Here is a 69,145-nt window from a genome sequence, read left to right on the forward strand (position 1 = left end):
GGGCAAAGAGGGTTGGAAAAGTGCGGAGAACACGGGACAAGTGCAAAGAGGGTCAGAGAAGTGCGGAGAACACGGGACAAGGGCAAAGAGGGGCGGACAAGGGCAAAGACTAGTGGACAAGGGCAAAGATGGGCGGACAAGGGCAAAGAGAGGCGGACAAGGGCAAAGAGTGGCGGACAAGTGCAAAGGGGGTCGGACAAGGGCAAAGAGAGGCGGACAAGGGCAAAGAGGGGTGGACAGGGGCAAAGAGGGGCAGAGAAGTGCGGAGAATACGGGACAAGGGCAAAGAGTGGCGGACAAGGGCATAAAGGGGAGGACAATTGCGGAGAATACCCGAGAAAGGCAAAGAGGGGCGGACAAGGGCAAAGAGGGGCGGACAAGGGCAAAGAGGGGCGGAGAAGTGCGGAGAATACGGGACAAGGGCAAAGAGGGGTGGACAAGGGCAAAGAGGGGCGGATAAGAGCGGAGAATACGGGACAAGGGCAAAGAGGGGCGGACAATGGCAAAGAGGGGCGGACAAGGGCAAAGAGGGGCGGACAAGTGCGGAGAATAAGGGACAAGAGTAAAGAGGGGCGGACAAGGGCAAAGAGGGTCAGACAAGGGCAAAGAGAGGCGGACAAGTGCAAAGACGGTTGCACAAGGGCTAAAGGGGCGGACAAGGGCAAGGAGGGGCGGAAAAGTGCAAAGATGGGCAGACAAGGGCAAAGAGTGGCGGACAAGTGCGGAGAATACGGGACAAGGACAAAGAGGGGCGGACAAGTGCAATGAGGGTTGGAAAAGTGCAAAGAGGGTCAGACAAGGGCAAAGAGGTGCGGACAAGGGCAAAGAGGGGCGGACCAGGGCAAAGAGGGGCGGACAAGAGCAAAGAGGGTAGGAGAAGTGCCGAAAATACAGGAGATGGTCAAAGAGAGTCGGACAAGGGCAAGGAGGGGCGGAAAAGGGCAAAGAGGGGCGGAAAAGGGCAAAGAGGGGCGGAAAAGGGCAAAGAGGGGCGGACAAGGGCAAAGACGGGCGGACAAGGGCAAAGACGGGCGGACAAGGGCAAAGGGGGTCGGACAAGGGCAAAGAGAGGCGGACAAGGGCAAAGAGGGGTGGACAGGGGCAAAGAGGGGCAGAGAAGTGCGGAGAATACGGGACAAGGGCAAAGAGTGGCGGACAAGGGCATAAAGGGGAGGACAATTGCGGAGAATACCCGAGAAAGACAAAGAGGGGCGGACAAGGGCAAAGAGGGGCGGACAAGGGCAAAGAGGGGCGGAGAAGTGCGGAGAATACGGGACAAGGGCAAAGAGTGGCGGACAAGCGCGGAGAATACGGGACAAGGGCAAAGAGGGGTGGACAAGGGCAAAGAGGGGCGGATAAGAGCGGAGAATACGGGACAAGGGCAAAGAGGGGCGGACAATGGCAAAGAGGGGCGGACAAGGGCAAAGAGGGGCGGACAAGGGCAAAGAGGGGCGGACAAGTGCGGAGAATAAGGGACAAGAGTAAAGAGGGGCGGACAACGGCAAAGAGGGTCAGACAAGGGCAAAGAGAGTCGGACAAGGGCAAAGAGAGGCGGACAAGGGCAAAGAGTGGCGGACAAGTGCGGAGAATACGGGACAAGGACAAAGAGGGGCGGACAAGTGCAATGAGGGGTGGAAAAGTGCAAAGAGGGTCAGACAAGGGCAAAGTGGTGCGGACAAGGGCAAAGAGGGGCGGACCAGGGCAAAGAGGGGCGGACAAGAGCAAAGAGGGTAGGAGAAGTGCCGAAAATACAGGAGATGGTCAAAGAGAGTCGGACAAGGGCAAGGAGGGGCGGAAAAGGGCAAGGAGGGGCGGAAAAGGGCAAGGAGGGGCGGAAAAGTGCAAAGAGGGGCGGACAAGGGCAAAGAGGGGCGGACAAGGGCAAAGAGGGGCGGACAAGGGCAAAGAGGGGCGGACAAGGGCAAAGAGGGGCGGATAAATTCAAAGAGGGGCGGACAAGTGCAAAGTGGGGCGGACAAGGGCAAAGTGGGGCGGACAAGGGCAAAGTGGGGCGGACAAGGGCAAAGAGGGGCGGACAAGGGCAAAGAGGGGCGGACAAGGGCAAAGAGGGGCGGACAAGTGCTGAGAATACGGGAGAAGGGTAAAGAGGGGCGGAGAAGTGTGGAGAATACGGGACAAGTGCAAAGAGGGGCAGACAAGGGCAAAGAGGGCCGGACAAGATCAAAGGAGTGTGGAGAAGGGCAAAGAGGTGCGGACAAGGGCAAAGAGGGAAGGACAAGGGCAAAGAGGGGCGGAGAATTGCTGAGAATACGGGACAAGGGTAAAGAGGGCAGACAAGGGCAAATAGGGGCGGACAAGGCAAAGAGGGGCGGACAAGATCAAAGGAGTGTTGAGAAGGGCAAAGAGGTGCGGACAAGGGCAAAGAGGGAAGGACAAGGGCAAAGAGGGGCGGAGAATTGCTGAGAATACGGGACAAGGGTAAAGAGGGCAGACAAGGGCAAATAGGGGCGGACAAGGCAAAGAGGTGCGGACAAGGGCAAAGAGGGAAGGACAAGGGCAAAGAGGGGCGGAGAATTGCTGAGAATACGGGACAAGGGTAAAGAGGGCAGACAAGGGCAAATAGGGGCGGACAAGGCAAAGAGGGGCGGACAAGGGCAAAGAGGGGTGGACAAGGGCAAAGAGGGGTGGACAAGGGCAAAGAGGGGTGGACAAGGGCAAAGAGGGGCGGACAAGTGTGGAGACTACGGGACAACGGCAAAGAGAGGCGGACAAGGGCAAAGGGGGCGGACAAGTGCAGAGAATACGGGACATGTGCAAGTAGGTACGGACAAGTGCGGAGAATACTGGACAAGAGTAAAGTTGGGCGGACAACGGCAAAGCGGGGCGGACAAGGGCAAAGAGGGGCGGACAAAGGCAAAGAGGGGCAGACAAGGTCAAAGACGGACGGAGAAAGGCAAAGATGGGCGGACAAGGGCAAAGAGGGCCAGACAAGGGCAAAGAGGATGGAGATATCCGGAGAATACGGGACAATAGCAAAGAGGGGCGGACAAGGGCAAATATGGGCGGAAAAGTGCAAAGAGTGGCGGACAGGTGAAAAGAGGGGCGGACAAGGGCAAATAGGGGCGGAAAAGGAAAAGATGGGGGGACAAGGGCAAAGAGGTCCGGACAAGAGAAAAGAAGGGGCGGAGAAGTGCAGAGAATACGGGACAAGGGAAAAGAGGGGCGGACAAGGGCAAAGAGGGGTGGACAAGGGCAAAGAGGGGTGGAGAAGTGTGGAGAATACGGGACAAGGGAAAAGAGGGGCGGACAAGGGCAAAGAGGGGCGGACAAGGGCAAAGAGGGGCGGACAAAGGCAAAGAGGGGCGGAAAAGGGCAAAGAGGGGCGGACAAGGGCAAAGAGGGGAAGACAAGGGCAAAGAGGGGCGGACAAGGGCAAAGAGGGGCGGACAAGGGCGGAGAATACGGGACAGGGGCAAAGAGGGGATGAAAATTGCATAGAGGGTCGGACAGGGGCAAAGAAGGGCGTACAAGAGTAAAGAGGGTTGGAAAAGTGCGGAGAACACGGGACAAGGGCAAAGAGGGTCAGACAAGTGCGGAGAACACGGGACAAGGGCAAAGGGGGTCAGACAAGGGCAAAGGGGGTCGGACAAGGGCAAAGAGTAGTGGACAAGGTCAAAGAGGGGCGGACAGGGGCAAATAGGTGCAGAGAAGTGCGGAGAATACCGGACATGGGGAAAGAGGTGCGGACAAGGGCAAAGAGGAGCAGACAAGGGCAAAGAGGGGCGGACTAGAGAAAAGAGGGGGTGACAAGGGTAAAAAAGGGCGGACAAGGACAAAGAGGGTCGGACAAGAGCATAGAGGGGCGGACAAGAGCATAGAGGGGCGGACAAGGGCAAAGTGGGGCGGACAACTGCAAAGAGGGGCGGAGAAGTGTGTAGAATACGGGACAAGGTCAAAGAGGGACGGAAAAGGGCAAAGAGAGGCGGACAAGGGCAAAGAGAGGCGGACAAGTGCAAAGAGGGGCGGACAAGTGCAAAGAGGGGCGTACAAGGGCAAGGAGGGGCGGACAAGGGCAAGGAGGGGCAGACAAGGGAAAGGAGGGGCGGACAAGTGCAAAGAGGAGCGGACAAGGGCGGAGATTCAGGACAAGGGCAAAGAGGGGCAGACAATGGCATAGAGGGGCGGACAAGGGCAAAGAGGGGCGGACAAGTGCGGAAAATACGGGACAAATTCAAAGAGGGGCGGAAAATTGGCGGAGAACACGGGACAAGGGCAAAGGGGGGCGGAGAAGGGCAAAGAGGGGCGGAAAAGAGCAAAGAGTGTTGGACAAGTGCAAAGAGGGGCGGTAAGGGCGGAGAATACTGGACAATGGAAAACAGGGGCGGAGAAAGGCAAAGAGGGGCGGACAAGGGCAATTAGGAGCAGACAAGTTCAAAGAGGGGCGGACAAGTACAAAGAGGGGCGGACAAGTGCAAAGAGGGGTGGACAAGTACAAAGAGGGGCGGACAAGTACAAAGACTAGGGGAAAAGTGCAAAGAGGGGTGGACAAGGGCAACGAGGGGCAGACAAAGGCAGATGGGGCAGACAAGGGCAAAGAGGGGCGTGGAAGTGCGTATAATACGGGACGTGGGCAAAGAGGGTCGGACAAGGGCAAAGAGGGGCGGACAAGTGTAAAGAGGGGCGGACAAAGGCAAAGAGGGGCGGACAAAGGCAAAGAGGGGCGGACAAGGGCAAAGACGGGCGGAGAAGGGCAAAGAGGGTCGGAGAATTTCAGAGAATACCTGAAAAGGGCATAGAGGGGCGGACAATGGGAAAGAGGGGCGGACAAGGGCAAAGAGGGCGGACAAGGGCAAAGAGGGGCGGACAAGGGCAAAGAGGGGCGGACAAGGGCTAAGAGGGGCGGACAAGGGCTAAGAGGGGCGGACAAGGGCTAAGAGGGGCGGACAAGGGCTAAGAGGGGCGGAAAAGTGCAAAGAGGGGCGGAAAAGTGCAAAGAGGGGCGGAAAAGTGCAAAGAGGGGCGGAAAAGTGCAAAGAGGGGCGGAAAAGTGCAAAGAAGGGCGGAAAAGCTCGAAGAGGGGCGGACAAGGACAAAGAGGGGTGGAGAAGGGCAAAGAGGGGCGGAGAAGGGCAAAGAGGGGCGGAGAAGGGCAAAGAGGGGCGGAGAAGGGCAAAGACGGGCGGAGAAGGGCAAAGACGGGCGGAGAATTTCAGAGAATACCTGAAAAGGGCAAAGAGGTGCGGACAAGGGCATATAGGTGTGGACAAGGGCAAAGAGGGGCGGTCAAGGGCAAAGAGAGTCGGACAAATGCGGAGAATACGGGATTAGGGCAAAGAGGGGCGGACAAGGGCAAAGAGGGTCGGAAAAGTGCAAAGAGGGGCGGACAAGTGCAAAGAGGGGGGGAGAACGGCAAAGATGGGTGGAAAAGTGCAAAGACATGCGGAGAATTTCTGAGAACACGACAGAAGTGCAAAGAGGGGCGGACAAGGGGAAAGAGGGGCGGACAAGGGCAAAGAGGGGTGGAGAATCGCGGAGAATAATGGAAAAGTGCAAAGAGGGGCAGACAAGTGCAGAGAGGGTTGGAAAAATGGAAAGGGGGGCGGAAAAGGGCAAAGAGGGGCGGACAAGTACAAAGAAGGCCGGACAAGGGCAAAAAGGGGAGGAGAATTGCAGAGAATACGGGACAAGTGCTAAGATGAGCGGAAAAGGGCAAAGACGTGCGGAAAAGGGCAAAGAGGGGCGGACAAAGCCAAAGAGGGGCGGAGAAGGGCAAAGAGGGATGCAAAAGTGCGGAGAATACCGGACGAGTGCAAAGACGGCCGGACAAGTGCAAAGAGGGTTGGACAAGGGCAAAGAGGGGCGGACAAGGGCAAAGAGGGGCGGACAAGGGCAAAGAGGGGCGGACAAGGACAAAGTCGGTCGGAGAAGGGCAAAGACGGGCGGAGAACGGCAAAGACGGGCGGAGAATTTCGGAGAATACGAGACAAGGGCAAATAGGGGCGGACAAGGGGAAAGAGGGGCGGACAAGGGCAAAGAGGGGCGGACAAGGGCAAAGAGGGGCGGACAAGGGCAAAGAGGGGCGGACAAGGGCAAAGAGGGGCGGACAAGGGCAAAGAGGGGCGGACAAGGGCAAAGAGGGGCGGACAAGGGCAAAGAGGGGCGGACAAGGGCAAAGAGGGGCGGACAAGGGCAAAGAGGGGCGGACAAGGGCAAAGAGGGGCGGACAAGGGCAAAGAGGGGCGGAGAAGTGCAAAGAGGGGAAGATAAGGTCAAAGAGGGGCGGACAAGGGCAAAGTGGGGCGGACAAGGGCAAAGAGGGGCGGACAAGGGCAAAGAGGGGCGGACAAGGGCAAAGAGGGGCCAAAAAGTGCAATGAGGGTCGGACAAGTGCTGAGAATACGGGAGAAGGGTAAAGAGGGGCGGAGAAGTGTGGAGAATACGGGACAAGTGCAAAGAGGGGCAGAAAAGGGCAAAGAGGGCCGGACAAGAGCAAAGGAGTGTGGAGAAGGGCAAAGAGGTGCGGACAAGGGCAAAGAGGGAAGGACAAGGGCAAAGAGGGGCGGAGAATTGCTGAGAATACGGGACAAGGGTAAAGAGGGCAGACAAGGGCAAATAGGGGCGGACAAGGCAAAGAGGGGTGGACAAGGGCAAAGAGGGGTGGACAAGGGCAAAGAGGGGTGGACAAGGGCAAAGAGGGGTGGACAAGGGCAAAGAGGGGTGGACAAGGGCAAAGAGGGGTGGACAAGGGCAAAGAGGGGCGGAGAAGTGCAGAGAATACGGGACAAGAGCAAAGAGCGTCGGAAAAGGGGAAAGAGTTGCCTAGAATTCCGGAGAATACGGGACAATGGCAAAGAGGGGCGGAAAAGGGCAAAGAGGGGCGGACAAGTGCAAAGAGGGGCGGACAATGGCACAGAGGGGCGGACAAGGGCACAGAGGGGTGGACAAGGGCACAGAGGGGCGGACAAGGGCACAGAGGGGCGGACAAGTGCGGAGAATACGGGACAAGGGCAGAGAGTGGCGGACAAGCGTGGAGAATACGGGACAAGGGCAAAGAGGGGTGGACAAGGGCAAAGAGGGGCAGATAAGAGCGGAGAATACGGGACAAGGGCAAAGAGGGGCGGACAAGGGCAAAGAGGGGCGGACAAGGGCAAAGAGGGAAGGACAAGGGCAAAGAGGGGCGGAGAATTGCTGAGAATACGGGACAAGGGTAAAGAGGGCAGACAAGGGCAAATAGGGCCGGACAAGGCAAAGAGGGGCGGACAAGGGCAAAGAAGGGGCGGAGAAGTGCGGAGAATACGGGACACGGGAAAAGAGAGGCGGACAAGAGCAAAGAGGGGTGGACAAGGGCAAAGAGGGGTGGAGAAGGGCAAAGAGGGGTGGAGAAGGGCAAAGAGGGGCGGAGAAGTGCGGAGAATACGGGACAAGAGCAAAGAGCGTCGGAAAAGTGGAAAGAGTTGCCGAGAATTCCGGAGAATACGGGACAATGGCAAAGAGGGGCGGAAAAGGGCAAACAGGGGCGGAAAAGGGCAAAGAGGGGTGGAGAAGTGCAGAGAATACGGGACAAGAGCAAAGAGGGGCGGACATTGGCAACGAGGGGCGGACAAGGGCAAAGAGGGTCAGAGAATGGCAAAGAAGTGCGGAAAAGGGCAAAGAGAGGTGGACAAGGGCAAAGAGGGGCGGAGAAGGGCAAAGAGTGCCGGACAAGTGCGGAGAACACGGGACAAGAGCAAGGAGGGGCAGAGAAAAGCAAAGAGGGTCGGACAAGGGCAAAGAGGGGCGGACAAGGTCAAAGAGGGGCGGAGAAGGGCAAAGAGAGGCAGAGAAGGGCAAACAGAGGCAGAGAAGGGCAGAGAATACGGGACAGGGGCAAAGAGGTGCGGACAAGTGCGGAGAATACCGGACATGGGGAAAGAGGTTCGGACAAGGGCAAAGAGGGGCGGACAGGGGCAGAGAAGTGAGGAGAATACCGGACATGGGGAAAGAGGTGCGGACAAGGGCAAAGAGGATCAGAAAAGGGCAAAGAGGGGCGGACAAGAGAAAAGAGGGGCGGACAAGAGAAAAGAGGGGCGGAAAAGGGCAAAGAGGGGCGGACAAGTGCATAGAGGGGCGGACAAGAGCATAGAGGGGCGGACAAGGGCAAAGTGGGGCGGCAGAGGGCAAAGAGGGGCACACAAGTGCAAAGAGGGGTGGACAAGATCGGAGAGTACGGGACAAGGGCAAAAAGGGGCGGACAAGTGAAGAGAACATGGGACAAGTGCAAAGAATGTCGGACAAGAGTGGAGAACACGGGTCAAGGGCAAAGAGGGGCAGACAAGTGCAAAGAGGGGCGGACAAGGGCAAAGAGGGGCGGACAAGGGCAAAGAGGGGCGGACAAGGGCAAAGAGGGGTGGACAAGTGCGGAACATACGGGACAAATTCAAAGAGGGGGGGACAATGGGGGGAGAATACGGGACTAGGGCAAAGAGGGGCGAACAAGGGCAAAGGGAGGCGGAAAATTGCAAAGAGAGGCGGATAAGGGCAAAGAAGGGCGGACAAAGTCAAAGAGGGGCGGACAAGTGCAAAGAGGGGCAGACAAGGGCAAAGAGACGCAGACAATTGCAAAGAGGGGCGGACAAGGGCGGAGAATACAGGACAAGTGCAAAGATGTGCGGACAAGGGCATAGAGGGGCGGACAAGGGCAAAGAGGGGTGGACAAGTGCGGAACATACGGGACAAATTCAAAGAGGGGGGGACAATGGGGGGAGAATACGGGACTAGGGCAAAGAGGGGCGAACAAGGGCAAAGGGAGGCGGAAAATTGCAAAGAGAGGCGGACAAGGGCAAAGGGTGGCGGATAAGGGCAAAGAAGGGCGGACAAAGTCAAAGAGGGGCGGACAAGTGCAAAGAGGGGCAGACAAGGGCAAAGAGACGCAGACAATTGCAAAGAGGGGCGGACAAGGGCAAAGAGGTGCGGACAAGGGCAAAGAGGGGCGGACAAAGGCAAAGAGAGTCGGACAAGGGCAAAGAGGGTTGGACAACTGCAAAGAGGGGCGGAGAAGGGCAAAGAGGGGTGGACAAGGGTAAAGAGGGGCGGACAACTGCGGAGAATAAGGGACAAAGGCAAAGAGGTGCGGACAAGGGCAAAGAGGGCGGACAAGGGCAAAGAGGGGCGGAGAATTGCAAAGAGGGTCGGACAGGGGCAAAGAAGGGCGTACAAGGGCAAAGAGGGTTGGAAAAGTGCGGAGAACACGGGACAAGTGCAAAGAGGGTCAGAGAAGTGCGGAGAACACGGGACAAGGGCAAAGAGGGGCGGACAAGGGCAAAGACTAGTGGACAAGGGCAAAGATGGGCGGACAAGGGCAAAGAGAGGCGGACAAGGTCAAAGAGTGGTGGACAAGTGCAAAGGGGGTCGGACAAGGGCAAAGAGAGGCGGACAAGGGCAAAGAGGGGTGGACAGGGGCAAAGAGGGGCAGAGAAGTGCGGTGAATACCGGACATGGGGAAAGAGGTGCGGACAAGGGCAAAGAGGAGCGGACAAGGGCAAAGAGGGGCGGACAAGAGAAAAGAGGGGCGGACAAGAGAAAAGAGGGGCGGACAAGAGAAAAGAGGGGCGGACAAGGGCAAGGTGGGGCGGCAGAGGTTAAAGAGGGGCGGACAAGTGCAAAGAGGGGCGGACAAGTGCAAAGGGTGTGGACAAGATCGGAGAGTACGGGACAAGGGCAAAAAGGAGCGGACAAGTGAAGAGAACACGGGACAAGTGAAAAGGATGGTGGACAAAGGCGGAGAACACGGGTCAAGTGCAAAGAGGGGCAGACAAGTGCAAAGAGGGGCGGACAAGGGCAAAGAGGGGCGGACAAGGGCAAAGAGGGGCTGACAAGGGCAAAGAGGGGCTGACAAGTGCGGAGAATAAGGGACAAGTGCAAAGAGGGGCGGACAAGGGCGGAAAATACAGGACAAGGGCAAAGACGGGCGGACAAGGGCATAGAGGCGCGGACAAGGGCCTAGAGTGGTGGACAAGTGCGGAAAACACGGGACAAATTCAAAGAGGGGCGGACAATGTGGGGAGAATACGGGACTAGGGCAATGAGGGGTGGACAAGGGCAAAGACGGGCTGACAAGGGCAAAGAGGGGTGAACAAGTGCAAAGATAGGCGGACAAGAGCAATGAGGGGTGGACAAGGGCAAAGACGTGCGCACAAGGGCAAAGAGGGGCGGACAAGTTAAAAGAGGGGCGGACAAGGGCAAAGAGACTTGGAAAATAGAAAAGAGGTGCGGACAAGGGCAAAGGGTGGCGGATAAGGGCAAAGAAGGGCGGACAATGTCAAAGAGGGGCGGACAAGTGCAAAGAGGGGCAGATAAGGTCAAAGATGGGCGGACAAGGGCAAAGAGGTGCGGACAAGGGCAAAGAGAGGCGGACAAGGGCAAAGACGGTTGGACAAGGTCTAAGAGGGGCGCACAAGGGCAAGGAGGGGCGGAAAAGTGCAAAGAGGGGCAGACAAGGGCAAAGAGGTGCGGACAAGGGCAAAGAGGGGCGGACAAGGGCAAAGAGGGGCGGAAAAGGGCAAAGAGGGGCGGAAAAGGGCAAAGAGGGGCGGACAAGGGCAAAGAGGGGCGGACAAGGGCAAAGAGGGGCGGACAAGTACTGAGAATACGGGAGAAGGGTAAAGAGTGGCGGACAAGCGCGGAGAATAAGGGACAAGGACAAAGAGGGGCAGAAAAGGGCAAAGAGGGGCGGACAAGGGCAAAGAGGGGCGGAAAAGAGCAAAGGAGGGCGGAGAAGTGCAAAGAGGTGCGGACAAGGGCAAAGAGGGAAGGACAAGGGCAAAGAGGGGCGGAGAATTGCTGAGAATACGGGACAAGGGTAAAGAGGGCAGACAAGGGCAAATAGGGCCGGACAAGGCAAAGAGGGGCGGACAAGGGCAAAGAAGGGGCGGAGAATTGCTGAAAATACGGGACAAGGGTAAAGAGGGCAGACAAGGGCAAATAGGGCCGGACAAGGCAAAGAGGGGCGGACAAGGGCAAAGAAGGGGCGGAGAAGTGCGGAGAATACGGGACACGGGAAAAGAGGGGCGGACAAGAGCAAAGAGGGGTGGACAAGGGCAAAGAGGGGCGGAGAAGTGCGGAGAATACGGGACAAGAGCAAAGAGCGTCGGAAAAGGGGAAAGAGTTGCCGAGAATTCCGGAAAATACGGGAGAATGGCAAAGAGGGGCGGAAAAGGGCAAAGAGGGGCGGAAAAGGGCAAAGAGGGGTGGAGAAGTGCAGAGAATACGGGACAAGAGCAAAGAGGGGCGGACATTGGCAACGAGGGGCGGACAAGGGCAAAGAGGGTCGGGCAATGGCAAAGAAGTGCGGAAAAGGGCAAAGAGAGGTGGACAAGGGCAAAGAGGGGCGGAGAAGGGCAAAGAGTGCCGGACAAGTGCGGAGAACACGGGACAAGAGCAAGGAGGGGCAGAGAAAAGCAAAGAGGGTCGGACAAGGGCAAAGAGGGGCGGACAATGTCAAAGAGGGGCGGAGAAGGGCAAAGAGAGGCAGAGAAGGGCAAACAGAGGCAGAGAAGGGCGGAGAATACGGGACAGGGGCAAAGAGGGGCGGACAAGTGCGGAGAATACCGGACATGTGGAAAGAGGTGCGGACAAGGGCAAAGAGGGGCGGACAAGGGCAAAGAGGGGCAGAGAAGTGCGGAGAATACCGGACATGGGGAAAGAGGTGCGGACAAGGGCAAAGAGGATCGGAAAAGGGCAAAGAGGGGCGGACAAGAGAAAAGAGGGGCGGAGAAAGGTAAAGAAGGGCGCAAAAGGGCAAAGAGGGGCGGACAAGAGCACAGAGGGGCGGACAAGGGCAAAGTGGGGCGGCAGAGGGCAAAGAGGGGCACACAAGTGCAAAGAGGGGTGGACAAGATCGGAGAGTACGGGACAAGGGCAAAAAGGGGTGGACAAGGGAAGAGAACATGGGACAAGTGCAAAGAATGTCGGACAAGAGCGGAGAACACGGGTCAAGGGCAAAGAGGGGCAGACAAGTGCAAAGAGGGGCGGACAAGGGCAAAGACGTGCGGACAAGGGGAAAGAGGGGCGGAGAAGTTAAAAGCGGGGCGGACAAGGGCAAAGAGACTCGGAAAATTGCAAAGAGGGGCGGACAAGGGCAAAGGGTGGCGGATAAGGGCAAAGAAGGGCGGACAAAGTCAAAGAGGGGCGGACAAGTGCAAAGAGGGGCAGACAAGGGCAAAGAGACGCGGACACTTACAAATAGGGGCGGACAAGGGCAAAGAGGGGCGGACAAGGGCAAAGAGGGGCGGACAAGGGCAAAGAGGGGCGGAAAAGGGCAAAGAGGGGCGGAAAAGGGCAAAGAGGGGCGGACAAGGGCAAAGAGGGGCGGACAAGGGCAAAGAGGGGCGGAGAAGTGCGGAGAATACGGGACAAGGGCAAAGAGGGGCAGACAAAGGCAGAGAATACGGGACAAGGGCAAAGAGGGGGGGACAAGGGCGGAGAATACGGGACAAGGGAAAGAGGGGCGGACAAGGGCAAAGAGGGGCGGCCAAGTTCAAAGAGGTGCGGACAAGGGCATAGAGGGTCGGACAAGGGCATAGAGGGTCGGATAAGGGCAAAGGGGGCGGACAAAGGCAAAGAGGGGCGGAGAAGTGCAGAGAATACGGGAGAAGGGCAAAGAGGGGCGGACAAGTGCAAAGAGGGGCTGAGATGGGCGGAGAATACGGGAAAAGGAAAAAGAGGTGTGGACGAGGTTGGAGAATACGGGACAAGGGCAAAGAGGAGCGGACAAGTACAAAGACGGACGGAAAAGGGCTAAAACCAGCGGAGAAGGGGAAAGAAGTGCGGACAAGGGCAAAGACGGCTGCACAATGGCAAAGAGGGGCAGACAAGTGCGGAAAATACGGGACAAGGGAAAGGAGGAGCAGACAAGAGCGGACAATAAGGGACAAGAGCAAAGAGGGGGGGACAAGGGCATAGAGGGTCGGACAAGGGTAAAGAAGGGCGGACAAGGACAAAGACGGTCGGACAAGGGCAAAGAGGGGTGGAGAATTGCGGAGAATACGGGACAAGGGTAAATAAGGGCAGAGGATTGCGGAGAATAAGGGACAAAGGCAAAGAGGGGCGGAGAAAGGCAAAGAGAGTCGGACAAAGGCAAAGAGGGTTGGACAACTGCAAAGAGGGGCGGAGAAGGGCAAAGAGGGGTGGACAAGGGTAAAGAGGGGCGGACAACTGCGGAGAATAAGGGACAAAGGCAAAGAGGTGCGGACAAGGGCAAAGAGGGCGGACAAGGGCAAAGAGGGGCGGAGAATTGCAAAGAGGGTCGGACAGGGGCAAAGAAGGGCGTACAAGGGCAAAGAGGGTTGGAAAAGTGCGGAGAACACGGGACAAGTGCAAAGAGGGTCAGAGAAGTGCGGAGAACACGGGACAAGGGCAAAGAGGGGCGGACAAGGGCAAAGACTAGTGGACAAGGGCAAAGATGGGCGGACAAGGGCAAAGAGAGGCGGACAAGGGCAAAGAGTGGCGGACAAGTGCAAAGGGGGTCGGACAAGGGCAAAGAGAGGAGGACAAGGGCAAAGAGGGGTGGACAGGGGCAAAGAGGGGCAGAGAAGTGCGGAGAATACGGGACAAGGGCAAAGAGTGGCGGACAAGGGCATAAAGGGGAGGACAATTGCGGAGAATACCCGAGAAAGGCAAAGAGGGGCGGACAAGGGCAAAGAGGGGCGGACAAGGGCAAAGAGGGGCGGAGAAGTGCGGAGAATACGGGACAAGGGCAAAGAGTGGCGGACAAGCGCGGAGAATACGGGACAAGGGCAAAGAGGGGTGGACAAGGGCAAAGAGGGGCGGATAAGAGCGGAGAATACGGGACAAGGGCAAAGAGGGGCGGACAATGGCAAAGAGGGGCGGACAAGGGCAAAGAGGGGCGGACAAGTGCGGAGAATAAGGGACAAGAGTAAAGAGGGGCGGACAAGGGCAAAGAGGGTCAGACAAGGGCAAAGAGAGGCGGACAAGTGCAAAGACGGTTGCACAAGTGCTAAAGGGGCGGACAAGGGCAAGGAGGGGCGGAAAAGTGCAAAGATGGGCAGACAAGGGCAAAGAGTGGCGGACAAGTGCGGAGAATACGGGACAAGGACAAAGAGGGGCGGACAAGTGCAATGAGGGGTGGAAAAGTGCAAAGAGGGTCAGACAAGGGCAAAGAGGTGCGGACAAGGGCAAAGAGGGGCGGACCAGGGCAAAGAGGGGCGGACAAGAGCAAAGAGGGTAGGAGAAGTGCCGAAAATACAGGAGATGGTCAAAGAGAGTCGGACAAGGGCAAGGAGGGGCGGAAAAGGGCAAAGAGGGGCGGAAAAGGGCAAAGAGGGGCAGATAAGGTCAAAGAGGGGCGGACAAGGGCAAAGAGAGGAGGACAAGGGCAAAGAGGGGTGGACAGGGGCAAAGAGGGGCAGAGAAGTGCGGAGAATACGGGACAAGGGCAAAGAGTGGCGGACAAGGGCATAAAGGGGAGGACAATTGCGGAGAATACCCGAGAAAGGCAAAGAGGGGCGGACAAGGGCAAAGAGGGGCGGACCAGGGCAAAGAGGGGCGGACAAGAGCAAAGAGGGTAGGAGAAGTGCCGAAAATACAGGAGATGGTCAAAGAGAGTCGGACAAGGGCAAGGAGGGGCGGAAAAGGGCAAAGAGGGGCGGAAAAGGGCAAAGAGGGGCAGATAAGGTCAAAGAGGGGCGGACAAGGGCAAAGAGAGGAGGACAAGGGCAAAGAGGGGTGGACAGGGGCAAAGAGGGGCAGAGAAGTGCGGAGAATACGGGACAAGGGCAAAGAGTGGCGGACAAGGGCATAAAGGGGAGGACAATTGCGGAGAATACCCGAGAAAGGCAAAGAGGGGCGGACAAGGGCAAAGAGGGGCGGACAAGGGCAAAGAGGGGCGGAGAAGTGCGGAGAATACGGGACAAGGGCAAAGAGTGGCGGACAAGCGCGGAGAATACGGGACAAGGGCAAAGAGGGGTGGACAAGGGCAAAGAGGGGCGGATAAGAGCGGAGAATACGGGACAAGGGCAAAGAGGGGCGGACAATGGCAAAGAGGGGCGGACAAGGGCAAAGAGGGGCGGACAAGGGCAAAGAGGGGCGGACAAGTGCGGAGAATAAGGGACAAGAGTAAAGAGGGGCGGACAAGGGCAAAGAGGGTCAGACAAGGGCAAAGAGAGGCGGACAAGTGCAAAGACGGTTGCACAAGTGCTAAAGGGGCGGAAAAGTGCAAAGATGGGCAGACAAGGGCAAAGAGTGGCGGACAAGTGCGGAGAATACGGGACAAGGACAAAGAGGGGCGGACAAGTGCAATGAGGGGTGGAAAAGTGCAAAGAGGGTCAGACAAGGGCAAAGAGGTGCGGACAAGGGCAAAGAGGGGCGGACCAGGGCAAAGAGGGGCGGACAAGAGCAAAGAGGGTAGGAGAAGTGCCGAAAATACAGGAGATGGTCAAAGAGAGTCGGACAAGGGCAAGGAGGGGCGGAAAAGGGCAAAGAGGGGCGGAAAAGGGCAAAGAGGGGCAGATAAGGTCAAAGAGGGGCGGACAAGGGCAAAGAGAGGAGGACAAGGGCAAAGAGGGGTGGACAGGGGCAAAGAGGGGCAGAGAAGTGCGGAGAATACGGGACAAGGGCAAAGAGTGGCGGACAAGGGCATAAAGGGGAGGACAATTGCGGAGAATACCCGAGAAAGGCAAAGAGGGGCGGACAAGGGCAAAGAGGGGCGGACCAGGGCAAAGAGGGGCGGACAAGAGCAAAGAGGGTAGGAGAAGTGCCGAAAATACAGGAGATGGTCAAAGAGAGTCGGACAAGGGCAAGGAGGGGCGGAAAAGGGCAAAGAGGGGCGGAAAAGGGCAAAGAGGGGCAGATAAGGTCAAAGGGGGTCGGACAAGGGCAAAGAGAGGAGGACAAGGGCAAAGAGGGGTGGACAGGGGCAAAGAGGGGCAGAGAAGTGCGGAGAATACGGGACAAGGGCAAAGAGTGGCGGACAAGGGCATAAAGGGGAGGACAATTGCGGAGAATACCCGAGAAAGGCAAAGAGGGGCGGACAAGGGCAAAGAGGGGCGGACAAGGGCAAAGAGGGGCGGAGAAGTGTGGAGAATACGGGACAAGGGCAAAGAGTGGCGGACAAGCGCGGAGAATACGGGACAAGGGCAAAGAGGGGTGGACAAGGGCAAAGAGGGGCGGATAAGAGCGGAGAATACGGGACAAGGGCAAAGAGGGGCGGACAATGGCAAAGAGGGGCGGACAAGGGCAAAGAGGGGCGGACAAGTGCGGAGAATAAGGGACAAGAGTAAAGAGGGGCGGACAAGGGCAAAGAGGGTCAGACAAGGGCAAAGAGAGGCGGACAAGTGCAAAGACGGTTGCACAAGTGCTAAAGGGGCGGACAAGGGCAAGGAGGGGCGGAAAAGTGCAAAGATGGGCAGACAAGGGCAAAGAGTGGCGGACAAGTGCGGAGAATACGGGACAAGGACAAAGACTGGCGGACAAGTGCAATGAGGGGTGGAAAAGTGCAAAGAGGGTCAGACAAGGGCAAAGAGGTGCGGACAAGGGCAAGGAGGGGCGGAAAAGGGCAAAGAGGGGCGGAAAAGGGCAAAGAGGGGCAGATAAGGTCAAAGAGGGGCGGACAAGGGCAAAGTGGGGCGGACAAGGGCAAAGTGGGTCGGACACGGGCAAAGAGGGGCGGACAAGGGCAAAGAGGGGCGGACAAGGGCAAAGAGGGGCGGACAAGGGCAATGAGGGTCGGACAATTGCTGAGAATACGGGAGAAGTGTAAAGAGGGGCGGAGAAGTGTGGAGAATACGGGACAAGTGCAAAGAGGGGCAGACAAGGGCAAAGAGGGCCGGACAAGAGCAAAGGAGTGTGGAGAAGGGCAAAGAGGTGCGGACAAGGGCAAAGAGGGAAGGACAAGGGCAAAGAGGGGAGGACAAGGGCAAAGAGGGGCGGAGAATTGCTGAGAATACGGGACAAGGGTAAATAGGGCAGACAAGGGCAAATAGGGGCGGACAAGGCAAAGAGGGGCGGACAAGGGCAAAGAGGGGCGGACAAGGGCGGAGAATAAGGGACAAGGGCAAAGAGGGGCGGACAAGGGCGGAGAATACAGGACAAGTGCAAAGATGTGCGGACAAGGGCATAGAGGGGCGGACAAGGGCAAAGAGGGGTGGACAAGTGCGGAACATACGGGACAAATTCAAAGAGGGGGGGGACAATGGGGGGAGAATACGGGACTAGGGCAAAGAGGGGCGAACAAGGGCAAAGGGAGGCGGAAAATTGCAAAGAGAGGCGGACAAGGGCAAAGGGTGGCGGATAAGGGCAAAGAAGGGCGGACAAAGTCAAAGAGGGGCGGACAAGTGCAAAGAGGGGCAGACAAGGGCAAAGAGACGCAGACAATTGCAAAGAGGGGCGGACAAGGGCAAAGAGGTGCGGACAAGGGCAAAGAGGGGCGGACAAGGGCAAAGAGGGGCGGACAAGGGCACAGACGTGCGGACAAGGGCAAAGAGGGTCCGACAAGAGCAAAGAGAGGTGGAGAAGTGCGGAGAATACGGGACAAGGGCAAAGAGGGGCAGACAAAGGCAGAGATTACGGGACAAGGGCAAAGAGGGGGGGACAAGGGCGGAGAATACGGGACAAGGGAAAGAGGAGCGGACAAGGGCAAAGAGGGGCGGACAAGTTCAAAGAGGGTCGGACAAGGGCATAGAGGTTCGGACAAGGGCATAGAGGGTCGGACAAGGGCATAGAGGGTCCGACAAGGGCAAAGGGTGCGGACGAAGGCAAAGAGGGGCGGACAAAGGCAAAGAGGGGCGGAGAAGTGCAGAGAATACGGAGAAGGGCAAAGAGGGGCGGACAAGTGCAAAGAGGGGCTGAGAAGGGCGGAGAATACGGGAAAAGCATAAAGAGGAGTGGACGAGGTTGAAGAATACAGGACAAGGGCAAAGAGGAGCGGACAAGTACAAAGACGGACGGAAAAGGGCTAAAACCAGCGGAGAAGGGGAAAGAAGTGCGGACAAGGGCAAAGACGGCTGGACAATGGCAAAGAGGGGCAGACAAGTGCGGAAAATACGGGACAAGGGAAAGGAGGAGCAGACAAGAGCGGACAATACGGGACAAGAGCAAAGAGGGGGGGACAAGGGCATAGAGGGTCGGACAAGGGTAAAGAAGGGCGGACAAGGACAAAGACGGTCGGACAAGGGCAAAGAGGGGTGGAGAATTGCGGAGAATACGGGACAAGGGTAAAGAAGGGCAGAGGATTGCGGAGAATAAGTGACAAAGGAAAAGAGGGGCGGAGAAAGGCAAAGAGAGTCGGGCAAGGGCAAAGAGGGTTGGACAACTGCAAAGAGGGGCGGAGAAGGGCAAAGAGGGGTGGACAAGGGTAAAGAGGGGCGGACAACTGCGGAGAATAAGGGACAAAGGCAAAGAGGTGCGGACAAGGGCAAAGAGGGCGGACAAGGGCAAAGAGGGCGGACAAGGGCAAAGAGGGGCGGAGAATTGCAAAGAGGGTCGGACAGGGGCAAAGAAGGGCGTACAAGGGCAAAGAGGGTTGGAAAAGTGCGGAGAACACGGGACAAGTGCAAAGAGGGTCAGAGAAGTGCGGAGAACATGGGACAAGGGCAAAGAGGGGCGGACAAGGGCAAAGAGTGGCGGACAAGTGCAAAGGGGGTTGGACAAGGGCAAAGAGAGGCGGACAAGGTCAAAGAGTGGTGGACAAGTGCAAAGGGGGTCGGACAAGGGCAAAGAGGGGCGGACAAGGTCAAAGAGGGGCGGAGAAGGGCAAAGAGAGGCAGAGAAGGGCAAACAGAGGCAGAGAAGGGCAGAGAATACGGGACAGGGGCAAAGAGGTGCGGACAAGTGCGGAGAATACCGGACATGGGGAAAGAGGTGCGGACAAGGGCAAAGAGGGGCAGAGAAGTGAGGAGAATACCGGACATGGGGAAAGAGGTGCGGACAAGGGCAAAGAGGATCAGAAAAGGGCAAAGAGGGGCGGACAAGAGAAAAGAGGGGCGGACAAGAGAAAAGAAGGGCGGAAAAGGGCAAAGAGGGGCGGACAAGTGCATAGAGGGGCGGACAAGAGCATAGAGGGGCGGACAAGGGCAAAGTGGGGCGGCAGAGGGCAAAGAGGGGCACACAAGTGCAAAGAGGGGTGGACAAGATCGGAGAGTACGGGACAAGGGCAAAAAGGGGCGGACAAGTGAAGAGAACATGGGACAAGTGCAAAGAATGTCGGACAAGGGTGGAGAACACGGGTCAAGGGCAAAGAAGGGCAGACAAGTGCAAAGAGGGGCGGACAAGGGCAAAGAGGGGCGGACAAGGGCGGAGAATAAGGGACAAGGGCAAAGAGGGGCGGACAAGGGCGGAGAATACAGGACAAGTGCAAAGATGTGCGGACAAGGGCATAGAGGGGCGGACAAGGGCAAAGAGGGGTGGACAAGTGCGGAACATACGGGACAAATTCAAAGAGGGGGGGACAATGGGGGGAGAATACGGGACTAGGGCAAAGAGGGGCGAACAAGGGCAAAGGGAGGCGGAAAATTGCAAAGAGAGGCGGACAAGGGCAAAGGGTGGCGGATAAGGGCAAAGAAGGGCGGACAAAGTCAAAGAGGGGCGGACAAGTGCAAAGAGGGGCAGACAAGGGCAAAGAGACGCAGACAATTGCAAAGAGGGGCGGACAAGGGCAAAGAGGGGCGGACAAGGGCAAAGAGGGGCGGACAAGGGCAAAGAGGGGCGGACAAGGGCACAGACGTGCGGACAAGGGCTAAGAGGGTCCGACAAGAGCAAAGAGAGGTGGAGAAGTGCGGAGAATACGGGACAAGGGCAAAGAGGGGCAGACAAAGGCAGAGATTACGGGACAAGGGCAAAGAGAGGGGGACAAGGGCGGAGAATACGGGACAAGGGAAAGAGGAGCGGACAAGGGCAAAGAGGGGCGGACAAGTTCAAAGAGGGTCGGACAAGGGCATAGAGGTTCGGACAAGGGCATAGAGGGTCGGACAAGGGCATAGAGGGTCCGACAAGGGCAAAGGGGGCGGACAAAGGCAAAGAGGGGCGGACAAAGGCAAAGAGGGGCGGAGAAGTGCAGAGAATACGGGAGAAGGGCAAAGAGGGGCGGACAAGTGCAAAGAGGGGCTGAGAAGGGCGGAGAATACGGGAAAAGCATAAAGAGGAGTGGACGAGGTTGAAGAATACAGGACAAGGGCAAAGAGGAGCGGACAAGTACAAAGACGGACGGAAAAGGGCTAAAACCAGCGGAGAAGGGGAAAGAAGTGCGGACAAGGGCAAAGACGGCTGGACAATGGCAAAGAGGGGCAGACAAGTGCGGAAAATACGGGACAAGGGAAAGGAGGAGCAGACAAGAGCGGACAATAAGGGACAAGAGCAAAGAGGGGGGGACAAGGGCATAGAGGGTCAGACAAGGGTAAAGAAGGGCGGACAAGGACAAAGACGGTCGGACAAGGGCAAAGAGGGGTGGAGAATTGCGGAGAATACGGGACAAGGGTAAAGAAGGGCAGAGGATTGCGGAGAATAAGTGACAAAGGAAAAGAGGGGCGGAGAAAGGCAAAGAGAGTCGGACAAGGGCAAAGAGGGTTGGACAACTGCAAAGAGGGGCGGAGAAGGGCAAAGAGGGGTGGACAAGGGTAAAGAGGGGCGGACAACTGCGGAGAATAAGGGACAAAGGCAAAGAGGTGCGGACAAGGGCAAAGAGGGCGGACAAGGGCAAAGAGGGCGGACAAGGGCAAAGAGGGGCGGAGAATTGCAAAGAGGGTCGGACAGGGGCAAAGAAGGGCGTACAAGGGCAAAGAGGGTTGGAAAAGTGCGGAGAACACGGGACAAGTGCAAAGAGGGTCAGAGAAGTGCAGAGAACACGGGACAAGGGCAAAGAGGGGCGGACAAGGGCAAAGACTAGTGGACAAGGGCAAAGATGGACGGACAAGGGCAAAGAGGGGCAGACAAGTGCAAAGAGGGGCGGACAAGGGCAAAGAGGGGCTGACAAGGGCAAAGAGGGGCTGACAAGGGCAAAGAGGGGCTGACAAGTGCGGAGAATAAGGGACAAGTGCAAAGAGGGGCGGACAAGGGCGGAAAATACAGGACAAGGGCAAAGACGGGCGGACAAGGGCAAAGAGGCGCGGACAAGGGCCTAGAGGGGTGGACAAGTGCGGAAAACACGGGACAAATTCAAAGAGGGGCGGACAATGTGGGGAGAATACGGGACTAGGGCAATGAGGGGTGGACAAGGGCAAAGACGGGCTGACAAGGGCAAAGACGGGCGGACAAGGGCAAAGATAGGCGGACAAGAGCAATGAGGGGTGGACAAGGGCAAAGACGTGTGCACAAGGGCAAAGAGGGGCGGACAAGTTAAAAGAGGGGCGGACAAGGGCAAAGAGACTTGGAAAATAGAAAAGAGGTGCGGAAAAGGGCAAAGGGTGGCGGATAAGGGCAAAGAAGGGCGGACAAAGTCAAAGAGGGGCGGACAAGTGCAAAGAGGGGCAGACAAGGGCAAAGAGGGTCGGACAAGGGCAAAGAGGGGCATACAAGTGCAAAGAGTGGTGGACAAGTGCAAAGAGGGGCAGATAAGGTCAAAGAGGGGCGGACAAGGGCAAAGAGGGGCGGACAAGGGCAAAGAGAGGCGGACAAGGGCAAAGACGGTTGGACAAGGGCTAAGAGGGGCATACAAGTGCAAAGAGTGGTGGACAAGTGCAAAGAGGGGCAGATAAGGTCAAAGAGGGGCGGACAAGGGCAAGGAGGGGAGGAAAAGTGCAAAGATGGGCAGACAAGGGCAAAGAGTGGCGGACAAGTGCGGAGAATACGGGACAAGGGCAAAGAGGGGCGGACAAGTGCAATGAGGGGTGGAAAATTGCAAAGAGGGGCAGACAAGGGCAAAGAGGTGCGGACAAGGGCAAAGAGGGGCGGACCAGGGCAAAGAGGGGCGGACAAGAGCAAAGAGGGTAGGAGAAGTGCCGAAAATACAGGAGATGGGCAAAGAGGGTCGGACAAGGGCAAAGAGAGTCGGACAATGGCAAGGAGGGGCGGAAAAGGGCAAAGAGGGGCGGAAAAGGGCAAAGAGGGGCGGAAAAGGGCAAAGAGGGGCGGAAAAGGGCAAAGAGGGGCGGACAAGGGCAAAGAGGGGGGGACAAGGGCAAAGAGGGGCATACAAGTGCAATGAGGGTCGGACAAGTACTGAGAATACGGGAGAAGGGTAAAGAGTGGCGGACAAGCGCGGAGAATACGGGACAAGGACAAAGAGGGGCAGAAAAGGGCAAAGAGGGGCGGACAAGGGCAAAGAGGGGCGGAAAAGAGCAAAGGAGGGCGGAGAAGTGCAAAGAGGTGCGGACAAGGGCAAAGAGGGAAGGACAAGGGCAAAGAGGGGCGGAGAATTGCTGTGAATACGGGACAAGGGTAAAGAGGGCAGACAAGGGCAAATAGGGCCGGACAAGGCAAAGAGGGGCGGACAAGGGCAAAGAGGGGTGGAGAAGAGCAAAGAGGGGTGGACAAGTGCAAAGAGGAGTGGACAAGGGCAAAGAGGGGCGGAGAAGTGCGGAGAATACGGGACAAGAGCAAAGAGCGTCGGAAAAGGGGAAAGAGTTGCCGAGAATTCCGGAAAATACGGGAGAATGGCAAAGAGGGGCGGAAAAGGGCAAAGAGGGGCGGAAAAGGGCAAAGAGGGGTGGAGAAGTGCAGAGAATACGGGACAAGAGCAAAGAGGGGCGGACATTGGCAACGAGGGGCGGACAAGGGCAAAGAGGGTCGGACAATGGCAAAGAAGTGCGGAAAAGGGCAAAGAGAGGTGGACAAGGGCAAAGAGGGGCGGAGAAGGGCAAAGAGTGCCGGACAAGTGCAGAGAACACGGGACAAGAGCAAGGAGGGGCAGAGAAAAGCAAAGAGGGTCGGACAAGGGCAAAGAGGGGCGGACAAGGTCAAAGAGGGGCGGAGAAGGGCAAAGAGAGGCAGAGAAGGGCAAACAGAGGCAGAGAAGGGCGGAGAATACGGGACAGGGGCAAAGAGGGGCGGACAAGTGCGGAGAATACCGGACAAGGGGAAAGAGGTGCGGACAAGGGCAAAGAGGATCGGAAAAGGGCAAAGAGGGGCGGACAAGAGAAAAGAGGGGCGGACAAAGGTAAAGAAGGGCGGAAAAGGGCAAAGAGGGGCGGACAAGAGCACAGAGGGGCGGACAAGGGCAAAGTGGAGCGGCAGAGGGCAAAGAGGGGCACACAAGTGCAAAGAGGGGTGGACAAGATCGGAGAGTACGGGACAAGGGCAAAAAGGGGCGGACAAGGGAAGAGAACATGGGACAAGTGCAAAGAATGTCGGACAAGAGCGGAGAACACGGGTCAAGGGCAAAGAGGGGCAGACAAGTGCAAAGAGGGGTGGACAAGGGCAAAGAGGGGCGGACAAGGGCAAAGAGGGGCGGACAAGGGCGGAGAATAAGGGACAAGGGCAAAGAGGGGCGGACAAGGACGGAGAATACAGGACAAGGGCAAAGAGGGGCGGACAAGGGGAAAGAAGGGCGGAGAAGTTAAAAGCGGGGCGGACAAGGGCAAAGAGACTCGGAAAATTGCAAAGAGGGGCGGACAAGGGCAAAGGGTGGCGGATAAGGGCAAAGAAGGGCGGACAATGTCAAAGAGGGGCGGACAAGTGCAAAGAGGGGCAGACAAGGGCAAAGAGACGCGGACAATTGCAAATAGGGGCGGAAAAGGGCAAAGAGGGGCGGACAAGGGCAAAGAGGGGCGGACAAGGGCAAAGAGGGGCGGAAAAGGGCAAAGAGGGGCGGAAAAGGGCAAAGAGGGGCGGAAAAGGGCAAAGAGGGGCGGAAAAGGGCAAAGAGGGGCGGACAAGGGCAAAGAGGGGCGGACAAGGGGAAAGAAGGGCGGAGAAGTTAAAAGCGGGGCGGACAAGGGCAAAGAGACTCGGAAAATTGCAAAGAGGGGCGGACAAGGGCAAAGGGTGGCGGATAAGGGCAAAGAAGGGCGGACAATGTCAAAGAGGGGCGGACAAGTGCAAAGAGGGGCAGACAAGGGCAAAGAGACGCGGACAATTGCAAATAGGGGCGGAAAAGGGCAAAGAGGGGCGGACAAGGGCAAAGAGGGGCGGACAAGGGCAAAGAGGGGCGGAAAAGGGCAAAGAGGGGCGGAAAAGGGCAAAGAGGGGCGGAAAAGGGCAAAGAGGGGCGGACAAGGGCAAAGAGGGGCGGACAAGGGCAAAGAGGGGCGGACAAGAGCAAAGAGAGGCGGAGAAGTGCGGAGAATACGGGACAAGGGCAAAGAGGGGCAGACAAAGGCAGAGAATACGGGACAAGGGCAAAGAGGGGGGGACAAGGGCGGAGAATACGGGACAAGGGAAAGAGGGGCGGACAAGGGCAAAGAGGGGCGGCCAAGTTCAAAGAGGTGCGGACAAGGGCATAGAGGGTCGGACAAGGGCATAGAGGGTCGGATAAGGGCAAAGGGGGCGGACAAAGGCAAAGAGGGGCTTAGAAGTGCAGAGAATACGGGAGAAGGGCAAAGAGGGGCGGACAAGTGCAAAGAGGGGCTGAGAAGGGCGGAGAATACGGGAAAAGCAAAAAGAGGTGTGGACGAGGTTGGAGAATACGGGACAAGGGCAAAGAGGAGCGGACAAGTACAAAGACGGACGGAAAAGGGCTAAAACCAGCGGAGAAGGGGAAAGAAGTGCGGACAAGGGCAAAGACGGCTGCACAATGGCAAAGAGGGGCAGACAAGTGCGGAAAATACGGGACAAGGGAAAGGAGGAGCAGACAAGAGCGGACAATAAGGGACAAGAGCAAAGAGGGGGGGACAAGGGCATAGAGGGTCGGACAAGGGTAAAGAAGGGCGGACAAGGACAAAGACGGTCGGACAAGGGCAAAGAGGGGTGGAGAATTGTGGAGAATACGGGACAAGGGTAAAGAAGGGCAGAGGATTGCGGAGAATAAGGGACAAAGGCAAAGAGGGGCGGAGAAAGGCAAAGAGAGTCGGACAAAGGCAAAGAGGGTTGGACAACTGCAAAGAGGGGCGGAGAAGGGCAAAGAGGGGTGGACAAGGGTAAAGAGGGGCGGACAACTGCGGAGAATAAGGGACAAAGGCAAAGAGGTGCGGACAAGGGCAAAGAGGGGCGGAGAATTGCAAAGAGGGTCGGACAGGGGCAAAGAAGGGCGTACAAGGGCAAAGAGGGTTGGAAAAGTGCGGAGAACACGGGACAAGTGCAAAGAGGGTCAGAGAAGTGCGGAGAACACGGGACAAGGGCAAAGAGGGGCGGACAAGGGCAAAGACTAGTGGACAAGGGCAAAGATGGGCGGACAAGGGCAAAGAGAGGCGGACAAGGGCAAAGAGTGGCTGACAAGTGCAAAGGGGGTTGGACAAGGGCAAAGAGAGGCGGACAAGGGCAAAGAGGGGTGGACAGGGGCAAAGAGGGGCAGAGAAGTGCGGAGAATACGGGACAAGGGCAAAGAGTGGCGGACAAGGGCATAAAGGGGAGGACAATTGCGGAGAATACCCGAGAAAGGCAAAGAGGGGCGGACAAGGGCAAAGAGGGGCGGAGAAGTGCGGAGAATACGGGACAAGGGTAAAGAGTGGCGGACAAGCGCGGAGAATACGGGACAAGGGCAAAGAGGGGTGGACAAGGGCAAAGAGGGGCGGATAAGAGCGGAGAATACGGGACAAGGGCAAAGAGGGGCGGACAATGGCAAAGAGGGGCGGACAAGGGCAAAGAGGGGCGGACAAGTGCGGAGAATAAGGGACAAGAGTAAAGAGGGGCGGACAAGGGCAAAGAGGGTCAGACAAGGGCAAAGAGAGGCGGACAAGTGCAAAGACGGTTGCACAAGGGCTAAAGGGGCGGACAAGGGCAAGGAGGGGCGGAAAAGTGCAAAGATGGGCAGACAAGGGCAAAGAGTGGCGGACAAGTGCGGAGAATACGGGACAAGGACAAAGAGGGGCGGACAAGTGCAATGAGGGGTGGAAAAGTGCAAAGAGGGCCAGACAAGGGCAAAGAGGAGCGGACAAGGGCAAAGAGGGGCGGACCAGGGCAAAGAGGGGCGGACCAGGGCAAAGAGGGTAGGAGAAGTGCCGAAAATACAGGAGATGGTCAAAGAGAGTCGGACAAGGGCAAGGAGGGGCGGAAAAGGGCAAAGAGGGGCGGAAAAGGGCAAAGAGGGGCGGACAAGGGCAAAGAGGGGCGGACAAGGGGAAAGACGGTCGGACAAGGGCAAAGAGGGGCGGACAAGGGCAAAGAGGGGCGGACAAGGGCAAAGAGGGGCGGACAAGTTCAAGGAGGGGCGGACAAGGGCAAAGAGGGTCGGACAAGGGCAAAGAGGGGCGGACAAGGGCAAAGAGGGGCAGATAAGGTCAAAGCGGGGCGGACAAGGGCAAAGTGGGGCGGACAAGGGCAAAGTGGGGCGGACACGGGCAAAGAGGGGCGGACAAGGGCAAAGAGGGGCCAAAAAGTGCAATGAGGGTCGGAGAAGTGCTGAGAATACGGGAGAAGGGTAAAGAGGGGCGGAGAAGTGTGGAGAATACGGGACAAGTGCAAAGACGGGCAGACAAGGGCAAAGAGGTCCGGACAAGAGCAAAGGAGTGTGGAGAAGGGCAAAGAGGTGCGGACAAGGGCAATGAGGGAAGGACAAGGGCAAAGAGGGGCGGAGAATTGCTGAGAATACGGGACAAGGGTAAAGAGGGCAGACAAGGGCAAATAGGGGCGGACAAGGCAAAGAGGGGTGGACAAGGGCAAAGAGGGGTGGACAAGGGCAAAGAGGGGTGGACAAGGGCAAAGAGGGGTGGACAAGGGCAAAGAGGGGCGGAGAAGTGCAGAGAATACGGGACAAGAGCAAAGAGCGTCGGAAAAGGGGAAAGAGTTGCCGAGAATTCCGGAGAATACGGGACAATGGCAAAGAGGGGCGGACAAGGGCAAAGAGGGGCGGACAAGGGCAAAGAGGGGCGGACAAGGGCACAGAGGGGCGGACAAGGGCACAGAGGGGCGGACAAGGGCACAGAGGGGCGGACAAGGGCAAAGAGAGGCGGACAAGGGCAAAGAGGGGCGGACAAGTGCGGAGAATACGGGACAAGGGCAAAGAGTGGCGGACAAGCGCGGAGAATACGGGACAAGGGCAAAGAGGGGTGGACAAGGGCAAAGAGGGGCGGATAAGAGCGGAGAATACGGGACAAGGGCAAAGAGGGGCGGACAATGGCAAAGAGGGGCGGACAATGGCAAAGAGGGGCGGACAAGGGCAAAGAGGGGCGGACAAGGGCAAAGAGGGGCGGAGAAGGGCATAGAGGGTCGGATAAGGGCAAAGGGGGCGGACAAAGGCAAAGAGGGGCGGAGAAGTGCAGAGAATACGGGAGAAGGGCAAAGAGGGGCGGACAAGTGCAAAGAGGGGCTGAGAAGGGCGGAGAATACGGGAAAAGCAAAAAGAGGTGTGGACGAGGTTGGAGAATACGGGACAAGGGCAAAGAGGAGCGGACAAGTACAAAGACGGACGGAAAAGGGCTAAAACGAGCGGAGAAGGGGAAAGAAGTGCGGACAAGGGCAAAGACGGCTGCACAATGGCAAAGAGGGGCAGACAAGTGCGGAAAATACGGGACAAGGGAAAGGAGGAGCAGACAAGAGCGGACAATAAGGGACAAGAGCAAAGAGGGGGGGACAAGGGCATAGAGGGTCGGACAAGGGTAAAGAAGGGCGTACAAGGACAAAGACGGTCGGACAAGGGCAAAGAGGGGTGGAGAATTGCGGAGAATACGGGACAAGGGTAAAGAAGGGCAGAGGATTGCGGAGAATAAGGGACAAAGGCAAAGAGGGGCGGAGAAAGGCAAAGAGAGTCGGACAAAGGCAAAGAGGGTTGGACAACTGCAAAGAGGGGCGGAGAAGGGCAAAGAGGGGCGGACAACTGCGGAGAATAAGGGACAAAGGCAAAGAGGTGCGGACAAGGGCAAAGAGGGCGGACAAGGGCAAAGAGGGGCGGATAATTGCAAAGAGGGTCGGACAGGGGCAAAGAAGGGCGTACAAGGGCAAAGAGGGTTGGAAAAGTGCGGAGAACACGGGACAAGTGCAAAGAGGGTCAGAGAAGTGCGGAGAACACGGGACAAGGGCAAAGATGGGCGGACAAGGGCAAAGAGAGGCGGACAAGGGCAAAGAGTGGCGGACAAGTGCAAATGGGGTCGGACAAGGGCAAAGAGAGGCGGACAAGGGCAAAGAGGGGTGGACAGGGGCAAAGAGGGGCAGAGAAGTGCGGAGAATACGGGACAAGGGCAAAGAGTGGCGGACAAGGGCATAAAGGGGAGGACAATTGCGGAGAATACCCGAGAAAGGCAAAGAGGGGCGGACAAGGGCAAAGAGGGGCGGACAAGGGCAAAGAGGGGCGGAGAAGTGCGGAGAATACGGGACAAGGGCAAAGAAGGCTGGACAAGGGCAAAGAGGGGCGGATAAGAGCGGAGAATACGGGACAAGGGCAAAGAGGGGCGGACAATGGCAAAGAGGGGCGGACAAGGGCAAAGAGGGGCGGACAAGTGCGGAGAATAAGGGACAAGAGTAAAGAGGGGCGGACAAGGGCAAAGAGGGTCAGACAAGGGCAAAGAGAGGCGGACAAGTGCAAAGACGGCTGCACAAGGGCTAAAGGGGCGGACAAGGGCAAGGAGGGGCGGAAAAGTGCAAAGATGGGCAGACAAGGGCAAAGAGTGGCGGACAAGTGCGGAGAATACGGGACAAGGACAAAGAGGGGCGGACAAGTGCAATGAGGGGTGGAAAAGTGCAAAGAGGGTCAGACAAGGGCAAAGAGGTGCGGAAAAGGGCAAAGAGGGGCGGACCAGGGCAAAGAGGGGCGGACAAGAGCAAAGAGGGTAGGAGAAGTGCCGAAAATACAGGAGATTGTCAAAGAGAGTCGGACAAGGGCAAGGAGAGGCGGAAAAGGGCAAAGAGGGGCGGACAAGGGCAAAGAGGGGCGGACAAGGGCAAAGAGGGGCGGACAAGGGCAAAGAGGGGCGGACAAGGGCAAAGAGGGGCGGACAAGGGCAAAGAGGGGCGGACAAGGGCAAAGAGGGGCGGACAAGGGCAAAGAGGGGCGGACAAGGGCAAAGAGGGGCGGACAAGGGCAAAGAGGGGCGGACAAGGGCAAAGAGGGGCGGACAAGGGCAAAGAGGGGCAGATAAGTTCAAAGAGGGGCGGACAAGGGCAAAGTGGGGCGGACACGGGCAAAGTGGGGCGGACACGGGCAAAGAGGGGCGGACACGGGCAAAGAGGGGCCAAAAAGTGCAATGAGGGTCGGACAAGTGCTGAGAATACGGGAGAAGGGTAAAGAGGGGCGGAGAAGTGTGGAGAATACGGGACAAGTGCAAAGAGGTGCAGACAAGGGCAAAGAGGGCCGGACAAGAGCAAAGGAGTGTGGAGAAGGGCAAAGAGGTGCGGACAAGGGCAAAGAGGGAAGGACAAGGGCAAAGAGGGGCGGAAAATTGCTGAGAATACGGGACAAGGGAAAAGAGGGCAGACAAGGGCAAATAGGGGCGGACAAGGCAAAGAGGGGTGGACAAGGGCAAAGAGGGGTGGACAAGGGCAAAGAGGGGTGGACAAGGGCAAAGAGGGGCGGAGAAGTGCAGAGAATACGGGACAAGAGCAAAGAGCGTCGGAAAAGGGGAAAGAGTTGCCGAGAATTCCGGAGAATACGGGACAATGGCAAAGAGGGGCGGAAAAGGGCAAAGAGGGGCGGACAAGGGCACAGAGGGGCGGACAAGGGCACAGAGGGGCGGACAAGGGCACAGAGGGGCGGACAAGGGCACAGAGGGGCGGACAAGGGCACAGAGGTGCGGACAAGGGCAAAGAGGGGCGGACAAGGGCAAAGAGGGGCGGACAAGGGCAAAGAGGGGCGGACAAGTGCGGAGAATACGGGACAAGGGCAAAGAGTGGCGGACAAGCGCGTCGAATACGGGACAAGGGCAAAGAGGGGTGGACAAGGGCAAAGAGGGGCGGATAAGAGCGGAGAATACGGGACAAGAGCAAACAGGGGCGGACAATGGCAAAGAGGGGCGGACAATGGCAAAGAGGGGCGGACAAGGGCAAAGAGGGGCGGACAAGGGCATAGAGGGTCGGACAAGGGCATAGAGGGTCGGATAAGGGCAAAGGGGGCGGACAAAGGCAAAGAGGGGCGGAGAAGTGCAGAGAATACGGGAGAAGGGCAAAGAGGGGCGGACAAGTGCAAAGAGGGGCTGAGAAGGGCGGAGAATACGGGAAAAGCAAAAAGAGGTGTGGACGAGGTTGGAGAATACGGGACAAGGGCAAAGAGGAGCGGACAAGTACAAAGACGGACGGAAAAGGGCTAAAACCAGCGGAGAAGGGGAAAGAAGTGCGGACAAGGGCAAAGACGGCTGCACAATGGCAAAGAGGGGCAGACAAGTGCGGAAAATATGGGACAAGGGAAAGGAGGAGCAGACAAGAGCGGACAATAAGGGACAAGAGCAAAGAGGGGGGGACAAGGGCATAGAGGGTCGGACAAGGGTAAAGAAGGGCGGACAAGGACAAAGACGGTCGGACAAGGGCAAAGAGGGGTGGAGAACTGCGGAGAATACGGGACAAGGGTAAAGAAGGGCAGAGGATTGCGGAGAATAAGGGACAAAGGCAAAGAGGGGCGGAGAAAGGCAAAGAGAGTCGGACAAAGGCAAAGAGGGTTGGACAACTGCAAAGAGGGGCGGAGAAGGGCAAAGAGGGGTGGACAAGGGTAAAGAGGGGCGGACAACTGCGGAGAATAAGGGACAAAGGCAAAGAGGTGCGGACAAGGGCAAAGAGGGCGGACAAGGGCAAAGAGGGGCGGACAATTGCAAAGAGGGTCGGACAGGGGCAAAGAAGGGCGTACAAGGGCAAAGAGGGTTGGAAAAGTGCGGAGAACACGGGACAAGTGCAAAGAGGGTCAGAGAAGTGCGGAGAACACGGGACAAGGGCAAAGAGGGGCGGACAAGGGCAAAGACTAGTGGACAAGGGCAAAGATGGGCGGACAAGGGCAAAGAGAGGCGGACAAGGGCAAAGAGTGGCGGACAAGTGCAAAGGGGGTCGGACAAGGGCAAAGAGAGGAGGACAAGGGCAAAGAGGGGTGGACAGGGGCAAAGAGGGGCAGAGAAGTGCGGAGAATACGGGACAAGGGCAAAGAGTGGCGGACAAGGGCATAAAGGGGAGGACAATTGCGGAGAATACCCGAGAAAGGCAAAGAGGGGCGGACAAGGGCAAAGAGGGGCGGACAAGGGCAAAGAGGGGCGGAGAAGTGCGGAGAATACGGGACAAGGGCAAAGAGGGGTGGACAAGGGCAAAGAGGGGCGGATAAGAGCGGAGAATACGGGACAAGGGCAAAGAGGGGCGGACAATGGCAAAGAGGGGCGGACAAGGGCAAAGAGGGGCGGACAAGTGCGGAGAATAAGGGACAAGAGTAAAGAGGGGCGGACAAGGGCAAAGAGGGTCAGACAAGGGCAAAGAGAGGCGGACAAGTGCAAAGACGGTTGCACAAGGGCTAAAGGGGCGGACAAGGGCAAGGAGGGGCGGAAAAGTGCAAAGATGGGCAGACAAGGGCAAAGAGTGGCGGACAAGTGCGGAGAATACGGGACAAGGACAAAGAGGGGCGGACAAGTGCAATGAGGGGTGGAAAAGTGCAAAGAGGGTCAGACAAGGGCAAAGAGGTGCGGACAAGGGCAAAGAGGGGCGGACCAGGGCAAAGAGGGGCGGACAAGAGCAAAGAGGGTAGGAGAAGTGCCGAAAATACAGGAGATGGTCAAAGAGAGTCGGACAAGGGCAAGGAGGGGCGGAAAAGGGCAAAGAGGGGCGGAAAAGGGCAAAGAGGGGCGGAAAAGGGCAAAGAGGGGCGGACAAGGGCAAAGAGGGGCGGACAAGGGCAAAGAGGGGCGGACAAGGGCAAAGACGGGCGGACAAGGGCAAAGGGGGTCGGACAAGGGCAAAGAGAGGCGGACAAGGGCAAAGAGGGGTGGACAGGGGCAAAGAGGGGCAGAGAAGTGCGGAGAATACGGGACAAGGGCAAAGAGTGGCGGACAAGGGCATAAAGGGGAGGACAATTGCGGAGAATACCCGAGAAAGGCAAAGAGGGGCGGACAAGGGCAAAGAGGGGCGGACAAGGGCAAAGAGGGGCGGAGAAGTGCGGAGAATACGGGACAAGGGCAAAGAGTGGCGGACAAGCGCGGAGAATACGGGACAAGGGCAAAGAGGGGTGGACAAGGGCAAAGAGGGGCGGATAAGAGCGGAGAATACGGGACAAGGGCAAAGAGGGGCGGACAATGGCAAAGAGGGGCGGACAAGGGCAAAGAGGGGCGGACAAGGGCAAAGAGGGGCGGACAAGTGCGGAGAATAAGGGACAAGAGTAAAGAGGGGCGGACAACGGCAAAGAGGGTCAGACAAGGGCAAAGAGAGGCGGACAAGGGCAAAGAGAGGCGGACAAGGGCAAAGAGTGGCGGACAAGTGCGGAGAATACGGGACAAGGACAAAGAGGGGCGGACAAGTGCAATGAGGGGTGGAAAAGTGCAAAGAGGGTCAGACAAGGGCAAAGTGGTGCGGACAAGGGCAAAGAGGGGCGGACCAGGGCAAAGAGGGGCGGACAAGAGCAAAGAGGGTAGGAGAAGTGCCGAAAATACAGGAGATGGTCAAAGAGAGTCGGACAAGGGCAAGGAGGGGCGGAAAAGGGCAAGGAGGGGCGGAAAAGGGCAAGGAGGGGCGGAAAAGTGCAAAGAGGGGCGGACAAGGGCAAAGAGGGGCGGACAAGGGCAAAGAGGGGCGGACAAGGGCAAAGAGGGGCGGACAAGGGCAAAGAGGGGCGGATAAATTCAAAGAGGGGCGGACAAGTGCAAAGTGGGGCGGACAAGGGCAAAGTGGGGCGGACAAGGGCAAAGTGGGGCGGACAAGGGCAAAGAGGGGCGGACAAGGGCAAAGAGGGGCGGACAAGGGCAAAGAGGGGCGGACAAGTGCTGAGAATACGGGAGAAGGGTAAAGAGGGGCGGAGAAGTGTGGAGAATACGGGACAAGTGCAAAGAGGGGCAGACAAGGGCAAAGAGGGCCGGACAAGATCAAAGGAGTGTGGAGAAGGGCAAAGAGGTGCGGACAAGGGCAAAGAGGGAAGGACAAGGGCAAAGAGGGGCGGAGAATTGCTGAGAATACGGGACAAGGGTAAAGAGGGCAGACAAGGGCAAATAGGGGCGGACAAGGCAAAGAGGGGCGGACAAGATCAAAGGAGTGTGGAGAAGGGCAAAGAGGTGCGGACAAGGGCAAAGAGGGAAGGACAAGGGCAAAGAGGGGCGGAGAATTGCTGAGAATACGGGACAAGGGTAAAGAGGGCAGACAAGGGCAAATAGGGGCGGACAAGGCAAAGAGGTGCGGACAAGGGCAAAGAGGGAAGGACAAGGGCAAAGAGGGGCGGAGAATTGCTGAGAATACGGGACAAGGGTAAAGAGGGCAGACAAGGGCAAATAGGGGCGGACAAGGCAAAGAGGGGCGGACAAGGGCAAAGAGGGGTGGACAAGGGCAAAGAGGGGTGGACAAGGGCAAAGAGGGGCGGACAAGGGCAAAGAGGGGCGGACAAGTGTGGAGACTACGGGACAACGGCAAAGAGAGGCGGACAAGGGCAAAGGGGGCGGACAAGTGCAGAGAATACGGGACATGTGCAAGTAGGTACAGACAAGTGCGGAGAATACTGGACAAGAGTAAAGTTGGGCGGACAACGGCAAAGCGGGGCGGACAAGGGCAAAGAGGGGCGGACAAAGGCAAAGAGGGGCAGACAAGGTCAAAGACGGACGGAGAAAGGCAAAGATGGGCGGACAAGGGCAAAGAGGGCCAGACAAGGGCAAAGAGGATGGAGATATCCGGAGAATACGGGACAATAGCAAAGAGGGGCGGACAAGGGCAAATATGGGCGGAAAAGTGCAAAGAGTGGCGGACAGGTGAAAAGAGGGGCGGACAAGGGCAAATAGGGGCGGAAAAGGCAAAGATGGGGGGACAAGGGCAAAGAGGTCCGGACAAGAGAAAAGAAGGGGCGGAGAAGTGCAGAGAATACGGGACAAGGGAAAAGAGGGGCGGACAAGGGCAAAGAGGGGTGGACAAGGGCAAAGAGGGGTGGAGAAGTGTGGAGAATACGGGACAAGGGAAAAGAGGGGCGGACAAGGGCAAAGAGGGGCGGACAAGGGCAAAGAGGGGCGGACAAAGGCAAAGAGGGGCGGAAAAGGGCAAAGAGTGGCGGACAAGGGCAAAGAGGGGAAGACAAGGGCAAAGAGGGGCGGACAAGGGCAAAGAGGGGCGGACAAGGGCGGAGAATACGGGACAGGGGCAAAGAGGGGATGAAAATTGCATAGAGGGTCGGACAGGGGCAAAGAAGGGCGTACAAGAGTAAAGAGGGTTGGAAAAGTGCGGAGAACACGGGACAAGGGCAAAGAGGGTCAGACAAGTGCGGAGAACACGGGACAAGGGCAAAGGGGGTCAGACAAGGGCAAAGGGGGTCGGACAAGGGCAAAGAGTAGTGGACAAGGTCAAAGAGGGGCGGACAGGGGCAAATAGGTGCAGAGAAGTGCGGAGAATACCGGACATGGGGAAAGAGGTGCGGACAAGGGCAAAGAGGAGCAGACAAGGGCAAAGAGGGGCGGACTAGAGAAAAGAGGGGGTGACAAGGGTAAAAAAGGGCGGACAAGGACAAAGAGGGTCGGACAAGAGCATAGAGGGGCGGACAAGAGCATAGAGGGGCGGACAAGGGCAAAGTGGGGCGGACAACTGCAAAGAGGGGCGGAGAAGTGTGTAGAATACGGGACAAGGTCAAAGAGGGACGGAAAAGGGCAAAGAGAGGCGGACAAGGGCAAAGAGAGGCGGACAAGTGCAAAGAGGGGCGGACAAGTGCAAAGAGGGGCGTACAAGGGCAAGGAGGGGCGGACAAGGGCAAGGAGGGGCAGACAAGGGAAAGGAGGGGCGGACAAGTGCAAAGAGGAGCGGACAAGGGCGGAGATTCAGGACAAGGGCAAAGAGGGGCAGACAATGGCATAGAGGGGCGGACAAGGGCAAAGAGGGGCGGACAAGTGCGGAAAATACGGGACAAATTCAAAGAGGGGCGGAAAATTGGCGGAGAACACGGGACAAGGGCAAAGGGGGGCGGAGAAGGGCAAAGAGGGGCGGAAAAGAGCAAAGAGTGTTGGACAAGTGCAAAGAGGGGCGGTAAGGGCGGAGAATACTGGACAATGGAAAACAGGGGCGGAGAAAGGCAAAGAGGGGCGGACAAGGGCAATTAGGAGCAGACAAGTTCAAAGAGGGGCGGACAAGTACAAAGAGGGGCGGACAAGTGCAAAGAGGGGTGGACAAGTACAAAGAGGGGCGGACAAGTACAAAGACTAGGGGAAAAGTGCAAAGAGGGGTGGACAAGGGCAACGAGGGGCAGACAAAGGCAGATGGGGCAGACAAGGGCAAAGAGGGGCGTGGAAGTGCGTATAATACGGGACGTGGGCAAAGAGGGTCGGACAAGGGCAAAGAGGGGCGGACAAGTGTAAAGAGGGGCGGACAAAGGCAAAGAGGGGCGGACAAGGGCAAAGACGGGCGGAGAAGGGCAAAGAGGGTCGGAGAATTTCAGAGAATACCTGAAAAGGGCATAGAGGGGCGGACAATGGGAAAGAGGGGCGGACAAGGGCAAAGAGGGCGGACAAGGGCAAAGAGGGGCGGACAAGGGCTAAGAGGGGCGGACAAGGGCTAAGAGGGGCGGACAAGGGCTAAGAGGGGCGGACAAGGGCTAAGAGGGGCGGACAAGGGCTAAGAGGGGCGGACAAGGGCTAAGAGGGGCGGAAAAGTGCAAAGAGGGGCGGAAAAGTGCAAAGAGGGGCGGAAAAGTGCAAAGAGGGGCGGAAAAGTGCAAAGAGGGGCGGAAAAGTGCAAAGAAGGGCGGAAAAGCTCGAAGAGGGGCGGACAAGGACAAAGAGGGGTGGAGAAGGGCAAAGAGGGGCGGAGAAGGGCAAAGAGGGGCGGAGAAGGGCAAAGAGGGGCGGAGAAGGGCAAAGACGGGCGGAGAAGGGCAAAGACGGGCGGAGAATTTCAGAGAATACCTGAAAAGGGCAAAGAGGTGCGGACAAGGGCATATAGGTGTGGACAAGGGCAAAGAGGGGCGGTCAAGGGCAAAGAGAGTCGGACAAATGCGGAGAATACGGGATTAGGGCAAAGAGGGGCGGACAAGGGCAAAGAGGGTCGGAAAAGTGCAAAGAGGGGCGGACAAGTGCAAAGAGGGGGGGAGAACGGCAAAGATGGGTGGAAAAGTGCAAAGACATGCGGAGAATTTCTGAGAACACGACAGAAGTGCAAAGAGGGGCGGACAAGGGGAAAGAGGGGCGGACAAGGGCAAAGAGGGGTGGAGAATCGCGGAGAATAATGGAAAAGTGCAAAGAGGGGCAGACAAGTGCAGAGAGGGTTGGAAAAATGGAAAGGGGGGCGGAAAAGGGCAAAGAGGGGCGGACAAGTACAAAGAAGGCCGGACAAGGGCAAAAAGGGGAGGAGAATTGCAGAGAATACGGGACAAGTGCTAAGATGAGCGGAAAAGGGCAAAGACGTGCGGAAAAGGGCAAAGAGGGGCGGACAAAGCCAAAGAGGGGCGGAGAAGGGCAAAGAGGGATGCAAAAGTGCGGAGAATACCGGACGAGTGCAAAGACGGCCGGACAAGTGCAAAGAGGGTTGGACAAGGGCAAAGAGGGGCGGACAAGGGCAAAGAGGGGCGGACAAGGGCAAAGAGGGGCGGACAAGGACAAAGTCGGTCGGAGAAGGGCAAAGACGGGCGGAGAACGGCAAAGACGGGCGGAGAATTTCGGAGAATACGAGACAAGGGCAAAGAGGGGCGGACAAGGGCGGAGAATAAGGGACAAGGGCAAAGAGGGGCGGACAAGGGCAAAGAGGGGTGGACAAGTGCGGAACATACGGGACAAATTCAAAGAGGGGGGGACAATGGGGGGAGAATACGGGACTAGGGCAAAGAGGGGCGAACAAGGGCAAAGGGAGGCGGAAAATTGCAAAGAGAGGCGGACAAGGGCAAAGGGTGGCGGATAAGGGCAAAGAAGGGCGGACAAAGTCAAAGAGGGGCGGACAAGTGCAAAGAGGGGCAGACAAGGGCAAAGAGACGCAGACAATTGCAAAGAGGGGCGGACAAGGGCGGAGAATACAGGACAAGTGCAAAGATGTGCGGACAAGGGCATAGAGGGGCGGACAAGGGCAAAGAGGGGTGGACAAGTGCGGAACATACGGGACAAATTCAAAGAGGGGGGGACAATGGGGGGAGAATACGGGACTAGGGCAAAGAGGGGCGAACAAGGGCAAAGGGAGGCGGAAAATTGCAAAGAGAGGCGGACAAGGGCAAAGGGTGGCGGATAAGGGCAAAGAAGGGCGGACAAAGTCAAAGAGGGGCGGACAAGTGCAAAGAGGGGCAGACAAGGGCAAAGAGACGCAGACAATTGCAAAGAGGGGCGGACAAGGGCAAAGAGGTGCGGACAAGGGCAAAGAGGGGCGGACAAAGGCAAAGAGAGTCGGACAAGGGCAAAGAGGGTTGGACAACTGCAAAGAGGGGCGGAGAAGGGCAAAGAGGGGTGGACAAGGGTAAAGAGGGGCGGACAACTGCGGAGAATAAGGGACAAAGGCAAAGAGGTGCGGACAAGGGCAAAGAGGGCGGACAAGGGCAAAGAGGGGCGGAGAATTGCAAAGAGGGTCGGACAGGGGCAAAGAAGGGCGTACAAGGGCAAAGAGGGTTGGAAAAGTGCGGAGAACACGGGACAAGTGCAAAGAGGGTCAGAGAAGTGCGGAGAACACGGGACAAGGGCAAAGAGGGGCGGACAAGGGCAAAGACTAGTGGACAAGGGCAAAGATGGGCGGACAAGGGCAAAGAGAGGCGGACAAGGTCAAAGAGTGGTGGACAAGTGCAAAGGGGGTCGGACAAGGGCAAAGAGAGGCGGACAAGGGCAAAGAGGGGTGGACAGGGGCAAAGAGGGGCAGAGAAGTGCGGTGAATACCGGACATGGGGAAAGAGGTGCGGACAAGGGCAAAGAGGAGCGGACAAGGGCAAAGAGGGGCGGACAAGAGAAAAGAGGGGCGGACAAGAGAAAAGAGGGGCGGACAAGAGAAAAGAGGGGCGGACAAGGGCAAGGTGGGGCGGCAGAGGTTAAAGAGGGGCGGACAAGTGCAAAGAGGGGCGGACAAGTGCAAAGGGGGTGGACAAGATCGGAGAGTACGGGACAAGGGCAAAAAGGAGCGGACAAGTGAAGAGAACACGGGACAAGTGAAAAGGGTGGTGGACAAAGGCGGAGAACACGGGTCAAGTGCAAAGAGGGGCAGACAAGTGCAAAGAGGGGCGGACAAGGGCAAAGAGGGGCGGACAAGGGCAAAGAGGGGCTGACAAGGGCAAAGAGGGGCTGACAAGTGCGGAGAATAAGGGACAAGTGCAAAGAGGGGCGGACAAGGGCGGAAAATACAGGACAAGGGCAAAGACGGGCGGACAAGGGCATAGAGGCGCGGACAAGGGCCTAGAGTGGTGGACAAGTGCGGAAAACACGGGACAAATTCAAAGAGGGGCGGACAATGTGGGGAGAATACGGGACTAGGGCAATGAGGGGTGGACAAGGGCAAAGACGGGCTGACAAGGGCAAAGAGGGGTGAACAAGTGCAAAGATAGGCGGACAAGAGCAATGAGGGGTGGACAAGGGCAAAGACGTGCGCACAAGGGCAAAGAGGGGCGGACAAGTTAAAAGAGGGGCGGACAAGGGCAAAGAGACTTGGAAAATAGAAAAGAGGTGCGGACAAGGGCAAAGGGTGGCGGATAAGGGCAAAGAAGGGCGGACAATGTCAAAGAGGGGCGGACAAGTGCAAAGAGGGGCAGATAAGGTCAAAGATGGGCGGACAAGGGCAAAGAGGTGCGGACAAGGGCAAAGAGAGGCGGACAAGGGCAAAGACGGTTGGACAAGGTCTAAGAGGGGCGCACAAGGGCAAGGAGGGGCGGAAAAGTGCAAAGAGGGGCAGACAAGGGCAAAGAGGTGCGGACAAGGGCAAAGAGGGGCGGACAAGGGCAAAGAGGGGCGGAAAAGGGCAAAGAGGGGCGGAAAAGGGCAAAGAGGGGCGGACAAGGGCAAAGAGGGGCGGACAAGGGCAAAGAGGGGCGGACAAGGGCAAAGAGGGGCGGACAAGTACTGAGAATACGGGAGAAGGGTAAAGAGTGGCGGACAAGCGCGGAGAATAAGGGACAAGGACAAAGAGGGGCAGAAAAGGGCAAAGAGGGGCGGACAAGGGCAAAGAGGGGCGGAAAAGAGCAAAGGAGGGCGGAGAAGTGCAAAGAGGTGCGGACAAGGGCAAAGAGGGAAGGACAAGGGCAAAGAGGGGCGGAGAATTGCTGAGAATACGGGACAAGGGTAAAGAGGGCAGACAAGGGCAAATAGGGCCGGACAAGGCAAAGAGGGGCGGACAAGGGCAAAGAAGGGGCGGAGAATTGCTGAAAATACGGGACAAGGGTAAAGAGGGCAGACAAGGGCAAATAGGGCCGGACAAGGCAAAGAGGGGCGGACAAGGGCAAAGAAGGGGCGGAGAAGTGCGGAGAATACGGGACACGGGAAAAGAGGGGCGGACAAGAGCAAAGAGGGGTGGACAAGGGCAAAGAGGGGCGGAGAAGTGCGGAGAATACGGGACAAGAGCAAAGAGCGTCGGAAAAGGGGAAAGAGTTGCCGAGAATTCCGGAAAATACGGGAGAATGGCAAAGAGGGGCGGAAAAGGGCAAAGAGGGGCGGAAAAGGGCAAAGAGGGGTGGAGAAGTGCAGAGAATACGGGACAAGAGCAAAGAGGGGCGGACATTGGCAACGAGGGGCGGACAAGGGCAAAGAGGGTCGGGCAATGGCAAAGAAGTGCGGAAAAGGGCAAAGAGAGGTGGACAAGGGCAAAGAGGGGCGGAGAAGGGCAAAGAGTGCCGGACAAGTGCGGAGAACACGGGACAAGAGCAAGGAGGGGCAGAGAAAAGCAAAGAGGGTCGGACAAGGGCAAAGAGGGGCGGACAATGTCAAAGAGGGGCGGAGAAGGGCAAAGAGAGGCAGAGAAGGGCAAACAGAGGCAGAGAAGGGCGGAGAATACGGGACAGGGGCAAAGAGGGGCGGACAAGTGCGGAGAATACCGGACATGTGGAAAGAGGTGCGGACAAGGGCAAAGAGGGGCGGACAAGGGCAAAGAGGGGCAGAGAAGTGCGGAGAATACCGGACATGGGGAAAGAGGTGCGGACAAGGGCAAAGAGGATCGGAAAAGGGCAAAGAGGGGCGGACAAGAGAAAAGAGGGGCGGAGAAAGGTAAAGAAGGGCGCAAAAGGGCAAAGAGGGGCGGACAAGAGCACAGAGGGGCGGACAAGGGCAAAGTGGGGCGGCAGAGGGCAAAGAGGGGCACACAAGTGCAAAGAGGGGTGGACAAGATCGGAGAGTACGGGACAAGGGCAAAAAGGGGTGGACAAGGGAAGAGAACATGGGACAAGTGCAAAGAATGTCGGACAAGAGCGGAGAACACGGGTCAAGGGCAAAGAGGGGCAGACAAGTGCAAAGAGGGGCGGACAAGGGCAAAGACGTGCGGACAAGGGGAAAGAGGGGCGGAGAAGTTAAAAGCGGGGCGGACAAGGGCAAAGAGACTCGGAAAATTGCAAAGAGGGGCGGACAAGGGCAAAGGGTGGCGGATAAGGGCAAAGAAGGGCGGACAAAGTCAAAGAGGGGCGGACAAGTGCAAAGAGGGGCAGACAAGGGCAAAGAGACGCGGACACTTACAAATAGGGGCGGACAAGGGCAAAGAGGGGCGGACAAGGGCAAAGAGGGGCGGACAAGGGCAAAGAGGGGCGGAAAAGGGCAAAGAGGGGCGGAAAAGGGCAAAGAGGGGCGGACAAGGGCAAAGAGGGGCGGACAAGGGCAAAGAGGGGCGGAGAAGTGCGGAGAATACGGGACAAGGGCAAAGAGGGGCAGACAAAGGCAGAGAATACGGGACAAGGGCAAAGAGGGGGGGACAAGGGCGGAGAATACGGGACAAGGGAAAGAGGGGCGGACAAGGGCAAAGAGGGGCGGCCAAGTTCAAAGAGGTGCGGACAAGGGCATAGAGGGTCGGACAAGGGCATAGAGGGTCGGATAAGGGCAAAGGGGGCGGACAAAGGCAAAGAGGGGCGGAGAAGTGCAGAGAATACGGGAGAAGGGCAAAGAGGGGCGGACAAGTGCAAAGAGGGGCTGAGATGGGCGGAGAATACGGGAAAAGGAAAAAGAGGTGTGGACGAGGTTGGAGAATACGGGACAAGGGCAAAGAGGAGCGGACAAGTACAAAGACGGACGGAAAAGGGCTAAAACCAGCGGAGAAGGGGAAAGAAGTGCGGACAAGGGCAAAGACGGCTGCACAATGGCAAAGAGGGGCAGACAAGTGCGGAAAATACGGGACAAGGGAAAGGAGGAGCAGACAAGAGCGGACAATAAGGGACAAGAGCAAAGAGGGGGGGACAAGGGCATAGAGGGTCGGACAAGGGTAAAGAAGGGCGGACAAGGACAAAGACGGTCGGACAAGGGCAAAGAGGGGTGGAGAATTGCGGAGAATACGGGACAAGGGTAAATAAGGGCAGAGGATTGCGGAGAATAAGGGACAAAGGCAAAGAGGGGCGGAGAAAGGCAAAGAGAGTCGGACAAAGGCAAAGAGGGTTGGACAACTGCAAAGAGGGGCGGAGAAGGGCAAAGAGGGGTGGACAAGGGTAAAGAGGGGCGGACAACTGCGGAGAATAAGGGACAAAGGCAAAGAGGTGCGGACAAGGGCAAAGAGGGCGGACAAGGGCAAAGAGGGGCGGAGAATTGCAAAGAGGGTCGGACAGGGGCAAAGAAGGGCGTACAAGGGCAAAGAGGGTTGGAAAAGTGCGGAGAACACGGGACAAGTGCAAAGAGGGTCAGAGAAGTGCGGAGAACACGGGACAAGGGCAAAGAGGGGCGGACAAGGGCAAAGACTAGTGGACAAGGGCAAAGATGGGCGGACAAGGGCAAAGAGAGGCGGACAAGGGCAAAGAGTGGCGGACAAGTGCAAAGGGGGTCGGACAAGGGCAAAGAGAGGAGGACAAGGGCAAAGAGGGGTGGACAGGGGCAAAGAGGGGCAGAGAAGTGCGGAGAATACGGGACAAGGGCAAAGAGTGGCGGACAAGGGCATAAAGGGGAGGACAATTGCGGAGAATACCCGAGAAAGGCAAAGAGGGGCGGACAAGGGCAAAGAGGGGCGGACAAGGGCAAAGAGGGGCGGAGAAGTGCGGAGAATACGGGACAAGGGCAAAGAGTGGCGGACAAGCGCGGAGAATACGGGACAAGGGCAAAGAGGGGTGGACAAGGGCAAAGAGGGGCGGATAAGAGCGGAGAATACGGGACAAGGGCAAAGAGGGGCGGACAATGGCAAAGAGGGGCGGACAAGGGCAAAGAGGGGCGGACAAGTGCGGAGAATAAGGGACAAGAGTAAAGAGGGGCGGACAAGGGCAAAGAGGGTCAGACAAGGGCAAAGAGAGGCGGACAAGAGCAAAGACGGTTGCACAAGTGCTAAAGGGGCGGACAAGGGCAAGGAGGGGCGGAAAAGTGCAAAGATGGGCAGACAAGGGCAAAGAGTGGCGGACAAGTGCGGAGAATACGGGACAAGGACAAAGAGGGGCGGACAAGTGCAATGAGGGGTGGAAAAGTGCAAAGAGGGTCAGACAAGGGCAAAGAGGTGCGGACAAGGGCAAAGAGGGGCGGACCAGGGCAAAGAGGGGCGGACAAGAGCAAAGAGGGTAGGAGAAGTGCCGAAAATACAGGAGATGGTCAAAGAGAGTCGGACAAGGGCAAGGAGGGGCGGAAAAGGGCAAAGAGGGGCGGAAAAGGGCAAAGAGGGGCAGATAAGGTCAAAGAGGGGCGGACAAGGGCAAAGAGAGGAGGACAAGGGCAAAGAGGGGTGGACAGGGGCAAAGAGGGGCAGAGAAGTGCGGAGAATACGGGACAAGGGCAAAGAGTGGCGGACAAGGGCATAAAGGGGAGGACAATTGCGGAGAATACCCGAGAAAGGCAAAGAGGGGCGGACAAGGGCAAAGAGGGGCGGACCAGGGCAAAGAGGGGCGGACAAGAGCAAAGAGGGTAGGAGAAGTGCCGAAAATACAGGAGATGGTCAAAGAGAGTCGGACAAGGGCAAGGAGGGGCGGAAAAGGGCAAAGAGGGGCGGAAAAGGGCAAAGAGGGGCAGATAAGGTCAAAGAGGGGCGGACAAGGGCAAAGAGAGGAGGACAAGGGCAAAGAGGGGTGGACAGGGGCAAAGAGGGGCAGAGAAGTGCGGAGAATACGGGACAAGGGCAAAGAGTGGCGGACAAGGGCATAAAGGGGAGGACAATTGCGGAGAATACCCGAGAAAGGCAAAGAGGGGCGGACAAGGGCAAAGAGGGGCGGACAAGGGCAAAGAGGGGCGGAGAAGTGCGGAGAATACGGGACAAGGGCAAAGAGTGGCGGACAAGCGCGGAGAATACGGGACAAGGGCAAAGAGGGGTGGACAAGGGCAAAGAGGGGCGGATAAGAGCGGAGAATACGGGACAAGGGCAAAGAGGGGCGGACAATGGCAAAGAGGGGCGGACAAGGGCAAAGAGGGGCGGACAAGTGCGGAGAATAAGGGACAAGAGTAAAGAGGGGCGGACAAGGGCAAAGAGGGTCAGACAAGGGCAAAGAGAGGCGGACAAGTGCAAAGACGGTTGCACAAGTGCTAAAGGGGCGGACAAGGGCAAGGAGGGGCGGAAAAGTGCAAAGATGGGCAGACAAGGGCAAAGAGTGGCGGACAAGTGCGGAGAATACGGGACAAGGACAAAGAGGGGCGGACAAGTGCAATGAGGGGTGGAAAAGTGCAAAGAGGGTCAGACAAGGGCAAAGAGGTGCGGACAAGGGCAAAGAGGGGCGGACCAGGGCAAAGAGGGGCGGACAAGAGGAAAGAGGGTAGGAGAAGTGCCGAAAATACAGGAGATGGTCAAAGAGAGTCGGACAAGGGCAAGGAGGGGCGGAAAAGGGCAAAGAGGGGCGGAAAAGGGCAAAGAGGGGCAGATAAGGTCAAAGAGGGGCGGACAAGGGCAAAGAGAGGAGGACAAGGGCAAAGAGGGGTGGACAGGGGCAAAGAGGGGCAGAGAAGTGCGGAGAATACGGGACAAGGGCAAAGAGTGGCGGACAAGGGCATAAAGGGGAGGACAATTGCGGAGAATACCCGAGAAAGGCAAAGAGGGGCGGACAAGGGCAAAGAGGGGCGGACCAGGGCAAAGAGGGGCGGACAAGAGCAAAGAGGGTAGGAGAAGTGCCGAAAATACAGGAGATGGTCAAAGAGAGTCGGACAAGGGCAAGGAGGGGCGGAAAAGGGCAAAGAGGGGCGGAAAAGGGCAAAGAGGGGCAGATAAGGTCAAAGGGGGTCGGACAAGGGCAAAGAGAGGAGGACAAGGGCAAAGAGGGGTGGACAGGGGCAAAGAGGGGCAGAGAAGTGCGGAGAATACGGGACAAGGGCAAAGAGTGGCGGACAAGGGCATAAAGGGGAGGACAATTGCGGAGAATACCCGAGAAAGGCAAAGAGGGGCGGACAAGGGCAAAGAGGGGCGGACAAGGGCAAAGAGGGGCGGAGAAGTGTGGAGAATACGGGACAAGGGCAAAGAGTGGCGGACAAGCGCGGAGAATACGGGACAAGGGCAAAGAGGGGTGGACAAGGGCAAAGAGGGGCGGATAAGAGCGGAGAATACGGGACAAGGGCAAAGAGGGGCGGACAATGGCAAAGAGGGGCGGACAAGGGCAAAGAGGGGCGGACAAGTGCGGAGAATAAGGGACAAGAGTAAAGAGGGGCGGACAAGGGCAAAGAGGGTCAGACAAGGGCAAAGAGAGGCGGACAAGTGCAAAGACGGTTGCACAAGTGCTAAAGGGGCGGACAAGGGCAAGGAGGGGCGGAAAAGTGCAAAGATGGGCAGACAAGGGCAAAGAGTGGCGGACAAGTGCGGAGAATACGGGACAAGGACAAAGAGGGGCGGACAAGTGCAATGAGGGGTGGAAAAGTGCAAAGAGGGTCAGACAAGGGCAAAGAGGTGCGGACAAGGGCAAAGAGGGGCGGACCAGGGCAAAGAGGGGCGGACAAGAGGAAAGAGGGTAGGAGAAGTGCCGAAAATACAGGAGATGGTCAAAGAGAGTCGGACAAGGGCAAGGAGGGGCGGAAAAGGGCAAAGAGGGGCGGAAAAGGGCAAAGAGGGGCAGATAAGGTCAAAGAGGGGCGGACAAGGGCAAAGTGGGGCGGACAAGGGCAAAGTGGGTCGGACACGGGCAAAGAGGGGCGGACAAGGGCAAAGAGGGGCGGACAAGGGCAAAGAGGGGCGGACAAGGGCAAAGAGGGGCGGACAATTGCTGAGAATACGGGAGAAGTGTAAAGAGGGGCGGAGAAGTGTGGAGAATACGGGACAAGTGCAAAGAGGGGCAGACAAGGGCAAAGAGGGCCGGACAAGAGCAAAGGAGTGTGGAGAAGGGCAAAGAGGTGCGGACAAGGGCAAAGAGGGAAGGACAAGGGCAAAGAGGGGAGGACAAGGGCAAAGAGGGGCGGAGAATTGCTGAGAATACGGGACAAGGGTAAATAGGGCAGACAAGGGCAAATAGGGGCGGACAAGGCAAAGAGGGGTGGACAAGGGCAAAGAGGGGTGGACAAGGGCAAAGAGGGGTGGACAAGGGCAAAGAGGGGTGGACAAGGGCAAAGAGGGGTGGACAAGGGCAAAGAGGGGCGGAGAAGTGCAGAGAATAGGGGACAAGAGCAAAGAGCGTCGGAAAAGTGGAAAGAGTTGCCGAGAATTCCGGAGAATACGGGACAATGGCAAAGAGGGGCGGAAAAGGGCAAAGAGGGGCGGACAAGGGCACAGAGGGGCGGACAAGGGCACAGAGGGGCGGACAAGGGCACAGAGGGGCGGACAAGTGCGGAGAATACGGGACAAGGGCAAAGAGTGGCGGACAAGCGCGGAGAATACGGGACAAGGGCAAAGAGGGGTGGACAAGGGCAAAGAGGGGCGGATAAGAGCGGAGAATACGGGACAAGGGCAAAGAGGGGCGGACAATGGCAAAGAGGGGCGGACAATAGCAAAGAGGGGCGGACAAGGGCAAAGAGGGGCGGACAAGGGCATAGAGGGTCGGACAAGGGCATAGAGGGTCGGATAAGGGCAAAGGGGGCGGACAAAGGCAAAGAGGGGCGGAGAAGTGCAGAGAATACGGGAGAAGGGCAAAGAGGGGCGGACAAGTGCAAAGAGGGGCTGAGAAGGGCGGAGAATACGGGAAAAGCAAAAAGAGGTGTGGACGGGTTTGGAGAATACGGGACAAGGGCAAAGAGGAGCGGACAAGTACAAAGACAAACGGAAAAGGGCTAAAACGAGCGGAGAAGGGGAAAGAAGTGCGGACAAGGGCAAAGACGGCTGCACAATGGCAAAGAGGGGCAGACAAGTGCGGAAAATACGGGACAAGGGAAAGGAGGAGCAGACAAGAGCGGACAATAAGGGACAAGAGCAAAGAGGGGGGGACAAGGGCATAGAGGGTCGGACAAGGGTAAAGAAGGGCGGACAAGGACAAAGACGGTCGGACAAGGGCAAAGAGGGGTGGAGAATTGCGGAGAATACGGGACAAGGGTAAAGAAGGGCAGAGGATTGCGGAGAATAAGGGACAAAGGCAAAGAGGGGCGGAGAAAGACAAAGAGAGTCGGACAAAGGCAAAGAGGGTTGGACAACTGCAAAGAGGGGCGGAGAAGGGCAAAGAGGGGTGGACAAGGGTAAAGAGGGGCGGACAACTGTGGAGAATACGGGACAAAGGCAAAGAGGTGCGGACAAGGGCAAAGAGGGCGGACAAGGGCAAAGAGGGGCGGACAAGGGCAAAGAGGGTCGGACAGGGGCAAAGAAGGGCGTACAAGGGCAAAGAGGGTTGGAAAAGTGCGGAGAACACGGGACAAGTGCAAAGAGGGTCAGAGAAGTGCGGAAAACACGGGACAAGGGCAAAGAGGGGCGGACAAGGGCAAAGACTAGTGGACAAGGGCAAAGATGGGCGGACAAGGGCAAAGAGAGGCGGACAAGGGCAAAGTGTGGCGGACAAGTGCAAAGGGGGTCGGACAAGGGCAAAGAGAGGCGGACAAGGGCAAAGAGGGGTGGACAGGGGCAAAGAGGGGCAGAGAAGTGCGGAGAATACGGGACAAGGGCAAAGAGTGGCAGACAAGGGCATAAAGGGGAGGACAATTGCGGAGAATACCCGAGAAAGGCAAAGAGGGGCGGACAAGGGCAAAGAGGGGCGGACAAGGGCTAAGAGGGGCGGACAAGGGCAAAGAGGGGCGGAGAAGTGCGGAGAATACGGGACAAGGGCAAAGAGTGGCGGACAAGCGCGGAGAATACGGGACAAGGGCAAAGAGGTGTGGACAAGGGCAAAGAGGGGTGGATAAGAGCGGAGGATACGGGACAAGGGCAAAGAGGGGCGGACAATGGCAAAGAGGGGCGGACAAGGGCAAAGAGGGGCGGACAAGTGCGGAGAATACGGGACAAGGACAAAGAGGGGCGGACAAGTGCAATGAGGGGTGGAAAAGTGCAAAGAGGGTCAGACAAGGGCAAAGTGGTGCGGACAAGGGCAAAGAGGGGCGGACCAGGGCAAAGAGGGGCGGACAAGAGCAAAGAGGGTAGGAGAAGTGCCGAAAATACAGGAGATGTTCAAAGAGAGTCGGACAAGGGCAAGGAGGGGCGGAAAAGGGCAAAGAGGGGCGGAAAAGGGCAAAGAGGGGCGGACAAGGGCAAAGAGGGGCGGACAAGGGCAAAGAGGGGCGGACAAGGGCAAAGAGGGGCGGACAAGGGCAAAGAGGGGCGGACAAGGGCAACGTGGGGCGGACAAGGGCAAAGAGGGGCGGACAAGGGCACAGAGGGGCGGACAAGTGCACAGAGGGGCGGACAAGGGCAAAGAGGGGCGGACAAGTGCGGAGAATACGGGACAAGGGCAAAGAGTGGCGGACAAGCGCGGAGAATACGGGACAAGGGCAAAGAGGGGTGGACAAGGGCAAAGAGGGGCGGATAAGAGCGGAGAATACGGGACAAGGGCAAAGAGGGGCGGACAAGGGCAAAGAGGGGCGGCCAAGTTCAAAGAGGTGCGGACAAGGGCATAGAGGGTCGGACAAGGGCAAAGAGTGGCGGACAAGGGCAAAGGGGGTCGGACAAGGGCAAAGAGGGGTGGACAGGGGAAAAGAGGGGCAGAGAAGTGCGGAGAATACGGGACAAGGGCAAAGAGTGGCGGACAAGGGCATAAAGGGGAGGACAAGGCAAAGAGGGGTGGACAAGGGCAAAGAGGGGTGGACAAGGGCAAAGAGGGGTGGACAAGGGCAAAGAGGGGCGGAGAAGTGCAGAGAATAGGGGACAAGAGCAAAGAGCGTCGGAAAAGGGGAAAGAGTTGCCGAGAATTCCGGAGAATACGGGACAATGGCAAAGAGGGGCGGAAAAGGGCAAAGAGGGGCGGACAAGTGCGGAGAATACGGGACAAGGGCAAAGAGTGGCGGACAAGCGCGGAGAATACGGGACAAGGGCAAAGAGGGGTGGACAAGGGCAAAGAGGGGCGGATAAGAGCGGAGAATACGGGACAAGGGCAAAGAGGGGCGGACAAGGGCAAAGAGGGGCGGACAAGGGCAAAGAGGGGCGGACAAGGGCATAGAGGGTCGGACAAGGGCAAAGGGGGCGGACAAAGGCAAAGAGGGGCGGAGAAGTGCAGAGAATACGGGAGAAGGGCAAAGAGGGGCGGACAAGTGCAAAGAGGGGCTGAGAAGGGCGGAGAATACGGGAAAATCAAAAAGAGGTGTGGACGGGGTTGGAGAATACGGGACAAGGGCAAAGAGGAGCGGACAAGTACAAAGACGGACGGAAAAGGGCTAAAACGAGCGGAGAAGGGGAAAGAATTGCGGACAAGGGCAAAGACGGCTGGACAATGGCAAAGAGGGGCAGACAAGTGCGGAAAATACGGGACAAGGGAAAGGAGGAGCAGACAAGAGCGGACAATAAGGGACAAGAGCAAAGAGGGGGGGACAAGGGCATAGAGGGTCGGACAAGGGTAAAGAAGGGCGGACAAGGACAAAGACGGTCGGACAAGGGCAAAGAGGGGTGGAGAATTGCGGAGAATACGGGACAAGGGTAAAGAAGGGCAGAGGATTGTGGAGAATAAGGGACAAAGGTAAAGAGGGGCGGAGAAAGGCAAAGAGAGTCGGACAAAGGCAAAGAGGGTTGGACAACTGCAAAGAGGGGCGGAGAAGGGCAAAGAGGGGTGGACAAGGGTAAAGAGGGGCGGACAACTGCGGAGAATAAGGGACAAAGGCAAAGAGGTGCGGACAAGGGCAAAGAGGGCGGACAAGGGCAAAGAGGGGCGGACAATTGCAAAGAGGGTCGGACAGGGGCAAAGAAGGGCGTACAAGGGCAAAGAGGGTTGGAAAAGTGCGGAGAACACGGGACAAGTGCAAAGAGGGTCAGAGAAGTGCGGAGAACACGGGACAAGGGCAAAGAGGGGCGGACAAGGGCAAAGACTAGTGGACAAGGGCAAAGATGGGCGGACAAGGGCAAAGAGAGGCGGACAAGGGCAAAGAGTGGCGGACAAGTGCAAAGGGGGTCGGACAAGGGCAAAGAGAGGCGGACAAGGGCAAAGAGGGGTGGACAGGGGCAAAGAGGGGCAGAGAAGTGCGGAGAATACGGGACAAGGGCAAAGAGTGGCGGACAAGGGCATAAAGGGGAGGACAATTGCGGAGAATACCCGAGAAAGGCAAAGAGGGGCGGACAAGGGCAAAGAGGGGCGGACAAGGGCAAAGAGGAGCGGAGAAGTGCGGAGAATACGGGACAAGGGCAAAGAGTGGCGGACAAGCGCGGAGAATACGGGACAAGGGCAAAGAGGGGTGGACAAGGGCAAAGAGGGGCGGATAAGAGCGGAGGATACGGGACAAGGGCAAAGAGGGGCGGACAATGGCAAAGAGGGGCGGACAAGTGCGGAGAATAAGGGACAAGAGTAAAGAGGGGCGGACAAGGGCAAAGAGGGTCAGACAAGGGCAAAGAGAGGCGGACAAGGGCAAAGAGTGGCGGACAAGTGCGGAGAATACGGGACAAGGACAAAGAGGGGCGGACAAGTGCAATGAGGGGTGGAAAAGTGCAAAGAGGGTCAGACAAGGGCAAAGTGGTGCGGACAAGGGCAAAGAGGGGCGGACCAGGGCAAAGAGGGGCGGACAAGAGCAAAGAGGGTAGGAGAAGTGCCGAAAATACAGGAGATGGTCAAAGAGAGTCGGACAAGGGCAAGGAGGGGCGGAAAAGGGCAAAGAGGGGCGGACAAGGGCAAAGAGGGGCGGACAAGGGCAAAGAGGGGCGGACAAGGGCAAAGAGGGGCGGACAAGGGCAAAGAGGGGCGGACAAGGGCAAAGAGGGGCGGACAAGGGCAAAGAGGGGCGGACAAGGGCAAAGAGGGGTGGACAAGGGCAAAGAGGGGCGGACAAGGGCAAAGAGGGGCGGACAAGGGCAAAGAGGGGCGGACAAGGGCAAAGAGGGGCGGACAAGGGCAAAGAGGGGCGGACAAGGGCAACGAGGGGCGGACAAGGTCAAAGAGGGGCGGACAAGGGCAAAGAGGGGCGGACAAGGGCAAAGTGGGGCGGACAAGGGCAAAGAGGTGCGGACAAGGGCAAAGAGGGGCGGACAAGGGCAAAGAGGGGCCAAAAAGTGCAATGAGGGTCGGACAAGTGCTGAGAATACGGGAGAAGGGTAAGGAGGGGCGGAGAAGTGTGGAGAATACGGGACAAGTGCAAAGAGGGGCAGACAAGGGCAAAGAGGGCCGGACAAGAGCAAAGGAGTGTGGAGAAGGGCAAAGAGGGAAGGACAAGGGCAAAGAGTGGCGGAGAATTGCTGAGAATACGGGACAAGTGTAAAGAGGGCAGACAAGGGCAAATAGGGGCGGACAAGGCAAAGAGGGGCGGACAAGGGCAAAGAGGGGTGGACAAGGGCAAAGAGGGGTGGAGAAGGGCAAAGAGGGGTGGAGAAGGGCAAAGATGGGTGGACAAGGGCAAAGAGGGGCGGAGAAGTGCAGAGAATACGGGACAAGAGCAAAGAGCGTCGGAAAAGGGGAAAGAGTTGCCGAGAATTCCGGAGAATACGGGACAATGGCAAAGAGGGGCGGAAAAGGGCAAAGAGGGGCGGACAAGGGCAAAGAGGGGCGGACAAGGGCACAGAGGGGCGGACAAGGGCACAGAGGGGCGGACAAGGGCACAGAGGGGCGGACAAGGGCAAAGAGGGGCGGACAAGTGCGGAGAATACGGGACAAGGGCAAAGAGTGGCGGACAAGCGCGGAGAATACGGGACAAGGGCAAAGAGGGGTGGACAAGGGCAAAGAGGGGCGGATAAGAGCGGAGAATACGGGACAAGGGCAAAGAGGGGCGGACAATTGCAAAGAGGGGCGGACAAGGGCAAAGAGGGGCGGACAAGGGCAAAGAGGGGCGGAGAAGTGCAGAGAATACGGGACAAGAGCAAAGAGCGTCGGAAAAGGGGAAAGAGTTGCCGAGAATTCCGTAGAATACGGGACAATGGCAAAGAGGGGCGGAAAAGGGCAAAGAGGGGCGGACAAGGGCAAAGAGGGGCGGACAAGGGCACAGAGGGGCGGACAAGGGCAAAGAGGGGCGGACAAGTGCGGAGAATACGGGACAAGGGCAAAGAGTGGCGGACAAGCGCGGAGAATACGGGACAAGGGCAAAGAGGGGTGGACAAGGGCAAAGAGGGGCGGATAAGAGCGGAGAATACGGGACAAGGGCAAAGAGGGGCGGACAATGGCAAAGAGGGGCGGACAATGGCAAAGAGGGGCGGACAAGGGCAAAGAGGTGCGGACAAGGGCATAGAGGGTCGGACAAGGGCATAGAGGGTCGGATAAGGGCAAAGGGGGCGGACAAAGGCAAAGAGGGGCGGAGAAATGCAGAGAATACGGGAGAAGGGCAAAGAGGGGCGGACAAGTGCAAAGAGGGGCTGAGAAGGGCGGAGAATACAGGAAAAGCAAAAAGAGGTGTTGACGGGGTTGGAGAATACGGGACAAGGGCAAAGAGGAGCGGACAAGTACAAAGACGGACGGAAAAGGGCTAAAACGAGCGGAGAAGGGGAAAGAAGTGCGGACAAGGGCAAAGACGGCTGCACAATGGCAAAGAGGGGCAGACAAGTGCGGAAAATACGGGACAAGGGAAAGGAGGAGCAGACAAGAGCGGACAATAAGGGACAAGAGCAAAGAGGGGGGGACAAGGGCATAGAGGGTCGGACAAGGGTAAAGAAGGGCGGACAAGGACAAAGACGGTCGGACAAGGGCAAAGAGGGGTGGAGAATTGCGGAGAATACGGGACAAGGGTAAAGAAGGGCAGAGGATTGTGGAGAATAAGGGACAAAGGTAAAGAGGGGCGGAGAAAGGCAAAGAGAGTCGGACAAAGGCAAAGAGGGTTGGACAACTGCAAAGAGGGGCGGAGAAGGGCAAAGAGGGGTGGACAAGGGTAAAGAGGGGCGGACAACTGCGGAGAATAAGGGACAAAGGCAAAGAGGTGCGGACAAGGGCAAAGAGGGCGGACAAGGGCAAAGAGGGGCGGACAATTGCAAAGAGGGTCGGACAGGGGCAAAGAAGGGCGTACAAGGGCAAAGAGGGTTGGAAAAGTGCGGAGAACACGGGACAAGTGCAAAGAGGGTCAGAGAAGTGCGGAGAACACGGGACAAGGGCAAAGAGGGGCGGACAAGGGCAAAGACTAGTGGACAAGGGCAAAGATGGGCGGACAAGGGCAAAGAGAGGCGGACAAGGGCAAAGAGTGGCGGACAAGTGCAAAGGGGGTCGGACAAGGGCAAAGAGAGGCGGACAAGGGCAAAGAGGGGTGGACAGGGGCAAAGAGGGGCAGAGAAGTGCGGAGAATACGGGACAAGGGCAAAGAGTGGCGGACAAGGGCATAAAGGGGAGGACAATTGCGGAGAATACCCGAGAAAGGCAAAGAGGGGCGGACAAGGGCAAAGAGGGGCGGACAAGGGCAAAGAGAGGCGGAGAAGTGCGGAGAATACGGGACAAGGGCAAAGAGTGGCGGACAAGCGCGGAGAATACGGGACAAGGGCAAAGAGGGGTGGACAAGGGCAAAGAGGGGTGGACAAGGGCAAAGAGGGGCAGAGAAGTGCAGAGAATACGCGACAAGAGCAAAGAGTGTCGGAAAAGGGGAAAGAGTTGCCGAGAATTCCGGAGAATACGGGACAATGGCAAAGAGGGGCGGAAAAGGGCAAAGAGGGGCGGACAAGGGCACAGAGGGGCGAACAAGGGCACAGAGGGGCGGACAAGGGCAAAGAGGGGCGGACAAGGGCAAAGAGGTGCGGACAAGGGCAAAGAGGGGCGGACCAGGGCAAAGAGGGGCGGACAAGAGCAAAGAGGGTAGGAGAAGTGCCGAAAATACAGGAGATGGTCAAAGAGAGTCGGACAAGGGCAAGGAGGGGCGGAAAAGGGCAAAGAGGGGCGGACAAGGGCAAAGAGGGGCGGACAAGGGCAAAGAGGGGCGGACAAGGGCAAAGAGGGGCGGACAAGGGCAAAGAGGGGCGGACAAGGGCAAAGAGGGGCAGATAAGGTCAAAGAGGGTCGGACAAGGGCAAAGAGGGGCGGACAAGGGCAAAGAGGGGCGGACAAGGGCAAAGAGGGGCAGAGAAGTGAGGAGAATACCGGACATGGGGAAAGAGAAGCGGACAAGGGCAAAGAGGATCAGAAAAGGGCAAAGAGGGGCGGACAAGAGAAAAGAGGGGCGGACAAGAGAAAAGAAGGGCGGACAAGAGAAAAGAAGGGCGGAAAAGGGAAAGAGGGGCGGACAAGTGCAAAGAGGGGCGGACAAGATCATAGAGGGGTGGACAAGGGCAAAGTGGGGCGGCAGAGGGCAAAGAGGGGCACACAAGTGCAAAGAGGGGTGGACAAGATCGGAGAGTACGGGACAAGGGCAAAAAGGGGCGGACAAGTGAAGAGAACATGGGACAAGTGCAAAGAATGTCGGACAAGGGTGGAGAACACGGGTCAAGGGCAAAGAGGGGCAGACAAGTGCAAAGAGGGGCGGACAAGGGCAAAGAGGGGCGGACAAGGGCGGAGAATAAGGGACAAGGGCAAAGAGGGGCGGACAAGGGCAAAGAGGGGTGGACAAGTGCGGAACATACGGGACAAATTCAAAGAGGGGGGGACAATGGGGGGAGAATACGGGACTAGGGCAAAGAGGGGCGAACAAGGGCAAAGGGAGGCGGAAAATTGCAAAGAGGGGCGGACAAGGGCAAAGGGTGGCGGATAAGGGCAAAGAAGGGCGGACAAAGTCAAAGAGGGGCGGACAAGTGCAAAGAGGGGCAGACAAGGGCAAAGAGACGCAGACAATTGCAAAGAGGGGCGGACAAGGGCAAAGAGGTGCGGACAAGGGCAAAGAGGGGCGGACAAGGGCACAGAGGGGCAGACAAGGGCACAGAGGGGCGGACAAGGGCACAGAGGGGCGGACAAGGGCACAGAGGGGCGGACAAGGGCACAGAGGGGCGGACAAGGGCACAGAGGGGCGGAGAAGTGCGGAGAATACGGGACAAGGGCAAAGAGGGGCAGACAAAGGCAGAGAATACGGGACAAGGGCAAAGAGGGGGGGACAAGGGCGGAGAATACGGGACAAGGGAAAGAGGAGCGGACAAGGGCAAAGAGGGGCGGACAAGTTCAAAGAGGGTCGGACAAGGGCATAGAGGTTCGGACAAGGGCATAGAGGGTCGGACAAGGGCATAGAGGGTCCGACAAGGGCAAAGGGGGCGGACAAAGGCAAAGAGGGGCGGACAAAGGCAAAGAGGGGCGGAGAAGTGCAGAGTATACGGGAGAAGGGCAAAGAGGGGCGGACAAGTGCAAAGAGGGGCTGAGAAGGGCGGAGAATACGGGAAAAGCAGAAAGAGGAGTGGACGAGGTTGAAGAATACAGGACAAGGGCAAAGAGGAGCGGACAAGTACAAAGACGGACGGAAAAGGGCTAAAACGAGCGGAGAAGGGGAAAGAAGTGCGGACAAGGGCAAAGACGGCTGCACAATGGCAAAGAGGGGCAGACAAGTGCGGAAAATACGGGACAAGGGAAAGGAGGAGCAGACAGGAGCGGACAATACGGGACAAGAGCAAAGAGGGGGGGACAAGGGCATAGAGGGTCAGACAAGGGTAAAGAAGGGCGGACAAGGACAAAGACGGTCGGACAAGGGCAAAGAGGGGTGGAGAATTGCGGAGAATAAGGGACAAGGGTTAAGAAGGGCAGAGGATTGCGGAGAATAAGGGACAAAGGAAAAGAGGGGCGGAGAAAGGCAAAGAGAGTCGGACAAGGGCAAAGAGGGTTGGACAACTGCAAAGAGGGGCGGAGAAGGGCAAAGAGGGGTGGACAAGGGTAAAGAGGGGCGGACAACTGCGGAGAATAAGGGACAAAGGCAAAGAGGTGCGGACAAGGGCAAAGAGGGCGGACAAGGGCAAAGAGGGCGGACAAGGGCAAAGAGGGGCGGAGAATTGCAAAGAGCGTCGGACAGGGGCAAAGAAGGGCGTACAAGGGCAAAGAGGGTTGGAAAAGTGCGGAGAACACGGGACAAGTGCAAAGAGGGTCAGAGAAGTGCGGAGAACACGGGACAAGGGCAAAGAGGGGCGGACAAGGGCAAAGACTAGTGGACAAGGGAAAAGATGGACGGACAAGGGCAAAGAGAGGCGGACAAGGTCAAAGAGTGGTGGACAAGTGCAAAGGGGGTCGGACAAGGGCAAAGAGAGGCGGACAAGGGCAAAGAGGGGTGGACAGGGGCAAAGAGGGGCAGAGAAGTACGGTGAATACCGGACATGGGGAAAGAGGTGCGGACAAGGGCAAAGAGGAGCGGACAAGGGCAAAGAAGGGCGGACAAGAGAAAAGAGGGGCGGACAAGAGAAAAGAGGGGCGGACAAGAGAAAAGAGGGGCGGACAAGGGCAAAGTGGGGCGGCAGAGGTTAAAGAGGGGCGGACAAGTGCAAAGAGGGGTGGACAAGTGCAAAGAGGGGTGCACAAGATCGGAGAGTACGGGACAAGGGCAAAAAGGAGCGGACAAGTGAAGAGAACACGGGACAAGTGAAAAGGATGGTGGACAAAGGCGGAGAACACGGGTCAAGGGCAAAGAGGGGCAAACAAGTGCAAAGAGGGGCGGACAAGGGCAAAGAGGGGCTGACAAGGGCAAAGAGGGGCTGACAAGGGCAAAGAGGGGCTGACAAGTGCGGAGAATAAGGGACAAGTGCAAAGAGGGGCGGACAAGGGCGGAAAATACAGGACAAGGGCAAAGACGGGCGGACAAGGACATAGAGGCGCGGACAAGGGCCTAGAAGGGTGGACAAGTGCGGAAAACACGGGACAAATTCAAAGAGGGGCAGACAATGTGGGGAGAATACGGGACTAGGGCAATGAGGGGTGGACAAGGGCAAAGACGGGCTGACAAGGGCAAAGAGGGGCGAACAAGTGCAAAGATAGGCGGACAAGAGCAATGAGGGGTGGACAAGGGCAAAGACGTGCGCACAAGGGCAAAGAGGGGCGGACAAGTTAAAAGAGGGGCGGACAAGGGCAAAGAGACTTGGAAAATAGAAAAGAGGTGCGGACAAGGGCAAAGGGTGGCGGATAAGGGCAAAGAAGGGCGGACAAAGTCAAAGAGGGGCGGACAAGTGCAAAGAGGGGCAGACAAGGGCAAAGAGGGTCGGACAAGGGCAAAGAGGGGCATACAAGTGCAAAGAGTGGTGGACAAGTGCAAAGAGGGGCAGATAAGGTCAAAGAGGGGCGGACAAGGGCAAAGAGGGGCGGACAAGGGCAAAGAGGGGCGGACAAGGGCAAAGAGAGGCGGACAAGGGCAAAGACGGTTGGACAAGGGCTAAGAGGGGCGCACAAGGGCAAGGAGGGGCGGAAAAGTGCAAAGATGGGCAGACAAGGGCAAAGACTGGCGGACAAGTGCGGAGAATACGGGACAAGGGCAAAGAGGGGCGGACAAGTGCAATGAGGGGTGGAAAAGTGCAAAGAGGGGCAGACAATGGCAAAGAGGTGCGGACAAGGGCAAAGAGGGGCGGACCAGGGCAAAGAGGGGCGGACAAGAGCAAAGAGGGTAGGAGAAGTGCCGAAAATACAGGAGATGGGCAAAGAGGGTCGGACAAGGGCAAAGAGAGTCGGACAATGGCAAGGAGGGGCGGAAAAGGGCAAAGAGGGGCGGAAAAGGGCAAAGAGGGGCGGAAAAGTCCAAAGAGGGGCGGAAAAGGGCAAAGAGGGGCGGACAAGGGCAAAGAGGGGCGGACAAGGGCAAAGAGGGGCGGACAAGGGCAAAGAGGGGCGGACAAGGGCAAAGAGGGGCGGACAAGGGCAAAGAGGGGCGGACAAGGGCAAAGAGGGGCGGACAAGTGCTGAGAATACGGGAGAAGGGTAAAGAGGGGCGGAGAAGTGTGGAGAATACGGGACAAGTGCAAAGAGGGGCAGACAAGGGCAAAGAGGGGCGGACAGGGGCAAAGAGGGGCGGACAGGGGCAAAGAGGGGCGGACAGGGGCAAAGAGGGGCGGACAGGGGCAAAGGAGGGCGGAGAAGGGCAAAGAGGTGCGGACAAGGGTAAAGAGGGCAGACAAGGGCAAATAGGGCCGGACAAGGCAAAGAAGGGCGGACAAGGGCAAAGAAGGGGCGGAGAAGTGCGGAGAATACGGGACACGGGAAAAGAGGGGCGGACAAGAGCAAAGAGGGGTGGACAAGGGCAAAGAGGGGTGGAGAAGGGCAAAGAGGGGTGGACAAGTGCAAAGAGGGGTGGACAAGGGCAAAGAGGGGCGGAGAAGTGCGGAGAATACGGGACAAGAGCAAAGAGCGTCGGAAAAGGGGAAAGAGTTGCCGAGAATTCCGGAAAATACGGGACAATGGCAAAGAGGGGCGGAAAAGGGCAAAGAGGGGCGGAAAAGGGCAAAGAGGGGTGGAGAAGTGCAGAGAATACGGGACAAGAGCAAAGAGGGGCGGACATTGGCAACGAGGGGCGGACAAGGGCAAAGAGGGTCGGACAATGGCAAAGAAGTGCGGAAAAGGGCAAAGAGAGGTGGACAAGGGCAAAGAGGGGCGGAGAAGGGCAAAGAGTGCCGGACAAGTGCGGAGAACACGGGACAAGAGCAAGGAGGGGCAGACAAAAGCAAAGAGGGTCGGACAAGGGCAAAGAGGGGCGGACAAGGGCAAAGAGGGGCAGAGAAGTGCGGAGAATACCGGACATGGGGAAAGAGGTGCGGACAAGGGGAATGAGGATCGGAAAAGGGCAAAGAGGGGCGGACAAGAGAAAAGAGGGGCGGACAAAGGTAAAGAAGGGCGGAAAAGGGCAAAGAGGGGCGGACAAGAGCACAGAGGGGCGGACAAGGGCAAAGTGGGGCGGCAGAGGGCAAAGAGGGGCACACAAGTGCAAAGAGGGGTGGACAAGATCGGAGAGTACGGGACAAGGTCAAAACGGGGCGGACAAGGGAAGAGAACATGGGACAAGTGCAAAGAATGTCGGACAAGGGCGGAGAACACGGGTCAAGGGCAAAGAGGGGCAGACAAGTGCAAAGAGGGGCGGACAAGGGCAAAGAGGGGCGGACAAGGGCAAAGAGGGGCGGACAAGGGCGGAGAATAAGGGACAAGGGCAAAGAGGGGCGGACAAGGGCGGAGAATACAGGACAAGGGCAAAGAGGGGCGGACAAGGGCATAGAGGGGCGGACAAGGCAAAGAGGGGTGGACAAGTGCGGAACATACGGGATAAATTCAAAGAGGGGCGGACAATGGGGGGAGAATATGGGACTAGGGCAAAGAGGGGCGAACAAGGACAAAGGGAGGCGGAAAAGGGCAAAGAGGGGCGGACCAGTGCAAAGATGGGCGGACAAGAGCAAAGAGGGGTGGACAAGGGCAAAGACGTGCGGACAAGGGGAAAGAGGGGCGGAGAAGTTAAAAGCGGGGCGGACAAGGGCAAAGAGACTCGGAAAATTGCAAAGAGGGGCGGACAAGGGCAAAGGGTGGCGGATAAGGGCAAAGAAGGGCGGACAATGTCAAAGAGGGGCGGACAAGTGCAAAGAGGGGCAGACAAGGGCAAAGAGACGCGGACAATTGCAAATAGGGGCGGACAAGAGCAAAGAGGGGTGGACAAGGGCAAAGAGGGGCGGAAAAGGGCAAAGAGGGGCGGAAAAGGGCAAAGAGGGGCGGAAAAGGGCAAAGAGGGGCGGACAAGGGCAAAGAGGGGCGGACAAGAGCAAAGAGAGGCGGACAAGAGCAAAGAGAGGCGGAGAAGTGCGGAGAATACGGGACAAGGGCAAAGAGGGGCAGACAAAGGCAGAGAATACGGGACAAGGGCAAAGAGGGGGGGACAAGGGCGGAGAATACGGGACAAGGGAAAGAGGGGCGGACAAGGGCAAAGAGGGGCGGCCAAGTTCAAAGAGGTGCGGACAAGGGCATAGAGGGTCGGACAAGGGCATAGAGGGTCGGATAAAGGCAAAGGGGGCGGACAAAGGCAAAGAGGGGCGGAGAAGTGCAGAGAATACGGGAAAAGCAAAAAGAGGTGTGGACGAGGTTGGAGAATACGGGACAAGGGCAAAGAGGAGCGGACAAGTACAAAGACGGACGGAAAAGGGCTAAAACGAGCGGAGAAGGGGAAAGAAGTGCGGACAAGGGCAAAGACGGCTGCACAATGGCAAAGAGGGGCAGACAAGTGCGGAAAATACGGGACAAGGGAAAGGAGGAGCAGACAAGAGCGGACAATAAGGGACAAGAGCAAAGAGGGGGGGACAAGGGCATAGAGGGTCGGACAAGGGTAAAGAAGGGCGGACAAGGACAAAGACGGTCGGACAAGGGCAAAGAGGGGTGGAGAATTGCGGAGAATACGGGACAAGGGTAAAGAAGGGCAGAGGATTGCGGAGAATAAGGGACAAAGGCAAAGAGGGGCGGAGAAAGGCAAAGAGAGTCGGACAAAGGCAAAGAGGGTTGGACAACTGCAAAGAGGGGCGGAGAAGGGCAAAGAGGGGTGGACAAGGGTAAAGAGGGGCGGACAACTGCGGAGAATAAGGGACAAAGGCAAAGAGGTGCGGACAAGGGCAAAGAGGGCGGACAAGGGCAAAGAGGGGCGGACAAGGGCAAAGAGGGTCGGACAGGGGCAAAGAAGGGCGTACAGGGGCAAAGAGGGTTGGAAAAGTGCGGAGAACACGGGACAAGTGCAAAGAGGGTCAGAGAAGTGCGGAGAACACGGGACAAGGGCAAAGAGGGGCGGACAAGGGCAAAGACTAGTGGACAAGGGCAAAGATGGGCGGACAAGGGCAAAGAGAGGCGGACAAGGGCAAAGAGTGGCGGACAAGTTCAAAGGGGGTTGGACAAGGGCAAAGAGAGGCGGACAAGGGCAAAGAGAGGCGGACAAGGGCAAAGAGGGGCGGACAAGGGCAAAGAGGGGCGGACAAGGGCAAAGAGGGGCAGAGAAGTGCGGAGAATACCGGACATGGGGAAAGAGGTGCGGACAAGGGCAAAGAGGAGCGGACAAGGACAAAGAGGGGCGGACAAGAGAAAAGAGGAGCGGACAAGAGAAAAGAGGGGCAGACAAGAGAAAAGAGGGGCGGAGAAGAGCATAGAGGGGAGGACAAGGGCAAAGTGGGGCGGCAGAGGTTAAAGAGGGGCGGACAAGTGCAAAGAGGGGCGGACAAGTGCAAAGAGGGGCGGACAAGTGCAAAGAGGGGCGGACAAGTGCAAAGAGGGGCAGACAAAGGCAAAGAGATGCGGACAACTACAAAGAGGGGCGGACAATTACAAAGAGGGGCGGACAATTACAAAGAGGGGCGGATAAGGGCAAAGAGGGGCGGACAAGTGCAAAGAGGTTCAGACAAGGGCACAGAGGTGCGGACCACGGCAAAGAGGTGCGGACAAGGGCTAAGAGGGGGGGACAAGAGCAAAGAGAGGCGGAGAAGTGCGGAGAATACAGGAGAAGGGCAAAGAGGGGCAGACAAAGGCAGAGAATACGGAACAAGGGCAAAGAGGGGGGGACAAGGGCAGAGAATACGGGACAAGGGCAAATTGGGGTGGACAAGGTCAAAGAGGGGCGGACAAGTTCAAAGAGTTGCGGACACGTGTGGAGAACACGGGATAATTGCAAAGAGGGGAAGACAAGTGTGGAGAACACGGGACAAGAGCAAAGAGGGGCGGACAAGGGCATAGAGGGTCGGACAAGGGCATAGAGGTTCGGAAAACGGCAAAGAGGTGTGGACAAAGGCAAAGAGGGGCGGAGAAGTGCAGCGAATACGGGAGAAGGGCAAAGAGGGGCGGACAAGTGCAAAGAGGGGCTGACAACGGCGGAGAATACGGGAAAAGCAGAAAGAGGAGTGGACGAGGTTGGAGAATACGGGACAAGGGCAAAGAGGAGCGGACAAGGACAAAGACGGACGGAAAAGGGCTAAGACGGGCAGAGAGGGGAAAGAAGTGCGGACAAGGGAAAAGACGGGCGGACAAAGGCAAAGACAGGTGGACAATGGCAAAGAGGGGCACACAACTGCGGAGAATAAGGGACAAAGGCAAAGAGGTGCGGACAAGGGCAAAGAGGGCGGACAAGGGCAAAGAGGGCGGACAAGGGCAAAGAGGGGCGGACAAGGGCAAAGAGGGGCGGACAAGTGCAAAGAAGGGTTGAAAAGGGCAAAGTGGAGCGGAAAAGGGCAAAGAGGAGCGGACAAGAGCTAAGAGGTGTGTACAAGGGCAAAGAGGGGCGGATAATGGCAAAGACGGGCAGAGAATTGCAAAGAGGGGCAGAGAAGTTCAAAGAGGGGCAGAAAAGGGAAAGAGGGGTGGACAAGCGCAAAGAGAGCCAGACAAAGGCAAAGAGGGGCGGACAAGGGCATTGAGGGGTGGACAAGGGCAAAGAGGGTTGGACAATTGCGGAGAATACGGGATTAGGGCAAAGAGGGGCGAACAAGGGCAAAGAGGGGTGGACAAGTGCGGAGACTAGGGGAAAAGTGCAAAGAGGGGCGAACAAGGGCAAAGAGGGGCAGACAAGTGCGTAGAATACGGGACGAGGGCAAAGAGGGTTGGACAAGGGCAAAGAGGGTCGGACAAGTGCAAAAAGGGACGGACAACGGCAAAGAAGGGGGAAAAGTGCAAAGAGGGATGGACAAGGGCAAAGAGGGGCGGAGAATTTCGGAGAATATGAGACAAGTGCAAAGAGGGGCGGACAAGTGTAAAGAGGGGCGGACAAGGGCAAAGAGGGGCAGACAACGTCAAATAAGAGCGGACAGGGGCAAAGAAAAGTCGGAGAAGTGCGGAGAAGAAGGGACAAAGACATAGATGGGCGGACAAGGGCATAGACGTGCGGAAAAGGCAAAAATTGGCAGACAAGGGCAAAGAGGGCCGGAAAAGAGCAAAGAAAGGGCGGAGAAGGGCGGAGAATACGGGACAAGGGCAAAGAGGTCTGGAGAAGGGCAAGGAGGGGTGGACAAGGGCAAAGAAGGGTGGAGAAGGGCAAAGAGGGGTGGATAAGGGCAAAGAGGGGCAGAGAATTGCGGAGAATACGCGACAAGGGCAAAGAGCAGCGGAAAAGGTCAAAGAGGGGCGGAGAATTCCGGAGAATACGGGACAAGGGCAAAGAGGGGCGGAAAAGGGCAAAGAGGGGCGGAAAAGGGCAAAGAGGGGCGGACAAGTGCAGAGAATACGGGACAAGGGCAAAGAGGGGCGGACATGGGTAGAGAATACGGGACAAGGGCAAAGAGGGGCAGATAAGTGCAATGAGGGGTGGAAAAGTGCAAAGAGGGACAGACAAGGGCAAAGAGGTGCGGACAAGGGAAAGAGGGGCGGACCAGGGCAAAGAGGGGCGGACAAGAGCAAAGAAAGGATGAGAAGTGCCGAAAATACGGGAGATGGACAAATAGGGTCGGACAAGGGCAAAGAGAGTCGGAGAAGGGCAAGGAGGGGCGGAAAAGGGCAAAGAGGGGCAGAAAAGGGCAATGAGGGGCGGACAAGGGGAAAGAGGGGCGGACAAGGGGAAAGAGAGGCGGACAAGAGCAAAGAGAGGCGGACAAGGGCAAAGAGGGGCGGACAAGGGCAAAGAGGGGCGGACAAGGGCAAAGAGGGGCGGACAAGGGCAAAGAGGGGCGGACAAGGGCAAAGAGGGGCGGACAAGGGCAAAGAGGGGCGGACAAGGGCAAAGAGGGGCGGACAAGGGCAAAGAGGGGCGGACAAGGGCAAAGAGGGGCGGAGAAGCGCAAAGAGTGGTGGACAAGTTCAAAGAGGGGCAGATAAGGTCAAAGAGGGGCGGACAAGGGCAAAGATCGGCGGACAAAGGCAAAGTGGGGCGGACAAGGGCAAAGAGGTGCCGACAAGTGCAATGAGGGTCGGACAAGTGCTGAGAATACGGGAGAAGTGTAAAGAGGGGCGGAGAAGCGTGGAGAATACGGGACAAGTGCAAAGAGGGGCAGACAAGGGCAAAGAGGGGCGGACAAGGGCAAAGAGGGGCGGACAAGGGCAAAGAGGGGCGGACAAGGGCAAAGAGGGGCGGACAAGAGCAAAGGAGAGCGGAGAAGGGCAAAGAGGTGCGGACAAGGGCAAAGAGGGAAGGACAAGGGCAAAGAGGGGCGGAGTATTTCTTAGAATACGGGACAAGGGCAAAGAGGGGCGGAGAATTGCTGAGAATACGGGACAAGTGCATAGAGGGGGGGACAAGGACTAAGAGGGGTAGACAAGGGCAGAGAGGGGCAGACAAGTGGAAAAGGGACAGACAAGGTCAAAGAGGGGCAGACAAGTGCAAAGAGGGGCGGACAAGGGCAAAGAGGAGGTGACAAGCGCAAAGAGGGGTGGACAAGGGCAAAGAAAGGCGGACAAATGCGGAGAATACTGGACAAGGGCAAAGAGGGGTGGACAAGGGCAAAGAGGGGTGGACAAGTGCAAAGAGGGGTGGACAAGTGCAAAGAGGGGTGGACAAGTGCAAAGAGGGGTGGACAAGTGCAAAGAGGGGTGGACAAGTGCAAAGAGGGGTGGACAAGTGCAAAGAGGGGCTGAAAAGGGCAAAGAGGAGCAGACAAGTTCGGAGAATTCGGGAAAAGTGGAAAGAGTGTCGGACAAGTGCAAAGAGGGTTGGAAAAGGGCAAAGAGGGGCGGACAAGTGCGGAGAACACAGGACAAGGGCAAAGAGGGACAGACAAGTGCGGAGAATACGGGACAAGGGCAAAGAGGTGTGGACAAGGGCAAAGAGGGGCGGACAAGAGTGGAGAATACGGGAAAAGGGCAAAGAGGGGCGGACAAGCGCAAAGTGGGGCGTACAAGTGCGGAGAATACGGGACAAGGGCAAAGAGGGGAAGTCAAGTGCAAAGAGTGAAGGACAAGGTCAAAGAGGGGCGGACAAGGGTAAAGAGGGTCGCACAAAGGCAAAGAGGGAATGAAAAAGTGCGGAGAATAAGGGACAAGTGCGAAGAGGGGCGGACAATTGCGGAGAATACCCGAGAAAGGCAAAGAGGGGCGGACAAGGGCAAAGAGGGGAGGTCAAGGGCAAAGAGGGGAGGTCAAGGGCAAAGAGGGTAGGACAATTGCGGAGAATAACCGAGAAAGGCAAAGAGGGGCGGACAAGGGCAAAGAGGGGCGGACAAGGGCAAAGAGGGGCGGACAAGGGCAAAGAGGGGCGGACAAGGGCAAAGAGGGGCGGACAAGGGCAAAGAGGGGCGGACAAGTGCGGAGAATACGGGACAAGGGCAAAGAGTGGCGGACAAGCGCAGAGAATACGGGACAAGGGCAAAGAGGTGTGGACAAGGGCAAAGAGGGGCGGATAAGAGCGGAGAATACGGGACAAGGGCAAAGAGGGGCGGACAAGGGCAAAGAGAGGCGGACAAGGGCAAAGAGAGGCGGACAAGGGCAAAGACGGTTGGACAAGGGCAAAGAGGGGCGGACAAGGGCAAGGAGGGGCGGAAAAGTGCAAAGAGGGGTGGACAAGTGCGGAGAAGAAGGGACAAGGGAAAAGAGGGGCGGAAAATTGCAAAGAGGGGCAGACAAGGGCAAAGAGTGGCGGAAAAGTGCGAAGAATACGGTACAAGGGCAAACAGGGGCTGAAAATGGCAAAGAGGATCGGACAAGTTCGGAGAATACGGGAAAAGTGCAAAGAAGGGCGGACAAGTGCAAAGAGGGGCGGACAAAAGCAAAGAGGGGCGGACAAAAGCAAAGAGGGGCGGACAAAAGCAAAGAGGGGCGGACAAAAGCAAAGAGGGGCGGACAAAAGAAAAGACGGGCGGACAAAAGCAAAGAGGGGCGGACAAGTGCGGAGAATAAGGGACAAGAGCAAGGAGGGGCGGACAAGGGAAAAGAGGGGCGGACAAGGGAAAAGAGGGGCGGACAAATGCGGAGAATAGGGGACAAGGGCAAAGATTGGTGGACAAGGGCAAAGAGTAGCGGAAAAGGGCAAAGAGGGGCGGAAAAGGGCAAAGAGGGGCGGAAAAGGGCAAAGAGGGGCGGAAAAGGGCAAAGAGGGGCGGAAAAGGGCAAAGAGGGGCGGAAAAGGGCAAAGAGGGGCGGAAAAGGGCAAAGAGGGGCGTAAAAGGGCAAAGGGGTGGAAAAGGGCAAAGAGGGGCGGAAAAGGGCAAAGAGGGGCGGAAAAGGGCAAAGAGGGGCGGACAAGTGCGGAGAATACGGGACAAGGGCAAACAGGGGCGGAAAACAGCAAAGAGGGTCAGACAAGGGCAAAGAGGAGCGGACAAGTGCGGAGAATACGGGACAAGTTCAAAGAGGGGCCTATAAAATCGAAGAGGGGCGGACAAGGGCAAAGAGGGGCGGACCAGGGCAAAGAGGGGCCGACCAGTGCAAAGAGGGGCCGACCAGTGCAAAGAGGGGCAGACAAGGGCAAAGAGGGGCAGACAAGGGCAAAGAGGGGCAGACAAGGGCAAAGAGGGGCAGACAAGGGCAAAGAGAGGCAGACAAGGGCAAAGAGGGGCGGACAAGGGGAAAGATGGTCGGACCAGGGCAATGAGGTGCAGACAAGGGCAAAGAGAGTCAGACAAGGGCTGAGAATACGGGACAATTGCAAAGAGTTCCGGACAAGTGCAAATAGGGGCGGAGAAGAGCAAAGAGTTTCGGACAACTGCAAAGAAGGGCAGAAAAAGGAAAAGAGGGGTGGACAAGGGCAAAGAGGGGCGGAGAAGGGCAAAGAGGTGCGGAGAAGTGCGGAGAATACCGGACAAGGCAAAGAGGTGCGGACAAGGGCAAAGACTGGCGGACAAGTGCAAAGAGGGGCAGACAAGGGCAAAGAGGAGCAGACAAGGGCAAAGAGGTGCTGAAAAGTGCAAAGGGTTGTGGACAAGTGCGGAGAAAAAGGGAAAAAGGGAAAAGAGGGGTGGACAAAGGCAAAGAGGTGCGGATAAGGGCAAAGAGGGGCGGACAAGTGCCGAGAATACGGGACAACGGAAGGAGGGTCATAGAAGGACAGAGAAAACGGGACAAGGTCACAGAGGGGCGGACAAGGGCAAAGAAGGGCAGACAAGGGCAAAGAGGGGTGGACAAGGGCAAAGAGGGGCGGATAAGTTCAAAGAGGGGCGGACAAGTGTAAAGAGGCGCGGACAAGAGCAAAGAGGTATGGACAACGGCAAAGAGGGGCGGACAAGTTCGGAGAATAGGGGACAAGGGCAAAGAGGGGCGGACAAGGGCAAAGAGGGGCGGAGAAGTGCGCAGAATACCGGACAAGCGCAAAGAGGGGCGGACAAGGGCAAAGAGTGGCGGACAAGTGCAAAGAAGGGCGGAAAAAGGCAAAGGGGGGCGGACAAGTGCAAAGAGGGGCGGAGAAGTGCGGAGAATAGGGGACAAGGGCAAAGAGGGGCGGACAAACGCAAAGAGGGGCGGACAAAGGCAAAGGGGGGCGGACAAAGGCAAAGGGGGGCGGACAAAGGCAAAGGGGGGCGGACAAAGGCAAAGGGGGGCGGACAAAGGCAAAGGGGGGCGGACAAGTGCGGAGAATAGGGGACAAGGGCAAAGAGGGGCGGACAAGGGCAAAGAGGGGCGGACAAGGGCAAAGAGGGGCGGACAAGGGCAAAGAGGGGCGGACAAGGGCAAAGAGGGGCGGACAAGATCGGAGAATAGGGAACAAGGGCAAAGAGGGGCGGACAAGGGCAAAGAGGGGCGGACAAGGGCAAAGAGGGGCGGACAAGGGCAAAGAGGGGCGGACAAGGGCAAAGAGGGGCGGACAAGGGCAAAGAGGGGCGGACAAGGGCAAAGAGGGGCGGACAAGGGCAAAGAGGGGCGGACAAGGGCAAAGAGGGGCGGACAAGGGCAAAGAGGGGCGGACAAGGGCAAAGAGGGGCGGACAAGGGCAAAGAGGGGCGGACAAGGGCAAAGAGGGGCGGACAAGGGCAAAGAGGGGCGGACAAGCGCAAAGAGGGGCGGACAAGCGCAAAGAGGGGCGGACAAGCGCAAAGAGGGGCGGACAAGGGCAAAGAGGGGCAGAGAATTGCGGAGAATACGCGACAAGGGTAAAGAGGGGCGGAGAATTGCTGAGAATACGGGACAAGGGCATAGAGGGGCGGACAAGGACTAAGAGGGGTAGACAAGGGCAGAGAGGGGCGGACAAGTGGAAAAAGGGACAGACAAGGTCAAAGAGGGGCAGACAAGTGCAAAGAGGGGCAGACAAGGGCAAAGAAGAGGTGACAAGCGCAAAGAGGGTAGGACAAGGACTAAGAGGGGTAGACAAGGGCAGAGAGGGGCGGACAAGTGGAAAAGGGACAGACAAGGTCAAAGAGGGGCGGACAAGTGAAAACAGGGGCGGAAAAGTGAAAAGAGGGGCGGACAAGGGCAAAGAGGTTTGGAGAGGTGCGGAGAATACGGGACAAGGGCAAAGAGGGGCAGAGAATTGCTGAGAATACGGGACAAGTGCATAGAGGGGCGGACAAGGACTAAGAGGGGTAGACAAGGGCAGAGAGGGGCAGACAAGTTGAAAAGGGACAGACAAGGTCAAAGTGGGGCCTACAAGTGCAAAGAGGGGCGGACAAGGGAAAAGAGGGGCGGACAAGGGAAAAGAGGGGCGGACAAGGGAAAAGAGGGGCGGACAAGGGAAAAGAGGGGCGGACCAGGGCAAAGAGGGGCGGACCAGGGCAAAGAGGGGCGGACCAGGGCAAAGAGGGGCGGACCAGGGCAAAGAGGGGCGGACCAGGGCAAAGAGGGGCGGACCAGGGCAAAGAGGGGCGGACCAGGGCAAAGAGGGTAGGAGAAGTGCCGAAAATACAGGAGATGGGCAAAGAGGGTCGGACAAGGGCAAAGAGAGTCGGACAATGGCAAGGAGGGGCGGAAAAGGGCAAAGAGGGGTGGAAAAGGGCAAAGAGGGGCGGAAAAGGGCAAAGAGGGGCGGAAAAGGGCAAAGAGGGGCGGAAAAGGGCAAAGAGGGGCGGACAAGGACAAAGAGGGTCGGACAAGTGCTGAGAATACGGGAGAAGGGTAAAGAGGGGCGGAGAAGTGTGGAGAATACGGGACAAGTGCAAAGAGGGGCAGACAAGGGCAAAGAGGGGCGGACAAGGGCAAAGAGGGGCGGACAAGGGCAAAGAGGGGCGGACAAGGGCAAAGAGGGGCGGACAAGGGCAAAGAGGGGCGGACAAGGGCAAAGAGGGGCGGACAAGGGCAAAGAGGGGCGGACAAGAGCAAAGGAGGGCGGAGAAGGGCAAAGGAGGGCGGAGAAGGGCAAAGAGGGAAGGACAAGGGCAAAGAGGGGCGGAGAATTGCTGAGAATACGGGACAAGGGTAAAGAGGGCAGACAAGGGCAAATAGGGCCGGACAAGGCAAAGAGGGGCGGACAAGGGCAAAGAAGGGGCGGAGAAGTGCGGAGAATACGGGACACGGGAAAAGAGGGGCGGACAAGAGCAAAGAGGGGTGGACAAGGGCAAAGAGGGGTGGAGAAGGGCAAAGAGGGGTGGACAAGTGCAAAGAGGGGTGGACAAGTGCAAAGAGGGGTGGACAAGTGCAAAGAGGGGCGGAGAAGTGCGGAGAATACGGGACAAGAGCAAAGAGCGTCGGAGAAGGGGAAAGAGTTGCCGAGAATTCCGGAAAATACGGGACAATGGCAAAGAGGGGCGGAAAAGGGCAAAGAGGGGCGGAAAAGGGCAAAGAGGGGTGGATAAGGGCAAAGAGGGGCAGAGAATTGCGGAGAATACGCGACAAGGGCAAAGAGCAGCGGAAAAGTTCAAAGAGGGGTGGAGAATTCCGGAGAATACGGGACAAGGGCAAAGAGGGGCTGAAAGGGCAAAGAGGGGCGGAAAAGGGCAAAGAGGGGCGGAAAAGGGCAAA

The sequence above is a fragment of the Phaenicophaeus curvirostris genome, unplaced genomic scaffold (assembly GCF_032191515.1).
Source record: "Phaenicophaeus curvirostris isolate KB17595 unplaced genomic scaffold, BPBGC_Pcur_1.0 scaffold_67, whole genome shotgun sequence".
Classification (NCBI taxonomy): domain Eukaryota; kingdom Metazoa; phylum Chordata; class Aves; order Cuculiformes; family Cuculidae; genus Phaenicophaeus; species Phaenicophaeus curvirostris.